A 72,089-nucleotide genomic window follows, 5' to 3' on the forward strand; every position below is an offset into this window, starting at 1 on the left:
AATTTGGGGTTCCGGTTTCGTTGACACGGCCTGTTGGCTTTCCCTCCCTTTACTATGACTCCATAAGAGGAAGAATCATGTTAAGGAATGAGAGGAGAAGTCGTGCCCACTGCGCATCCACAGTAGATAGAAAAGCGTAAGCCATGCGGGTTGCCTTCTGAAGAAGTGGAATCCAGCTTTCCCATGCAGATTTAGCTGTAGGTTCAGCATTCGGGCTGAGAGGAGGCTGCGGCTTCAGTGCAGGCGTCACATTCAATGCTGGTCTTACAGTGTCGGCTTTCGATTCCACAGTGCAGGTGTGGTGGTTGTTCAATTCAGATGCTCCCTGCATCGTTTTGCCTTTTCGCTGAAGTGCTGCAGCGTAATTCACAGCACTGACATTAGGCTCCTTGATGGGATCATTCCTTCTTTTCGGTGGGCTTGGAGGGGGCTGACTATTTTGATTTGCGTTGGCTGTCTTATACTGTTGGACAGCTGTCCTTGAAGCACGAAAATCAACGGTATGTTGACGTGCGTAGTTGCGAGTCTCGCTTTCTTTCTTCCATTTGGGGCAGGATGAAGAAGTGGCAGCGTGAGGTTGTCCACAGTTGACACACTTTTCTTGCGCCGAACACTCGGTGTTGCTCTCATGTAAATCTCCGCAGCGGCTACAAATAGGAGGTCGCTTGCAAGTCGCTTCTCGGTGTTCATACGCGCAACACTTACGGCACTGTATGGGGCGTTCCTTGAATAGAGAGACTGGGTGACGGACATGGCCGAGGTAAACATAACTTGGCAGTGTCGTTGTGGAGAAGGACAGCTTCACTGCTGTGCTCTTGCCAAGTCGTCGCAATCTTGCCACTCGACCTTCCGGAGATCTCACGTTCTGTTCGATCTCTACTTCAGAAAGCGCAGGATCAACGTCTGTGATGACTCCGACGGCGTAGTGTCGCGGAACCGGCTCATATGCTCTGACCTTCATTCCACAAAGCTCGGAGCAGGCAAGGAGCGTTCGAGTCGTCTGGCCATTGCGTGTGTCTACTGCAATTAGGTTGAGTCTTTTGTTGGGACGGACCTTAAGAATGCACTCCGGGCACATTTGTTCCAAAGCAATTGACAGTTTAAGGCTGCTGAGTGTTGCGATGAGCTGATTTTCAACCGTTGATACAAAGATGACAGTGAGCCCTTCTGTCACTTTCGGCGAGTGGGTAACTGTATCCGTGCTTTTGCTTGAGTTTGAGTCAGTCTTCTTGCGTTTTTTAGCTCCTTTGGTCTGCCAGCCTTCTTCGTCGTCGTTGAGCTCCATGTCACAGAGTTGTGACTCTTCGGCATTCAATACGTTGATATTTGAATGTTGACCAGCTGCGAGGTCTTCTGCCAAGTCAGCAGCGGAAGCTTCGTACTCCGATTTTGCGAGAGATGTACCGCATATCGAGGAACTCACGCTGTATCGGTCGGTTGCAGCTCTTTGACTTGCCGTAAGTGAGGGAGTTCTAGTGGACATAGCGGAGTCGTTTCAGGAAAGCCGAGGAATAATCCCCAGCCGACCGGCACACCTGCCCGCATACAGTTGGAGGCAGGCTTCGCACTTGTATAGGCTCAAAGAAAAACGTGTAGAAGGTTGATACTATTAATATATAGCCACAAATAAGAGAGACGAAAAGAGCACAGACCTATTCGAAGCACGTCTTCTTCTTCCTCCACCTTCTTTCTACAGCTATGCAGTTTTTCAATTTATCCAAGACTTGTCATATCTGTTCCCCAAGCATAGGACTAAGACAGAGGTAACTTAGGTAAAGCGGGGGGTCTCGGACCCCCCTGAGACCCCCCAGACTTTAAGCACTGGTTACAATAAAGGACTCCATCGAAAGGATTGCTTCAATCGCGCGATAAAACATTGACGCCAGTGCATGGGATCGTTTTCAATATTTGACGAAGAGCGGTGAATACCAGTGGTATTATGGTTTTGAATAACGATGTAGTACCTGTTTCCCTGCAGCCTGGTTTGGTGCCGAGGTACGCGAATCGGAAGGAGTGTGCGAATTGATGTCTTTGATGTTTTGTTTTATCCAAAAAAATGTGGTTTTCGTGCTTCTTTGAGTGCGGCTATTGAAGTAGTCGCTACGGCTCCAGGATCGTCCCTCTTGTTCTCCAGGCTCTTAAGAGGAGGGTACTCCTGAGCATTTAGCAGACATGTACAAATTACTCAAAAAAGGTAGTTAAGTCAAGTTACTGAGTAGTGACGCCAAACGTAATTGGAGTAGAGTAGAAATCACGCATTTGTAATAGTAATTGGGTAAACTACTAACTACTGCAAAAAGTAGTGAGTTACTTTGAAGTTACTTTCGAAGTTACTTTTTGTATTTCTGTGGTAGCCTGACACATCTGACAAGAAAATCGTTTTCAACAAAGAGGAGGTTTTCGCTGGCGTAGAAGGTCGGAAGGACGCGAAGGATTAAGTGAACAAGCATCGCCGCTCGTACAGTTGTAGCTTGAAGCGGGAAGGTGCTCCCATGAACGGATTATCCGTGTCTGCGTTTGTGGGCAGGGGAGTCCGGCTTTGCAAGGGAGTATGCGCTGACGACGAGCCGACCATGGTAACAGGCGCCCAGCTGCGAGGTCATTCCAGTGGTGCCTACTCGTGGAACCCCAAACCGCTTGAGTCAGAACTCACTAAAGGCAGACAACATGAAAACAACAACAACCCTCGGAGTGTCCCCGACTTTTACGGTTACAGTTTGAGGCGCGGCGCCTACGTGCATTACCGGATTAGGTCAATACCCGACCAAGGCTTGCTAAGCATCTGTTCCTGCGTTCGTGCGCGCCAGTGGTATGTTTCAGCTGCTCGTCGCCACCTTGGCCCAAGGACACCTGTGGGAACGGAATGTGAGGGGGCCCTTTGCTCGTCACTTTATCTGCCGGCGTCTTATTTATTTCTGCGCTCAAACTTTTTGTGGTGAGCAAAATTAGCACTAGATTCTGAAAGTAGTTAGTAATTTGAGTAGAAGTTACCTAAAAAATGTAGTTAAGTTAAACTACTAATTACCCAAATAAAGTTGTAATTGAAAGTTACCAAGTTACTCGGAAAAGTAGCTAAACTACAGTAGTTTGAGTAGAGTAGTTGAACTACGTCCAAGTCTGGCATTTAGTGACAGCACACTGTTGGTGGGGATTCTGGACGCTGGTTTGCCACCTTCAGCCTTTTCTTTGTTTGCCTGACGTTTAGCGTGCACGGCATATTTTGCCTCGCGAAAAGTGATGTGTTTTCTAGCCGATACCTTGAAACTTCAGTCTCTCTCATCCTGACTGGGCACTCGGCTGAGTTGAAGGCGTGCTGTCCCTGACAGTTAACGCAGCCGAGACTGGCTTCACTCTTGCCTTCGTGGCGTACTCCACATCGATAATATAATTGAAACTCTGCTGTGCACGCAGCTGCAATATGGCCGAACTTGTAACATTTGTAGTACTGCAAGGGGCGTGCTCTGTAGGGGATTACCTCAGCTCTTAAAAACCCCACTTTGTCATGTTGAGGAGCCACTTTCCTTGTGAAGGCGACACTTACTACGGGTGACGTATTCTCAAATCGCTTCACCTCAGCTATGCCAACGAAGGACTGCAGATGTGTTTTAATGTCGTCTTCTGTGCAGTCAGGGTCAATGTATCGCAGAATGCCAAAACAGTTTGAGCGATCTCTCGGTGGAAAGGATATCATCGGCACTGCATATGCAGAGCTTGGACAGCTTAAGAAGCTCTGCTTTAAAGAGAGGTTGTTTCACATCAACTGCGACAATGCTCCGAGCTTTGTTAATCCGGACCACACTCACCATGCCTTACACAGCGTTGTTCATGTAGTCTGTAAGCTGGAGTTTGCTGAGCGACTGCACCTTGTGGTTCTCAGTCGGGATGTACAATACGGTGCATCCAACTTGTAGGTTGCCTTCATCCTTGAGAGATGAAGCATGACACCGTGGCGTAGACTCTACCGTGGGTCCGTCTTAAGCGTCTTTTTTCTCTGAGCAGTCTCGAATTCATCGTCGTCGGGCAGCATGTCGTAGTCATCGCAGGCAGACACGATCGTCGAGAAGTGCAAGTCATTGCATCTGCGGTTGATTCCTTGGGCGGAATTTCATAGCCGTCTTTGAAAGACGTCCCCGAAGCTGCTATGTCTTGCAGGGTGGCGAGCATCAGTTGGTATGTTGATTTAGTGTTTATTTTTGCAGGAAGCTTGGTCTGCCCGAAGGGGGCCCTTCGCGAAGAGAGGTTCGATACTTCTCTGCTGTTACGCAATCGGTGGACGGAAGTGCACGCCCGTTATTTAGCAAATATTTGGTTATATCTCAAGGGTTACAGGTAAAATTACTGGAACCAGTGTCGTGGTCGTAGTTTTTTTTCCGCCATCGGATGGCAAGATCAGGCAATATAATTGCACGTAGTAAAGCTATGTGGCGCTAGCGCGCCCAGTTCAAAGACAACAAAAATATTCTGTTCGCTTGCACAGCTATTGCGTTTGGGTTTCAGGCACCTCTCATACATACACACACATTTCACATTTCAACGCGTGCACTAGGATCAGTGGAACGGACCATACACAGTAATCACATGCAGAGTACATACGAACACCGACACGAACAAACATTACAGCACTCACTGACTCCGTTGACCACTCTTCTGCCTTCAAAGGGATGGTGAACCGAAATTTGGATTAAAAAAAAAAAAATGCAGGAGATGTAGGCGGGACGCTACAATCCTTACAACACTACTCGTAAGGCGATATCTGAAATGAACGGCCGTATTTTTGGAAAAAGAGGTCGAGATTGAACCAGGCCAACGAGGCGTGATGTCAGATACATAGTTTCCTCCTCTCTTCGCTTCGCTCCCGCAAGAGTGAGGCGGAGAAGACGCGAGGTCGTTCCCTCTCCTTCTTGGAGAAACATGACGTCAACATTTCTGCCAAATACGCCTCCTTTTCTGAAAAGTACGGTCATCCGTTCTAGATATCGCTGTATGAGAGATGTTTTTGTGTTTGTAGCATCCCGGTTGCACGTTTTTGCCGCGTGTTTCGGGGAATCCATATTTCGGTTCAGCATCCCTTTAATACTCGTTATATTTATGGAACGACTTTCCTCAGTGATTACCTTCACACAAATATTTTTACGAGTTCATTGATTTATTTTCAGTAATGCGATCACTCAAAAATTTTTTTATACCCCCCCCCCCAAAAAAAAAAAAGATCAAAAAGTAAGAGTTTACGTTGTAATTATTTGCAATTTCTATTAAAAAAGCTCTCCACTGAGGTTCCTAGCATCCACAGTGAAATAGCATACAGTGGTTCCACTCAAGGCCATTAGCGGCAATCTCGCATAGACAGCACCTCTCAAGCCGTGCCCTGTCAACTGGATCTGTAAAAAAGACCCATAAAATAGTAGCATTACAAAAATTGACTGGGCCAATGTTATTATTTTAGGGAACTTAATAAGCCCGCTTATAATGATGAATTAATTTGGAAAAAAAAATCTGGCAGTGACCGTTAGCTTGACAAGTTCATTGCCCGTAACTGAAGCCGTGTTTTTTTACTAATACTTCACAGCGTACAAAAGACAACCATCAAATCACATCTTTCACATCAAATCACATGGTTGTCTTTTTTGCTTCACAGCGCACAAAAAACAGCCATCAAATCACATCTTTCACATCAAATCACATGGTTGTCGTTTGTGCGCTGTGAGGCGTTAGCCTGATTCACCAACTCGCCCAAGCTGAAGTATTGACCGCGTTTTTTAACTTCGCCGGTCGCGTTGTCGGTGTTGCTGTTCTGCAAATGTATCTTTCAAGCATGTTTCCCTTTCGGTTGGAGCCTCGTTTGGTGCTTTAATTTCACGCGAGTTACCGATTAACGATTAGAGTCCGTTCTAAATGGACCTCCTAAGTTAAGAAGCCAACAAGTCAAATCCTCACTTGGCCCCTCAGGATTACTCTTCAAGCTCATTACAGGTGTGTGCAAACAGTTATTGAAGTGTTCGTGCTTTCCTGCGCGTCAGGCAGGAGACGATAGTCTTTTCTCGATCGCAGTGTACGTCGGGTTGACCCGGTTATTTTTCTCATGCATACGTCGGACGTGACAGGTGAAACGGTCAAATTCGATGAATTGCTTGTTGACGTTTAATGATTTTTGCTCAACTTCCACGTATCGAAGGTTTCACGCCGCTTGATTGGGAAAATCTAAAATATTGAGGCAATTAACGCTAATCATGAACCAATCTGGGGTTTACCAGCCTTCGAAGTCACAAAAGAAAAGTTAGCATAAAAGTATATTCATAATTCAAGAACTAAAAAGAAAAAAAAGAAGAATATCCGCATCATTATACTAAGGTAATTTATTAGTCGTTATATTTTCATTCAAGCTAAGAAAGTTAACTGCGTTTATTGAACGTACCTCTGAATTGACCAGATGGACTGATGTACCTCTAATTAAATTAACGGGAAGTTATCGCTAAAAACAGCGATGCTGGAACATGCCGGTTTCTGAGACTTACGCCTGCCTTTTCTTTCTTTCTCTCTCTCTCATCAGGATACCTTGACATGGCAGCGTCTCGCACCCGTCGTTAAACATCGGTCGAGCTCCTCCACCGTCAATCTCCAGACGTCATCTAACTCTGCTGGGCACGTCGTGAGGTAAGATCTACATTATACTTATATCTAATTTAGAAGTATAAGATTTGTGCCTTTTCGTTCATAACTTACTTTCTCGTTCCAGTATGATGGCTCTTCGAAGAATTAAAAAAACACAAAAAAACATGGTGAGAGCGACGGACGTGTGCAGGCAAGCTACAAGACCTGGACACCCAAGACAAGGACCATCAGTAACCAGGGGAATAAAGTGAGAAAACTCAAAAGGTAGCTCATCGCGGGCCACAAGAAGAATAGGGGGTCTTGTGCTGGAAAATTTGTCGACATAGAGCTTTCCTGGGGTGGCGTGGGCATTTCCCGGTCATGTTTCCACATGAGGTGAATTGTTACTTGAAATCGATCGACTCACCTTGTACCGTCCGAGCTCTGTAGTTTACACGGCCTCACCGAAGTACTATACTGCATTTCACCATAACTTGGCAAATAGTGAAAGCTATATGGCACCAGCGAGCCAATCAGACTATTTGGCTGAGGCACGCGACAACATATAATCGTAGTGCACTCCATAGAGTAAGATAGTGATACGCAAAAAGTAGCCACCGAAGCCCTATCGCGACCCAGCTGTTAGAATTCACAATAATCGTTAGCTGGCGCATTGGTGCCTAATTACTTATACATTCATTAAATGTGTACCCTTAAGAAAATGTCTTAATTTAATTTAAAATTCATAAAACTATCATCGGCTTCGAATGTTTCCAAAAATATTACGGCGACTGTTACTGGGGGTTTGGCAAAACTCGTGACTTGGCAGCCGCAATAACGGCAGCCAAGGTGGAGGGGGGACGGGTGCGGGGTGCTGTTGCTGTCATCGTGTGAATTTCTCGACGTTCCTTCTTTGTGTCGAAGGTGAGACGGTTAAAGCGCAACCACGGGGAGAATGTTTCAAGCATCTCTTGAACGTCAGCTGCGTCGCCGGACAGTTGTTTTCTGTTTCCCATAAATTCAAGCGAGGTGACGCTACAAACGCGAATGTGTTGTCTTGAATGTACGCTTTCACCTCCCGAGCGTGCGTGCGTTACAGGGAGACTGGTGACCGTTACATGAAACATTTTGATGGATTACCGTTACAAATTACTTTCGCTGAAAAGTAACGGATTACTTTACTCGTTACGTTACAAATTACTTTCATGTTACTTGTCCCGCGTACTTATCAAGATAACGATAGACGCACTTTTAATGCTTTCAAAAATGTTCTGGAGCACTACTTTTCATTTCTCATACGCCCATATTATGGTGGTCCTTGTCAAAATAAAATATTGTATTCAAGAGAAAGAATCAGGTGCACTCCATTCACCTGTAAGGCATCGAAAGCTTCAACCACACACGCCATTCCGATAGCTTACGGCGACTGGAAATGATTCCTGGAATCCTGCAGACAAAGCTATAGAGGTGCGCATGCTCAGTAGCAGCGTCTACCTTCGCTAAGACACCAAGAAGACAAAGCCTACTCGGCGTTGTCATTTTGATCTTTTTTTTTTTTTTTGCGTTTTTCTAGTTATTCTATATAGTAACTGGTCAAACAAAAAAAAAAAAATCGTTTTTTTTTGTTATTCTTTTGTTGAACTTGCTATCTTTATGTATCTCAATTGCCTGCTCATATTGCTCCAGTTCCTCTATTATGCCCATATTTAAAAAAAAAAGTAAAGAGTAATTAAAGTAATCCGTTACTAAAATTTGTAACGAAATTAAATTACAAAATACTCCTGCAAAAAAGTAAAGCAGCATTACAAAATTATTTATAAAAGTAATTATGATTATCAATAATAACGCATTGCATCTCAAGTTTGATTACAGGTTCGTTTAAAGCGTCGAGCTCGCTCCCGTTGCTCCTCCTTTGCTCGTCCTTACGGGGAAAAGGATTACACATTTAATTCTAAGGACGCCCGCAGAACAGTTATTTATATGGTTGTCTTTCTGGTCAAAATAAAGATTTGTGCATTACTCAATGCTCTATTTCAGTTGTCCCCTTCTTTTCTCTGTTGAGTGCAGCGGTTTTAATTTTTATTGCATATTGCGCGCGATCTGCTGTGGAGTTCAGAATTTACTCGTGCATTTAAGCAATCTATTCGTACCCAAATCCGAAATTCGATTTAGTCAGAGCAGACTAGGTGGCGCAAGCCACCACCTGCTACGAACAGAATCAATGATATTAGTTATTCACCCATTTAGATAGCAGCCATCTATGTCTCTAGCCATGTAGTGAACGGAGGCGGTTAAGCAGAAAGCCGAGACCAACTTTACAACATCCGCTAGGTGCGCTAAAAGTCAGTGAGCCGTGGGGTCTATGGCAGTGGCCTCTTTTTACGTAACTCTATACTATTCTATGTACACTCCTCTTGTATGGAGCTGCCACATATTTTGCTTTATTGCTCTGATTGGCTTAAAGGCCCTTAGCGAAAAGTCGTTCAAAATCAGTACACTCGAAGTGTACTGAAGTATACTAAAAGTATACTTTCATTGCGGTCTTTGTACTGATTGTATACTTTAAGTGTACTTAAAGTATACATCCAGTAAAAATGGCGGTGGACTGAAAGTATACTCGTCCGCACAAAACTAGTACATGTAGTAGAATCGTACTGCCCGCGGTAAAAAGTAGTTCAAAATCAGTATACCCAAAGTGCACTTAAGTATACTAAAGGTCTACTTTCAGTGCTTGCAGTCGGTGTACTCAAATTATAATAACGGGTACATATATATATATTTATATAGTGCGATTTTTAACATCATAACACTAAATAAAACCGCGATAGGCCGATGCCGTTTTCACAGAATATTTGTGGGGCTCCGTGGGCATTAGATGAGTAAATAAATGACGCAGTACGTTGTCTAATTAGCTTTTTTTAATTTACAATATAAATGACCATGTTGAATTTTCAATTTTAAAGGGGCTATGAATAAACTCTAGCCCAACTGAAGCAATTTGAGAAAAGGTGACGAGTTTTGGGTTATTCATAGCTAAAACTCTGCCTTTCGTCGCCTGATTAAAAACAGCGCACTGGACAGAGCGCAGGATGCTATTCTTACGTATTCTCTTCAATCGAACCGTTGGAAGTAGGATGCTGGAGCATCCACCGAAGGCACACTGTCAAAAGAGTGCAACTTCGTTCAGGCTGAATGCGACAGCACGTTATGAGGGTTGTAACTTCACTAGAAAATTAAATAATGCATACAACTTCAGTATGAGAAGTTCTCGCTAACAGAAACAAACATGCCATCACCGATATGCCATGTCAAAACCGCTAAGTCACTCTCCACTTTGCCCGCCCCTGCCGCGCGTGATTCTTGAATCGAGGGAAAAAGTGCGAAATTTGATAAATAAATATCTTAAAGCCCCTTGCTGTTTCGTGAATAGTTTTGATTGTGTTAGGCTCTAATAACAACTGCCTCTAAAACAGCATTAATAAAAAAAAAAGTGAAGTTACGAAATTTAATTACTTAAAAAAAATGTTGCCACCGTTATTCACCCATGTGATGTCCGCCGAGTCGCACGACACACATGAAGAGTGCATCAACATTGACACGAGCCCCCAATTTTCCTGAAACCAGTTGATTAAAAAATAGCTGACATAATGTGACAAAGGGATGCTTCATTTCTCATTTCACTGCCGACCACGTGGTCCAAAAGTTCCCCGGGGAAACGACCGGCACTGTCAGAGCATACTTACGTCGCAAATGCAACATGGGCTTACGCCTAAAAAAAGCACAAATAGAAAAATTAGCTACATTGTACGCCACGAATAGTAGCGTTATCTAACTTCTCAATAATTATTTTAGCTAGTCATTTCTACTATATTTATCAATTGAACAGTCTACTTTTATTGCAAAGATTGCTTTTATTTTCCCTGAGTTGTATTTGTTACCTTTATTGAAGAATAAAAGTTTACTGTAAAAAAACTGTTAGCACTATTCGGAAGCTAGGCGATTGAGGGCAATCGCACCAAGTGTTTTATGCTGCTGATGAAAAAGCATGCACATGACTTTGTTTTCAAAGTGCACCGCCACTTGCGTGCTGCCTCATAGGCTAGTGGACAAATTACGTTTGCAGGCTAATCCGGTGTTTTTGTAATGCAGATCTCAGCGCACTATAGGCTGTTTCAGATGTCGGCATCCACAGCACTCAAAAGGACAGGAGGCAAAATAAACTACGGCTAATAATGAGGACATAAGATGCTCCACCCTGCATGGTCGCATGCAGCGCAAATGAACTTCTGAACCGCGTAAGCGAAGTGGTGTTATGAATGGAAGCTCGCTCTGAAATTGGCTGGAGAAATTGGCGCCTTTATGTAACAACCTCAAGCTTTCACCGAAAGTGTTTCATGGTGTAGATTTATCTTGCAAAACTCTAAGACATCTCAGTTCACGTGAAAAGAGATATACAATTGCAACAACGAACAACACCGTCGATCGAGAGTTACACACTGTAAAAAATCGACGTAAATTTAACGTGTCTTTCCCTCGTCAAAAAGACGGGCACGCTCATTGTTTCAAAACGCGAGGTTGCCCTCATTATTTATGTGCCGCGAGAGCCGATCCTTCCAGAAAAGCCGAAATCCCAGCGGTGCAACCATGCGCTGATGAATCAAAATAGCCTTGGCGACAAGGGAGAAACTGCTTGAGATAGTTTCGGTTTTACACTGAAAAAGAAAACCGAAAGTTTAGATAAAACCTAAGATAGACTAAACGTTTTGTTAATCTTTTACGAATATAATAAAATTGACATTATTATTATTAATATATTGATTTGCTTAGTTGTGTCTTAAAAAAAAAAAAAGTACAAAAAGAAGTGACTCTGAGTGACTTTTAAAAACTGCGTAAAACCATCGCTATTGCAATCAGCTTCCGTTCGGCCGCCGTTGTAATTCCGGAGGTTTCGAGCATCGCTTCCTTTTTACGTTTTAGCGGATATTTTAGACAGCTTACTTACGAATATCATGTTCAATAATAGCGAGCGATTACTGAGAGCTGTGAGACGCAGCGTCGCAAGTGGCGGACAGTCATGGCCGACTGGTGCAAGCGAAGGTGAGGAAGTTCCTTTTGTTTCTGCGAAGTGCGCCGCTGTTTCAAACTTTGCCTTGTACCGTGTGCTTGCTAAGCTATGCTTGACTCTCACTATGCTCTACCCGGTTTTATTTCGTTATTTGAAAAGAGCGTATCTTCAAAATTTATGGCTCTCTCCGCAGAGTGAGAAAGATTCGCGTGCGGCGGATCCGAGGGCCAGCCGAGACCTGTCCTGAGCGCCGTTCCTTGCGACGGTCGCCCGACGACGCTTTTGCGGAGCGTTCAAATAGTCTGACGGCAGTTCAAGCAATCACAGGTCATGCTAGTTCTGACGTGTGGTCCCAACAGTCTCTCGCCAACGATTTGTTTCATAAAGCGGGAGCGAGAAAAACGTTACAAGAGCGAGCAGCATGATTTCTTGCCCGTGCTGATGCCTGTGCCGTAGAGATGGGCGATCTCTTTGCTTATGCTGAAGCGGAACGCTTTCCAAGTTTGCGATTGTGTGTTGTGAATAAAGTGAGTTTGGATGTCACGTTTTTTAGTGGCCCGCTACAAAAGTCAGAGCAGTTAGAAAAAGCAAAAGCATGAAAAAATGTTAAAAGGACCTGAATATTCGATGGAGTTGAGAGACTACCAACGTACCAACTCGCCCAGTTATTTTTTGTCAAAGAATAATAGCCAATACTAATAAATTAAATAAATGCCAACTTTTGATTGGTTAGAAATTTATAATTAATGCAGTACAGCCCTACCCCGCTCTAGTGCTTTCATGATATCAGATAATGTGTAAATATATAGGATAGTTCATAGCAACCATTTATGTCCGACTCATTATATTGAATCTTTTCTCTAAAAGCTCGAAGTTATATAAAAAAAGTGCTTATCATAAATTAAGCCGGACCACTGGATGTGTAATAGCGTATGACTTGTATGTGTGTTCATAGCAAAAGAAAACGAGGCATTAAAAAATGCCAATCATTTTGTTTGCTCTGTGTTAGAGCTTCTTTCAGGTAGCAGGCTTTCAGAAACGATATTGTCTGATTTTCCTCGCCCTTTTGTCAGGATTAAGTTGTTACTATCTTGCCTTCCTCACATAGTGGTCCTTTGAGCGAATTGTGTGCCGTTATATCATAGAGTGGCATAGGGTAATTTTTTCTTCTTTTTTACGCAGGATGTAATGGCATACCATCATCACAAAGGAGAGTGTACAGTGAGGCAGGCTGGGAAACTTGAATAAAGTGATAAGTAGGATTTCAATTTCTGTGTTATCAATTACGTGAAGAACACTGATCATAATGTTTGTATGCTACACATACATACTTTCAGTTTAAAAATGCAATGCACCTCTTCTTTATGGCTTTTCTCACACAGTTTCAGATGAAGCCGGTACGTCATTCTCACGAGGAATAGAGCTGCCAAAGATTTCTGCGTTAATTTGCTGACTCATTTTTAAGAGTACATCTCCCGATGGTGGCGCCTCTGCATTATCATCATCAATTGAGTTGTCAACGGCGTTTCTTAGCATTTCACGAGAATGGAGCCATATGACATGAAATTTCACAGGTTGGAAAACAGCTATTGAAAGAAACACCTTTGAAAAGTCAGCTTTTTAAATGCAGGCGCCGATTTTTCTGGTCAATTTGAGACCGTTCTTTCCATTCAGAACGCCCGACATACACTGCGTCCCCAGATAACTTGCACCATACTTAAAAAAAACACCGGAGGGCTTTTCAGGAATGAAATCAACTGTCGTTAGCAAGTGTCCTCAGAAAGTGCACAGATTTTTTTAATACGCCTGGTTATGTAAATAACTAAGGTTAAAAAGCTAACCTTTCAAATATTCTTTTAAGGGCCAAGATATCAATTGTAAAGTTGCAGGCCGCATTAAGAAACACCCAATTAAAGTGTTTGAAACATAATACGTTTTCGTGCTTTTTTCCTGCCTTCAAAGAACGCATATTCGCGGCGTGCTCGCACGCCGTGATTGGGGAAGCGAGTTGTCACGGGGTATTTTTTTTTTTTTTTTGCATTTCGCGGGCGTCTTTTTGAAGGCTAGGAAAAAGGAGCATGCAAAGTGCACCTTGTTGAAAATGGTTTAATTGGGTGTTTGTTAATGCGCCCTACAACTTTCGATTTCACACCCCGGCTTTTAAACGAAGATTTCAAAAGTTAGCTTGTTACTCTTAATTAAATAAATAGGCGCACTAAAACAATTCCGTGCACTTCCGCAAGAGACTTTCTAACAGCGTACAGTTGGTTTCACTCCCGCAGAACGCTCCGTTTTCTTTTTTATTTATTTTTTTATTTTTTAAGTTTGCTGCAAGTTATCTGGGACACTCCGCATATATGTACTGGTAGTGTACATTTAGTACACTAAAAGCACACATGTAGTGCACTAAACGTGCACTTATAGTATGCTAAAAGTACACTCGAGGTGCGCTTATGGTATACTACATATGTACTCGGGGTGTACTAAAGGCATACTATTTTGTTTCATAAAAGTGTAAAACTAGTACGATTTCAGTACATACCCTAAGTTCACTTTTAGTATACTTTCAGTATACTGATTTTGAACGACTTTTCGCTAAGGGGGGGCCTTAGCGTTTTCCCTTCGTCAAGTTACGATGAAACAGAGAGTAGCTGTAGTGTAGCCACTGAGACTGACATTGAAGCATAACATTCCTCATAATGGTTCTGGCATCTCTCCTACGATCTCTTATGCAATTTTAATGTTGCTGCCATAACTTATCACTTGCCAATAATCCGCTACTCCTCATATGAAGAACTGCATAAATGGTTGCGGAATTGCAGCAGTGGCCGTTTTGCATATCTGGGAACAACTGTGGCTTGGAATGCTCTCCTTCCTTATTACTACGTGTTCGAGTCAAGGCTGTCTTGTACAGTGTCGAGTAAAGGCATTTGGGGGCCCTGGGCCAAAGCTACTATGAGGCCCCTCTAATGATGATAATAATGACCATGGTGATGATGATGATAATGGTGGAGGTAACGACGACGACGGCAATATGTATATTTTACCACCTTGTGAAATCAACATTTTCCATTTTATGATTATTGTCGAGCCTTTTCTAAATTCGTGCATTTAATAGAATTCCAGCTTCCCTTGCTGTCAATAAGGTGGAGGCGATTGTTGATTAGGAACTACTTCACAAATAATAAACCGCTCTAGCACTTTATATAGTCATTTGAGGTAAGAAACCGAAATCAATTAAATATTGCCAAAAATATTCAGATCTTTCGTTCACATCAGCAGCTTTACAAAGAAAATTAAAGAGCTTCCGTTGAAAATGTTGACTTCGCTCATGAACTTGTTTGACTAGAGGTATACAACTAGATTTATTGGGCACCGTTTTCCGGGCCAGCTTAAGCAAAGTGATCGCGATGTCGACTTGTAGCAAGGGTGACCCTCTTTTAACATGTTGAGTGGCACGATTACTCACATATGAATTTAATTAGGCAGCGACCGAATGAATACCTGCAAACTTTCGATTATATAAAAGCAAAATTTCGCTTTCCTCATAACTGGTACGTCTCTCAACTTGACAGCTGCCACGAAAATCTAGATGACTTGTTCTTGTAATTGTTCCGGGTGGCTGGTATTGTTTTAGATAGCCGTCTGTTAATCAATAATTGACGGGAACAGTGAAAGAAGCAACATAGGCAAGAAAGGAATTTCGTTGGCTGAAGCAGTCTTTATGGGATCAAGGCTACTTCTTTCCCGCTTTTATCATAACTGAACACTCACGTCATAAACACATATTTCTACATTCAAACTGTAAGTGAAACTTCACGCAATTCTAATACACCGACGGCTGTCGATAGAGCACATTTACATATAAAAAAAGTTCTAATAAAAACCCAGGAGATATTTTGAAATTCGTGTTTCTACACGCCGTCTTTTCGAAGGGGTGGTAGGACCAAGTCGAAGAAATAGGACCAAGAAAACTGCCAGGTTCAACGGCGGGTGGCGACGCAGACGACCAAGTCGAGCTATTGGGTGTGTTTGGCGCTCGTATTGATGGATGGCGTCGGGAGCAGCGTTGAAATGTGTAGTTGACCAACGAAAAAAAGCAGACGACACGCAGACGAAATTCGTTGGCTGCAAAAGCGCCGTCGTTATACAAGCGGATTTTGTTTTGCTAAGCTTTGCTTTGATTGCCCGCATTTATTTTTTAACCCAAGGTACAATGCAGAAAGATTATGTTCATTTTAATCAGCCACGGTGGTCGCGAGCTGTCTGGATAAAGTGGTAGCGCCATCTATCAATACGAGCGCCATACACGCCCTGCAACTGGACCTGGTCGTCTGCGTCGCCGCCCGCCGTAGACCCTGACAAGGTTTTTGGGCCTATTTTTTATAGAAAACAAGCTACGCTTTGTAATTTTACAAGAAAAACCAATTTGTGAAATAAATATTGACGAAAAGTTTAGATTGCTACCTGCAAGTGTCGATTTTTACAATCCATTTTAGATCGAGCCTGGTGGCTTGAAACACCCTATAGGTCCCACTGGTGCTGAACATTGCAATCAATCGAGCAATAGCTTGATTGCAATGTTTAGCATCAGTGTACTGAATTTCAAAACTACATTGTCAGCAAGATTCATCGAACTTATTACAAGGATCGTTAAAATGTTTTTGCTAATTTAGCCTAATCATTTGCATTTGCTTTGCTCAGGGTGTTGAATTAAGAGATGGGGGCTTTTGCAAGAGACAATTCAAATAATGTATTAACTACGAGTAATACTTGCTCCGCCTCTCTGTGTTTATGCGACAAATGATGGCAGTCACCGGCCAAGCCGGATTAAAAAATAAGACTGCCAGATTGTGCGGACTTAGTGGTCGTAGAGAGGAGTGGGAGTTCGGTGGTCACTGCGTTGTTGCTGTTGTGTGGGGGTGTTCTTCTGCTTGTGTTCCGTGTATTCTGTGTGTTCAGTGATTCTCCGACTTTCTTTTTTTGCCGTTTTGAGCGCAATCTTTTTTTGGAAGTTCCACCCCCCTCCCCTCCCCCCCCCTCCCCCCAAAAAAGGAGGAAAGTTGCCACCTATTTTCGGTCGTGGAGAAAAAGTTCCTCCCCTAAGAAGGGAAGGAACTCCCATTGGGAGAAAAAAAGTTGGCATTTTCTTCCTTTCTTAGGGGAGGAACGTTTTCTTCACGAGCAAAAATAGGTTGAAACTTTTCTCCTTTTTTAGTTGAGCGAATTTCTTCCCCGTTTTGTAGGAGGAACTTTCCTCCTTTGATGGAGGAACATATAAGACACGCGAATTCCTCCTTATGAAAATACTACATCTTTTTTTTTTAGAGTGTATATATTAGTAGTGTTGCCAGTTTGTGCTAAATCACAAAAAAAAAAACAGCCCTTGCTGAATAAGGCAGTGCCATAAGAATGTAAATTGTCAATTCCTTATAGTATTTGCAGTAATTGCCTGTAACGGTTCCTACGGATTTGTTAGGTTATGTTAGGTCAACACTTTTTATTAAAGCTGAGCAGGTACATACAGTAGGCGGAAAATTTAAGGGCACAAGGTAAGTCCTATACTCCCCATGCATTTGAGGCCATGTTGAGGAACAGTTTTCTCGGTGACTATTAGGAGTATTTCTGTCATGCATATATCATTTTGTTCGAAATGTTGTGTTTTATCCACTGAACTAGAATTATTTGAACCAATCTAAAATAAGCTTTTTAAATATTTTTTTATTCTAGTACTGAAATTTTAGTTTTTTTCATCTATTAAAAACTTTATAACTCAAAAACTGCTAGGTGCACATTTTTAATTTTAGTTCAGTATTTTTGAACACCCATGTATGTGGTAGGAATAAAAAATCAACCCTCTATAATGGCAGGTTAAGGAAAAAATGGTACCTATGTACTAAAAAACACTGTTTTGAGATAATTGAGTTTAAAGTAAAAAAACTGGTGAATAACGAATTTGTATTGGCACCAACAGCCTTACAATCATTTTTTCAATAGCCGTCAGCTTGAAAGACATTGCTAAAGTCATATCTTCGCCTTTAGGCTTATCGCCTTGCTTGCCGGCCTCTTTTGTGACCTGCCATGTCGCTTGGTCCGTAAAGTATATTAGAGTGATGTCAACTTCCCTCAGCCACTTGATGGCTTTCCAAACAGGGTTCCATCCACAAAACTTCAAAACATTGGCTTGTGCAATGCTGCCACCATTGAATAAAGGAACAACATTCAATGGCGCCATTTTGTCGTTATGAAAACACAAACACTTGAATGTACACACGTTACACACCTGGGAAAAACGTGCACAGCGTCTCGTGATTGTCTTGGTTGAAAAAAAGCTATGCAATAGTTGCGAAATAATTTTTTTAGATTATCTGTTACTGGACAAGCTTTTAGGTCTTGTGTTGATTTTGTTTTGTTGGAGAATTCATCGATAAACAGGGAGTGTATCCCAAAAGGAGGCGTAGTCACCCGCTACTTGCTTTCGGAAGAAGTGATTTTCAGCCCGAAATATAGCTTTCCAAAAACACTTGGACAATGGAAAATGTGCAGAAAGAGCTAAACTTTTCAAATTGCGAAAAAAACTAAAATCAATTTTTTTTTTCAATTTTACCTCACCATGTGCCCTTAAGCTGGCCCAATCTATGGCTAGCCCAAAAAAGTAAAATGCCGCTTGTGGTGCCTCCAGCGTGCTAAGCTATAGAACCGACTGCCAGGTTGCAACAAGTCGAGCGGCTTTTGTGCCACGCCGGCCTCAACGCTGTTGGGTCAAGTCATACTGCGATACGATGTACTTCCGACATGCTATCTCCGACAGTATAAACCAGAAAGCTTTGCAACGCTTCTTTGACATACCGGCCAGCTTTCGAAAAAACTCTGGGCAAGTCTATGGCTAGGGCACGAAGTTTAGGTCCCAGCCTCTGAACTCTGATAAATATCTAGACATAATGGAGCTTCGGGGACTGCACAAGTAGCCAAAGACCGTGTGCTGCAGCTCGTATTGTACGGGTAGAGGCTTGCTCTAAGGTAATTAATTGGTCAAACATATCCGACTTACCTCTAGACATTGTGCTAGAGATATTAACTCTTTAGATCCGACATACCAAACACAAAGTCCTAAAACAACGTTGGACATTACTGGCGGCTAGTATTTATCTACAGATAGCTAAAGAGTTTTCGTTATCAGCGCATACAATCATTCTAAGTGCAAACCACGTCATTGCATGTCTTTCTTGAAGTAATTAAAATGTAACCAAATAAAGTAACGAAGTAATTTATTACTTTCCCCGGCCAGTAAGTTGTAATGGTTATTCTTTATTCTATGGTCAAGTAATTGCAATCGTAATTAATCCTACACCAGAGTGCTTCGCTTACCGGTTCAAGGAAGAATTCACGCGTTTCGCAAGAACTTAGAAATCTCTTAATTTCCCACCCCAGAGTCTATAAAGGGGTATGACGTCATGACGTCCCGTAGGCTACTTTTAATCTCTTCCACGATCGTATGTCTGAACTAAACAAAGGCACAATCTGTCATGATCCGTCTTGCGGGTAATCACTCATTCAGCTCCTTTGTGTGCAGACTTGTTACGCCGACCGCTCTTACCTCTACCCGCGAGAGTTTCCCCTTTGTTGAGCCTCGAAAGGAGCGGGAGCAGAGTGAGAAATTACCTGGCAAACTTTTTGGGAACGCAGCCCCATGCCACCCAGGAGTCAGGATCTCGGATGGAGTGTCACACTGTACATTTCAACATCTGGAACATTTTGACCGGTCTACCTACTATAATGGGAGGCTGCCCGGAATGAAACTTGAAGTAACTTAATCTTTTTTTTTCTATGTTTATTTATATGTTCGATGAAAAAGTGTTCGTATTGAATGAGTTACCCGCTCTGTATGCTGTATGGAATGGGAAAAAATGTGTCTAATAGCGTTCTTCATAAGCTGTTAACAATGTCGCAAGCTCAGGTTGATGTATCTTAGTATCTTACAACGCTTTCTGAAAGAAACAACTGCAGCTGTCGTTCCAAGGGAAATTTCATCCCCGGAAAGAGTATACGCCTACGGACCGTTTTTAAGTTTGAACGTACTTTCGCGTGTATACTAACGTCCCCATAAAAAAAGAAAGAAAGAAGGAGGTTGGGGGGGGGGGGGGGGGAGGGAGTGCAGAGGCAGTTACCCATAAAGAAGACGTGTTCGTCATGCAGCGGTGTTGGAGAGGCAAAGGGTGGCCAGAGTTAAAGGTGATGAGTAAAATGCAACACGAACAGTATAAAAAAGTATGTACGTGCACAGGATCTCGAATGTTGTTACTTTAAAATAGGGATGCTTAAAACGCAAGGATAATAAATTGCAGGGGCCCAAAAGGCTAGAGCAGGTATCTGAAGATCAAAATCCAAATTTTTGTTCTCTACAAAAAAAAAAAAAAAAAAAAAAAAAACGCAATTCGAGAGTTAATCGGGTGTTTAGATTGTGGGAGACAGTACAATTCAGTACGCCTATGACTTCGTTTCCCCCATCGAAATCAAAAGCTTTCCCGAGAGGCGGCTCGAGTGGTAGTCTTCGTCCGTAGATCACTTAGACAGATATGCAGATGCCGTATCGGATGTCCAATTCTTCTCTATCACTCGGACGACTTCCAACCTGTCCTCCCGTCGTTCCATGTTTTGATCGAGAGCCGTAACACGAGCCCCTCCCCCCACCAGTTCCGGGTTGGGTAGAAAGGAAAGGGGGGGGGGGGGGGGGGGGAGTTGAGGGACCAAGCGGATTGCCCGGTTCTGCGGAAGCTTTTTGTTCGTGCTCTGTTCTTCCAACGCGTGCTCCGAGCCGCTTTCTCCGTTACCGCGCACCACGTACCTATTTATTTACATAGCGCACGGCGACGGCAGCGCCGCTCTCGGGCACGCTCATGGGGCTCCCTGGAGCCCACGCGACCGCCGGAGGTGCCCAGCGAGACCACCGGCAGCGCTCGCGAACACGGAGAGGCGTCGCGGAGGTCAGCCGAGGGGTCGCGACCTCGGTTCATTAGGCAAACAGCCCGCTCATTGCGGGACCCCAGATTATGAGGTGCACGCGCACTCTCTTCGCAAGGCTGTGGACCGGCAGAGATTCTCTTACTCTTTGTGCCCCTCTCCGGCTCTTTTTTTTGTATTTCTTTGTATTTCGCGCGAGGCGTTGCTTTTATACAGCGGAGACCGGGCAGGATGCCAATTGAGACGTCAGGTTAGATGACCCTATCGGTGCTCTGCGTCGCGAGTCGTGCACGCACTGCGCAGCATGCTGTTTGAGGCGTAGGAGTGATTCTCAGGCTTGGGGAAAGTGGGGTCGTTAATGAAGTACTCAAAGTGCCGTTTATTGCTTGTTCGAGACAAGCCACTTTCGGACACTACTTTTATATGTGTGTGGGTGTGTGCTATTCAGTGTTATGAATAATGAATAAACCTACCTTGTTCTAAAAGGTGCGCTTATATGATTTTGTCGGTATTGTCGCGACTTTGATTGCGTAATGGTTCTCAGCGACGGCTTACGTCCAATCGTGAATCCTCGACGTTTCTAAGTCGTGCAAGAAAAAGAAACAAAATCAACAACAAGACAATAAGATCCGTTTTTGCTTGGAGGGTGATTTAAAATTCCTGTATGTCAATATTTCCGCAACGTATCCCACCATAATCCGAATGCATCACTCCTTTAGTTTTTTTCATTCTGGTATGAAGCAAAAGCGGATGTATGTACATGTTTTTCAAGTGTTACCTGGCTGCAGGCTCATTCCCGAAAACACACTGCCTCCGAATATAAAATGCATCGTCACTGATTGTAGTTTATGCGGTTCCCGATATACGGTGAATCATCGGGAAGTCTGTGACACTAACGAGTGGTCTCCATGAAAAATGGGCATCTAGCTTCCAAAATTACCCGACGAAAACATTCCATATCTTTGAGTGAATATGCTTCTGACGTTGGGTTTATACCAGACATGTACAAATTACTCAAAAAAGGTAGTTAAGTTAAGTTACTGAGTATCGACGCCAAAAGTAATTGGAGTAGAGTAGAAATTACGCATTCGTAATAGTAATTGAGTAAAATACTAACTACTGTAAAAAGTAGCGAGTCACTTTGAAGTTACTTTCGAAGTCACTTTTTATACTTTTGTGGTAGCAAAATGAACAGCAGTTTTGATCAATGAAAAACCCTGCGAGCCTAAAATAAATGCAGTCTATTTATGGCTTGCGTTTTCGTCAAAATAGTTTACTCACTCGCAGAAGCAATTGACTTGCAAAGTTCTTGATAGGAGAGTTTTCTACTTCTAAAGACGTCCCCAGCCCAGCTAGATAGACGTTCCACCGACGGGCTGGATGGAACGGCAGCGTTGAATTTGAGAAACGGGCTGTGCAGGGTCGGGTAAGCGAGTGTCGGCATCTTAGGTGTCCATGGCGAAACTTGTGAGGTTTGCCTCGGGTAGAGGGTCTTTAGTAACAAACTTTCCTCCTTTTTTTTTTTTTTTCTTCGTCAAGTTGAGATTGTTATGACTGGCCCCTCTTTATTCCGACGTCGTTCTGAGAGTACGCAGAGCGAGTGCACCAGACCGTCAAGGGTTCAAGTCTCGCGCCACGACGATGAGATCATCCAGACGACTGCGTTTCCCGTTGCAGTGCTAGGGCTACGCTACTGAAGAAAAAAAAAATTGTTTTGGTTTAACAGAAGATGAACCGAAGTATACTTCGCCGCTGACGCCGGGTCCAACAAAAGGATCTCCCAAGGATAACTCGCAATCCTCGCCGGCGACTACAATATTCTGACGCGCCTGAATCGTTTTTAACAAAGAGGAGGTCTCCCAGGCGTGGATGGTCGGAAGGACGCGAAAAATTTCGTGGACAAGCATCGAGCTGGAAACGGGAACGTGCTCCCATGAACGGATTATCCGTACCAGGGTTTGTGCGCGGGGGAGTTCGGCTTTGCAAAGGCGTATGCGCTGACGACAAGGCGCCCAGCTGCGAGGTCGTTCCAGTGGCGCCTCCCGTGGAACCTACCGCTTGAGTCAGAACTCACTAAAGACAGACAGCACAAAAACAACAACTCTCAGAGCGCCTTTCACGGTTGCAGCTGGAAACGCGGCGCCTGCGTGCATTACCGGATTAGGTCAATACCCGACCAAGGCTTGTTCAGCATCTTTTCCTGCGTTTGTGCGTGCCGGTGTTATGTTTTGGCTGCTCGTCGCCACCTTTGCCCAAGGACGCCTTCCCGAACAAGGGGGCCCCTTGTTCGGGAATGCCACTTGATCTGCCGGCGTCTTATTCATTTCTGTGCTCAAACTTTCGTGATGGGCAAAATTAGCACTATATAATTTCGAAAGTAGTTAGTAACTTGAGTAGAAGTTACCTGAAAAAAGTAGTTAAATTAAACTACTAATTACCCAAATCAAGATGTAACTGAAAGTTACCAAGTTACTCGAAAAAGTAGTTAAACTACAGTAGTTTGAGTAGAGTAGTTGAACTACGTCCAAGTCTGGTTTATACAAAACCTTTCAGTATTCTCGCATTATCATGAAGCCAACTAAGACTCTACAGACACGTGACTCTTAATCAGATATAAATATGACGCGTTGTAAGTATTACTTGTAATCGATCATATATAATGTTGCATTTTTAACAGACAAATTACTTTTTAGACATCCCTTTCCTAGTAATTAATTTCTTTGTTTATACAGTTAGTTACCAGTAATACATAATTTTTTTCTTAAAGCCCGGGGTTGCCGAGTTAAGCTGAAATTTGTCTTCTCTTCAACAAAGACCAGGCAAATACTTGTATGTCACTCGTCTATAAGCTACAAAAATGTCCATTTAGATTTTTATTGTGTCGTTTTCTTGTGCACTATGACAAATATTGCAAAAACTAGCTGTCCAGATTGCGAAGTGAAGTATATTAACTCTCCTGAGTACATATCTTACATGTGCGAATTGTTACAACACGGTCACGTCGTCTGCGGCTATGGGTCGGAGTCAAAAACTGCCTAGCAAATTGCTAGGCAGTTATGTTGCACGTAAAATGTGTTGGCAGTCCGATTGCTCTGGGATTGACGTCTACGCTCTCGGCGCTCTTCATCGCAGTTAGTTTAGAAACTTGCTGAACGCGTGGCATGCACACTTGATAGCAATTTCTGAAATAGAGAATCCGGCGCTAACCCGGCTTTTAAACCCCTGGCGCTCTTCCAGAACCCTCCATAGCCGCAGATATTTCTCCGACGACATCCAACCACCGTGTGGCGGGCGAACGGTGGCGCGTGATAGATTGCGCAATCACCAGCCATTCAGCGTCGAGCTAGGGGGTGTGACCTCATTACCTGGCTCAGCCAATCAGCACCGAGCTAATCGGCGGATTTACATTTTGGCTTCACTATTTTCTGGACCCCCCTCCCCAGACGAGACAAAGCACGTTTTACGTGAAAATAAACAGCTGTTGGCTGTAGCTAAGTCATCCAGCCACTCCTTGTGATTGTGAGCGGGTGCTCGACCCAATAAAGGTAAGCTTGAAACCAACGGCGAGCTGTCAACAAGACACTTTCATCGGGACAACAAGAAAAGCCTATAAGACAATTTTCGCGCATTGCTCGCTATCGCTAATTCCGAGACAGTACGAAGTAGTTCTTGGGAGCTAACATTAAAATTATATATATATATAGTGACAGTGTTACAGAATACCCTTTGCTCATATATATATGCATGTTTTAGTTGGGAAAAATGGGGTGAGCAAAGGGTATTCTGTAACACTATCACTTGCTTTCCTTTCCTATATTGATGAGTTTTTCTTAAAGTACCATAGTTCTTCTTGGCTTTCGATTCTTGACAATAATCCTTGGAGATTGGACTTGGAGATAGGCTACTGCATTATAGGGTCTGCAACCTGCATGCGGACAAAATGAGAACCTGCGGTTTTACAGATCAACACTGAATGCCTTTCTAAGTGGCACCTGCAATATTAAGGAATTTCCTATTTTTTCGAGGTGAATTCTCTGTCCAGTGTACTTATACCCTTCTCAGACATGTACAAATTACTCAGAAAAAGTAATTAAGTTACAAAGTATTGGCTTTAAAAGAAATTTGAGTAGTGTAGAAATTACTGAAATGGAAAGTAATTGAGTAAATTACTAACTACCGTAAAAAGTATCGAATTGCTTTTGAAATTACTTTTATATTTTCATGGTAACAGGAAAGTAAACAAATAAAAAGCGGCTGTGTTTTGACAGAAATGCTTTAATAGCTGGTTCTGCTTCTGCGTGCCTAACAGTTTTGAACTTTTCTTTTCCGACAATGGTGTACTGCGGATGCATCATTTATACTTTGAGGTTTAGCACTGCTTGAGCTTGTTTTTGCAGACAGCGTTTGATTGTTAACAATGTTGTGTGAAGTACATTTAGAAGGTGCTTGAAGTGAAGTACTGTTAATGCAATATACTTTCAAAGTAAAGTACAAGTACTTTTTAACACAATCTTTCATGATGCCCTTAGGTCCCCTATGCAGTGTTTTTTTTTAACTGGTATGCATTGCTCCCAGGGTAATAGGAGGTGCATAAATGTTTTTGAAAATGATGGCAAATATTGAATAAATTCAAGTCGCCACAGAGTAGCTGTTTTACTCTATAGCTGACAACCTATTCAATACAATCAACTTATAAAGCACTTATTTGTGTCGGTCTTATAGCCGCCATTAATTCACTCAGAGTAATGACCAAATGACGTCTCGAAAAACGATAGCGCGTTTTCACATTACGATAAATCATTTCATTTGTTTTAGAATTTGGAGAATGCAGTTTGAAGTCGACGTTTGTACTTTCCTCGGAAAGTACCGCAAAAAATTTTGTAAAATACTACATGCTCAGAGAATGTACTTCAAGTAAAGTACGATTTTTCTAAACTCTCTTAAAGTAGCACTTTCATTACCATATACTTAAAATGCTTCCCAACACTGCTTGTTTTTTTTTGTTTTTTTTAATGTAAACACGTTTCTCGAACGATCTTCGAATATGGGAAGACCCTGCATATGTTAAGTCTTGGAAGGAAAGGCAGCGAAAAGATGTCACATTTGCGTTGGCCTTTAGCACGCGATTCTTCAAGTACAGCACAAACTACAGGAGCACCACATGAGCTTAAGAGCGCGTGCTGCATTTTGTTGCCTCCTTTGAGTGAGGATGCAGTGTGTACACCTCCTACAGTGGGCGAGAGTTCCTACGTTGGGGAGAAGCGGGTACAAACCCTTTCTTCAAATGCGTCACTTCTCCTTAAGCTTCGGGCCGCAAAGAGAGGCCAGTCGTCGGCGCTAATCCCGCAATCCCGCAGTTACTCGGCCTCACTTGCGACATGTCCGCTCACTGCGCCTCGTAGCACGGTTGTTGCAGTGGGGGTTTGTGAACATTTTTGGGGGTTTCGGACCCTCCGAACCACTACCTCCCTGCCTAAGCCACACGCTTTGTCCTTGTCTTGTGGCACTGTTATAAACCAAGGTGCTCATTAACCAACTAGCCCAAACATACCTTTCAGCATGCTTCCCACCCCTTTGCCAATATCAGCTGATCTTCCAACATCGTAACTTTTTTTTTGTGCAGGTATGTATGCTGATAAGCAAACCTACCACAAAATTCGAAAGTAGTTTGTAATTTTAGTAGAAGATACTTGGAAAAAGTAATTAAACTACCAATTACCGAAATATAAATATAATTGAAATTTACTAAACTACTCAGAAAAGTAGTTAAACTTCGGTAACTTGAGTAGATTAGTTGAACTACGTACACGTCTGACCTTTCTTCTGCCAACCCTCAAAATATTTCCCATCCAAAATCGGTGTAAAATGCTACCTCTATCCTCATTGACAATACTGCGCGGCTGAATAATAAGAACATAGAGAAAAGAAGTTTCTGCATTTTCGTACGATGGACACACATTGTTATTCTTAGCGTATGCTGCCCCTTCGAACAGATTTCTCAAGATCGAAGACTGTTAAGATATATCTATTTTATATAAATCTGGTGACAAGTGACAAATAACGATAAGGAACTTTTTCATAGCTTTCTGATAGACAAGCTGGACCATCGGCGCTATGGCTGCATGACGGTAGCCACGATTCAAACGACGTTCTAAATTATCCCAATGATATCCTCGGATGACTTCCTCCGCCAGAAAAATTGATTGCTGATCCGAGAGCCGTATATGGAGAGACTTTGGCCATTCGTTGGGAAGTATAGGAGGCAAATGAGGAGGCGCCATTGGCCGAAAGCGGGCTGGGCGTGTTCCAGGGCGTCTTCACAAATTCGAATGGCCAATCAGAAGCCAGAAATAATACTCTGGTGGTGGTCGCGAGAAACAAGCTTAATAAGTGCGTCGGAGTAACTCTCGGCGACTGAAAATGTGGTGCAAGTGATGTTTCAATCACGGTCATCCAAAATCGTAATGGAAGAGTGCGACTAGCGGAACGATCGACATAATCAACCCGCCAAGCGCCGAGGGCCGAAAATCTGCAGTCCGAGCGGTCACAGTCTGTCCGAGCACACCGGAGTTAAGCGGAACATTCGTTCCTTACATCTTTCTGGATTATCAGGATCGAAACATCACGTGCACCAGGCGCGTAGCCAAGGGGGGGAGGGGGGGGCATGCCCCCCCCCCCCCCCCCAAAAACAAAATCTTGGCTACGTGCCTGACGTGCTACCATGAAGGGTTGAGAATACCCTATTCAAACCATATACTAACATATACCTATGATTGAAACTGTTTCTCGCTACTACCGCTAGGAGATTCTTTTCGGGTTCTGTTTGGGAAAGAGAGCATGTCAAGATCTCTTTCTGCGTCTGGTGCACGCCCTGGCTCTGCCCACGCCTCCCATTCATCAGTCTCCCTCTCTACACGCCTCTGGCTGAACCTTTTTGACCGGGCGGTCGCTTGCGCCACCTGTTGCCCGACTCGCGCCTCTTCTAAAGCATATAGGGTTACTCAAACCTGGCCGCTCATTGAAAGGAGCAACAATGAGGCGCTTCGCTTCGTGGATGATTCCGAGGGTGTGACCGCAAACTTCAGAGGGCAACTACAGCCCGAGCTTAACAAGGTCTAACTGGAGAAACGCAAGAAATAAATAACTTGCGCAATAAACCCTTTTCAAAAGTCCAAGTCAATGCCTATTCGCCATTGCTTGATCACGTTCCCTGAGAATGTACTGGGCACGATTGCTTCGTCACCGTTCGGCGTGAACTCGGCTCAGCTCGCCTTGAGAGCGAGCGAGGCGTCAGCGTTCGGTGAGGACTCGGATCCAATCACGCGTTTCGTGTCCAAGCAATGGCGACCGCCAATGTTGCTAATGAACTTCTGAAAGGGAATCATTATAGTAATAATTAAAAAGAGTAATGCGAAAAAGTTATTGATTAGTTTCCGGTAATTTTTTATTACTCTTGGGAAACTATCTAGTACTAATCATTGGCATTAATTACATTTTTCACAAAGAAAGTGTAATGCACGATGTGCACGTGTCTGGTTTATCCCTATAGCGTGCCTGTTTCAATTACTGTTGCTGGCTCGCCGTGGCTACTGCGTGTATGTCTGAGCATCCTACACTCTAAAAAAGTTTACCGCATTTCACAGAGAAATTTTCTGGCCACATGTTGCCAAGGGATGTCTCCGTAATGTGTTTTACGAAAGGTTGAGTTAGACTGATTATGGAGAACCCTCCGTCATACAGATTATGGAGGATTCTTCGTTAGTCTGGCTTCAGAGAACCATCCGTGAGCCAGGTTACGGAGAGAACCTGTGGTAACATGTCGCCAAAGAATGTCTCCGTAATTTGAGTCACGGAAGAACCCTCCGATACATAGTTACAAAATATCCTTCAGGGAACCAAGCAATGGAGGGACCCTCTAGCAGCATGTTGCCAGAGGCTCTCCCCGTGTCTTGATTCACACAGAAATTCCCTCCCAACTTGAGAATTTATTTATCAGTCGTGTGTTGCTTCGTATGTGATATATGCATTAAGCAATCGTTTGATTTCATGAAAGTCATGCAAGAAGAGATACCAGATCGGTGGGTGCTTAGCCTGAGGACTTTTATTTAAGATCTCAAGAAGCCCGCTTTTTAAGTTACATGGCGTTGGTTTCCTGTTCTTCCAGGTCCTTCAACAGGCTGCTCAGTGCTCTTGTCTGGAAGAAAAAAATTGAGAAATATTGTCGTTGCACAATCACAATCACGAAGTCAAAGTTCATTTGAATCAAGAAGTGTCATATACAGAGGTGAGGGTCCCAGAATTTCTAAGGAACACTCGTTTGGGAGTTCTGAGGTCGTTTTAAAAAAAAAAAACTGCAGTAATTTTTGCAGTTTATTTTTCACAAATCAGTGGATCGTGAAATGAAATTTTGCAGTCAGAGGCAGAACAGATCTTCTCTCGTACCCGCAAGTATCAGGTGCAATCACCTTGTTGGAGCACCACGCAATAAATTGTGTTCCGATGCAACTGTCGACTTAATTTTTTATTTATAATTTTTAATATGAATGATGTGAATCACATTATTATACGACTCACATAAATACACTTTTTGAGAAATCTACATGGTGCAACCAATAATTATTTCGGTTAGACAGGAGACTATTTAGCCAAATTGAAAAACAAAATTATGAATTTTCTAATTATTATAGCAGAAGTAACTTCGATACATATTCTACCACCCGGAAGAGGGGCTACGCGCTTATGAAGCAGAGCGGTCAATTTTGTTGGGCAGGGTGTGTACGTGTTTTCCCATTTATAATTGATCCAGTGCTTCTCATGCCTATAATACTTCTTGAATGAGGCAGCTGCTCTCAACGTATGTGTATAATGTGCTATGCACAATAAGCCTATTATCACTTTACTATAGCTATGTGTCAGGTCTTATTAGTTCTTATCTTTCTCGTTGTCATGACATTTTCCTGTTGTCTTTATTGAGAAATTATGTGTACTTTCGCATAAAAAAAGAAATAGAAAAGCATGCATAGTCGTATGATGTACATACTCGAGGTATGTCCTGAAGTCGGCTTTTCACAGATGATCAGGCTTTGTCAAAGCGCAGGAAACAATGCTTCCTCACTGCTTGCCTAGCAACAGGCACCTCGGCATGCCAAGACAGCTGTTTTTTTTATTTTATTTCACCTGATTGGGGGGGGGGGGGGGGGACCAGCCCAAGGAACGTATATTATATAATGTGGGAATTTCCTAATTCTTTTTGTCATATAAAGTCACTGTTATGTACACTCATAAACAACGTTCAAAATTTTCACCAGGAGTACAAAGTATTGTCACGAGGAACATTACCCAACTGAGACTACTCTTCCTCTCACATATCCCCTCTGCTCTCTGTGGAGTGAACTACTTGGCAAGCCATTCCCAAGTGCAAATCTGTGCCTTAAACCTCGCAGCCTCCGGCTATATGTGTATGTGTCAGCGAATAAACCTTGTCAGATGTTGGTGCCAATGCGCAATAGCGTTTAACTGAACTTTCTGGGAAGGCGATATACAGGATTATAAACACGGCTTGCACTGACGTCACTCGGTCAAACACAATAGAGGAAAGGGCGCGTGAGAGCGTAGCTTCCACTAATTTAACGAGGCACTTCTGGGTACCAGAAAGAGCGAACAATGGAGAAAGGGCGCGTGGGAGCGTAGCTTACGCTGCGTTAAGGAGATGATACTGGCTACCAGAAAGATGAGTGAACTGATGTCACGTGCAAACCATGTATATAGTCGATTCAACACCATGCTGCTTGGGCTCTCCTGTATAGTGGTGATTGCAGGTGGTCAATAAACTCAAACTTCTTGGGTTAGTTGTTAGAACACTGCTGTTAAAAAAAATATCAGTGATTAGACATTCAGTAATGGTGGTTGACCAATTAACTGTCACAGTTAGAAAAAGTTAATAAATAGATTGGTACCTTTATTTCTTCTTAACAGCAGAGAGAATGGTAAAATTGCAATGCCAACAAGAGAAATGGATGACATTGATGGAAAGAAGAAACCTGTGAGCTGGCAGAAAAAAACACAAATATGAAACAATGAATGAGTGACTTTGGAGTAAATAGCAAGCATGAGTGTGGGGGCAAGTCAAACTATGAACGCAAAAAATAGAACAAACAGTATTTTTCCCAACAGTTTTTGTGACATCATATCTCCTTCACCCAGTTTCAAAATTCTTGGCTGCTGTGGTGAATATTCACCGCCTTCACAGTCATGCCATATTTCAGCAGGAAATTTTTTTTCTTCAGATGTTAGGGGTGGTGGGCTAAAAGGCAATGCTGCTTTCATACTGAATCAATGATCATATGTTTATGTCCACATAACCCCTATCATGATAAATATATTATTCATTGAAATATAGTATTGCTGACGAACATTAATCACTTTAGCTGAAACATATACTGAGCTCCAATTAAGGGAAAGAAAATGCGCTAGCATACTGCGGTATCTACACTATGTTTTTGTAGAGTTCATATTAAAATAATCATGTTCCCTTACAAATGCACACATTCACACAGCCTCTCAAGCATATGATAAAATATTGGGGGTTTGGCTTCTCCAGAAAATGTCAGCAAAATGTCTTATTAAGGTATTAAGCCTGGAAAGAAAATTAATGGCAAGTAAATGCACTGGAGTAGCACGAAAGGCTCTACTTCAATGGTGCTTCATTTTACATTTCTTAGTGTCAAGCTGACTGTTTACCGAATTGCATCTATTTAATCGCACAAAACTTGACTTCATTAATTAAGTCTTTAGATTATATACTAGATATCAGTCTATTTCAAAGAACGATGCCGTTTGATTATTGTTGTAAGCCATGCCATATCTGGTGGAACCGTCGAAGTTGTCATCTGCTTCTGCCTGCAGATTCTAGGTGTGAAGTTCGTCTCACTTGCGCATATGCCTTGTTCTTGAGTGTACAGCTTTATTCCAAAATATTTCAAATTAGAAAGCTCTATTGCTGATAGTTTGGCGTTTGCACGGTTAATACATAAAAATAGTGCTGTCGAGAAGTGGACTGCTGCATACCTTCGAATAAAAGGTTGCATGAGTGCGGATTCCACTGCATACTTCAAAATATAACACATATCAGATTTGCTATGTGTTCGTTGACTACACATTTACAGTTCTGAAATATATATCAAAATGCAGATGAGCACACTTGAAAACAAGTCAGAACCCATACTTTTGGCAGCACTGTCTACACCCAGCCATAGCTCAACTTCCTTCTTGTTACTTTTTAATGGCAGCGTCACCATATCTGTATATTCATCCGAGGACTCGTTGCATTCCCAAAGATGACAATGTTTTTGCCGCTAACAAAAAACTGCAAATGAATCATAATCAACATAAGTGACATTGCGTATCGGTGAAATAGGGGAAAGTAGGTAAGGTCACTTAATCTGGAGTATACTAATAGAATCCATAGTTAAACAAACAAAGCACTAAGATAGATGAAGCTGGTAGGAAGAGCTTAAAAGGAATTCTCCTGGGAGGCTCGGGCACACGTTAAGACGCCTCCAAGAGGCTCCTTCTAGAGTGTAAAAAACATTTTTACATAGTATATGAATATGCATATTAATACGAGCATCAAATTCTGCTCGACTTTCAGATAACATCGCCATTGGTACCTTACCTTCAATCCCTATGATGATTAGAACTTGTCAAATTCACCTTTTTCCTCTTCTTTTTTTCTTCGACTTGTCCTCCTTGAAAAGCTTCACCGAATTGATTTAACAAACCTGACTTAAAAAAAGCACAAAAGGATAAAACTATCACACCCTTCACATCCTTGCTATGGACGTAATGTCTAATGTGTGCACATAACAGGAACATTTTATGACAGGGCCCTGTATGTATGTTTTCAAAGTCAGCTGTTGTTTTACCTTTGAATACACTCCAGTGTTGCAGTCACATCTTCAGTGTACTCAAGCTTCAAGACATAAAATGCCACCTACTGTAGGCCAACAGCTTATAGCAAATTTAATAGTTCATTGACAGTTGGCAGAAGTCGAACGTATGTTTCTAATGCAAAATATTAATTCAACATGACCCTCCCGCAATATCTTTACATGATGTATTTAAAGTTTGAAACAATAATTGAAACAATACTTGTAGACAGTCTCATATGCAGTGGCCACAAAAGTGTCTCGGACACTATTCTAGATGGGAGGACAGAGGGTGTCATGGTCGTCTGTTGCGCACGATACTATAACATATATATTTAGTTGCTGAATTAATCTCATATCATTGCATGAATAGCTTGGTTCCACCTGACTTGTCTCGCATACATTTCCACGTACCTGTTTATCTAATATTAGCTTGAAGCTCTAAAAAAATGTCATGCTCCTGGAAACCGCAGAAACGTTGACTAACGTTCCGCAGCTTCCAGGAGCTTTTCGTTTCTAAAAAAGGAAAAAGACACGGAGAGGAAACACTTTCACGAATGTATCTTGTAATAACAAATGTAGCAGCAATCATGCAAATAATTAACAAGAATTGACTTGCAGAAAAAATTTTTTGATGCTTTTAGAAATGTAGCTTATAAAGATTTGTGATATATCCCACTTCTGCTTAGATCTTGTTTGGATTGTGAAATTGACTAACAATAAAGAAATTATAGTTACAGAGGATGCATGGCATACAGTCGATGCATAACATACTATTTCTGATTTACGAATGCAGCAATGCTGTCATAGCTGCCTGATAAGCCGCAGTGACTTCTGGCCCCTTCTCCAATTGCTATATCTGAGGCTTGCGTTTTACAGGTACTCCTGGGGAGAGGTACAATGACCGAGAATGCTACCACATTCACTACATTGGAATGCTCCATCTTAAAAAAAGAGTATTTAAAAGACGTGTGTATTTAAAAGACGTGTATTTAAAAGACTACCTTTGTTGGGTGTGAACGCAGGCAGAGACTGGTATATTCTTGGGGTATCGTATAATTTTAAATATTCGAAGCATTTGCTCGTCGGCTTGACGTTCCTTGTTGTATGGTGTTGGCTCTGAAATAATACAGGAGCAAAATAAAGTGATGTGTGTTCCGCCAGAACCACAGGGAAGACTGTATGTATAGTTCAATCAGACTACTTTATCTTAGGCACATCTAAAAAAGTTGAATAGCGAAAGAAAAGTAGGGCCATATGCAACTTATTACATCTGCTTCAAGAATTTAGACATTGTGTTAATCTGCCCTACAGCCTTTGCCTGCTTAGACCCTTTCTCACTGTTGGTCTGAAATATTTTTTTGAAAAGACACACAGAAGGGTAAATACTGACAACTGTGACACCTTTCACAAATTTATTACACACCGATTATCTAAAGAAAGTATATAATAATTAGTTCAGCTAGTGGGAGATCTTCGAGAAATCAACTATTTTCTTACCTTTGAATAAATTACAGATTGAGTAGCTTTTGTTTGTAGACAGGGTTCAAGAAATGGAATGTTACAAAATGAAGACCAGATGCATGTAAAAAAACAACTTCAATTTTGATCAAGCATTAATATTAAAAAGGTTCTATAGGTTCTCCAAAATGTTTCCTGGAAAAGAGAGGCACAGATAAGTATTCTTTACGCAGAGGTTTTAAGCTTAACCACAACAATCGGTTTCAAACTCAGCACAATTTTATCAGAACACCGTATGCATCGTAAAATAATACTAAGCAGCATCCTTCCTTACCGTAATCTTTGTTATTTGAAAGCAAGTTTGCAGACACATCATGAGCTTCCCCACTAAAATATATTTTGCTACAAAATAAACACATCTTGCGACATGAACAGCAGATTAAACATAATAGTTTTTATAGTTATTAAGCTTCTGCGGCATGCGGATGATATAAATATTTCAGCCCAGTTAAATAAAATTTTTCGCCTATATATAAAATGAAAGGAGAGCTGCCTACAATGGTCACTCCATGGCATGCTTCGATGCTTGTGCCCGCACCAAAAAGTTCGTTCCAGGAATGTCATCGCGATGGAGCAGTTAATTAAATCTTAACTCCTGTAAAGGCTGTCTTATCACATTTTTTGGTGCTCGTTCCCAAGATGAACGCGATAGTTTATTTTTGCCCGAAAACAATATGTCCGGAAACCGCAGGAAGTACCCGTAGATCCGAAAAGAACGGATTGCTCCGCGGAAATTCCGGACGCCTTCTACGTAAAATTGAGAACAAGGGATTTGCCCGTTAGAATGACGGAAATATCATTCCAAAAATAGGAATCGGTATATTTATACGTATAGTTTACGGACAAGTAATTCGTTTTAAACGGATCGTTTTTACAGTGTATATGATCACCCCGAAGCCTATGAGATTTAAGCATTAACGGAAAAGAAAGCAGGGGAGAACTGATCATGAGACGAGACACTTAAAAATAATAGACCGCGCCGTTAGTTTCTTGAGTTGTCTCTGACTATACCGGATGTCAAACCGAATGCACCGAGCTAAACCGGACAAATTCAAATTCCGAAATTCTTTCGTCTCGAGCCCTCCGCCATTTAAGCACATCTTCCAGCTCTCAAATCGGCGTACCGAACTTTTTTTTATATTTTTTATTACGATGCCTGGTAACTTTTATAGTTACTTTAGAAACAAACAAACATCAACAAACAAACAAACAGTAGGGTAAGAAGAGCCGGCTACAATTTCTGAATCAACTTTCACAATACCGCTTTTTCATTGTATAGTCTCTTTCTGTCTATATGTTTCTTTATTTTTTTCTTGCTCGATCAAACAATGCGTTACGTGCACGCACGCAGTTGTAGAGCGTACTCGGGGATTCCAACAACGACGCTTCCGCTGCGGCCACGACGCCTGCACGGGAAGAAGGAGCGCGCGCGGCCGCTTAGTAATGGGCCGGTCTCCGGCGTCGTCCCGTCGTCGGCCGAGTGGTCCATTTGCTCTCGGGACTCGCCTCCTCGGCGAGAAACGAGCGCGGCCGGCCTGTCATTAGCGACACCTCGGCACCGGACCGCCGGGGTGGACGAGCGGGCATGTAGACCGCCGTGCCGGCACGGATCTCGGGTTTGCGTGGAGGGCCTCGCTTACTGCGGACAGTCCGGTTTAAAGCGCGATCTCCGTTAGCATTCGACTGTTTGCGTGTTATTCGGCTGGACTAACGCAGTGTGAGAAGAAATGCATTACAAAGTAGCCACGTTACTAGTGGCGCGTTACTTCTTTCAGTAACGCGCTAACGTAAACTTGTTAGATTTCTAAACGACTAGCGCGAGTAAAAGTATTTTCGTTACTGTTTTACTGTAGGTCCTTCCATGTCAAACATCCCAGGCGTTGCGCACGACCACCTTCGATTTCTAAAAAAAAGATGCCTGGCCTTTTGCCGCATTGTCCGTTGCCATACCCTAAAAAAAAAAAAAAGCGTGAAACTAGGTATCACTGTACTTGATTAAAGATCAGCTTTTTTATGAAACACCCAACAATATTTTGCTTAAATCTGCACGGCTTTCGACTTGCAATGTGGTTGGGCTTGTGCAGTTTTGTTTAATTTAAATATATTAAAAAAAAACGCAATTTGTTTTGAAAATTTTAACATTTTTGTTATTTTATTTAAAAATATTCAATTGCTCCGGGGACTTAATAGAACGTCTTACTGACTTCCCCTGCTGGTATATAATCTATAAAAAAATGTTTAAACCGCTCAATTAAATATCTCGAAGTAAAATAATCCAGAAGTTGCCAAAAAGTGCGGTTTGACGCATTAACAGCCGTTTATTTCACCCTGACGTGATCCAAGTAAAAATACAAAATATGGTTGGTCTGAAAGAACAATCAATTGTCTTTTCACTCTGAAAGTTTAATCAGTGTAATTTTTGTTTAAAGCGAAGAAACAATTTTTTAAGTTGAACTCTCGCACCACAACCCGGCGTCGCTTCTTAAGGCCTCTTCGTCGCATAGCACGCCACCGGCGACAATAGCTGACACTATTTGGTCCAAAGAAAGAACAAAGTTTACTGCCGCTTCCCCTTGTCCGTCTTTTCAGCTGAAAGGGAAGAAACGGCGGGCATCGTGTTGATAATCGGAGGTGCCGCCAGTGCGTAGCCATGGCGGGCCCGTTGTGTCCTTTATATCTGAGGGCGGCTCCTCACACACCGAAACGCGATGCCTAATCAACGGGCGGCATCAGCTGACGTGAACTTCTCCTAAAAAGGGAAACGCGACAATATCGCCGCAAAATCTAGCCGTCACGCATACTGGGGTTCCAAACGGAACTATTCAGCGACGCAAGAATTTGCCGTTTCAAAACCGATTTGAACACAAACGAGGCGTGAGCCTCCAACGGCGCGCAATCGCTAACACCACATCGCCTAGTCGTTTGAGATTGCTTGTTCATTGGGCTTTTCTGTTGCTGCTTAAATAGTGTCCTGACGTTGACAATAGAGAGTGACCACGATGTGTACGTAAGAAACAGCTTACGCTTACAGTGGATGCTCTGACCCAGCAGCGCTAAGCATTTGCAGTGCTGATATCAAGACAGTGGAAGACCACAGGAGGATACCGCCGCGCAAAACAGTCGAAATAGGAAAATCCATAAAGCAACAAGAGTAGAAAAAAGCCTCTTCCCACCAAGATGTACCCGACAACTGGAAGTCCTGCTGTCTACCTGCGTGCACAAACCGTGATACCGTCGCACGCTTTGCCAGGCTCGACTGAGGCGTGCTGTGCAGAGAAGAGGCGCAAGAAACGACGCCAGGTTGCGGCGCGAAAGCTCAACTTCAAAATGTTTTTTTCCTCTTTAGAACAAAAATTATTTTATTTAAAATTTCAAGAACAAAAGAACAAAACGGTTCTGTAAAAGTCACCATCTTTAGTCATTTTCTTTGGGCCACCTCAAGGCAGAATTGACGGGTCTTTAAACGGCAGAACGCAATTTTGCACAAATTTTGTTTTCATTTTTTTCTGCAAGATATCTAGTTGTACGGCCTGAAACTTTTGTTGTATACATTATACCTACAGGGCTGTTACTAAGAATTTTTACAGTCGCTGGCAGCAAAGAAATGGTTTGTAACAAAACTAAATATGCTAAAATACCCATACATTACTTATTTTTTAAATTCCTTCGAGTTATATACCAAATTCCACGATCCTCATTACATAGCGATTCAAATTCCGTATGGTGTTTAGGGAAAATATTCAGTGTTCCGTAAAACAATCGTACTTCTCATCAATTGTTAAATGACTCCTAGCTTCACTCCCTTTTTATGAGTTCAAACCACCATCACCCCATGAAATTTGTTTTTCGTCAAAAATATTTTTACAGAGGCACTACTAATATTATGGAGAAGAGCTATTAATTTTATTTTAGGAACTTTTGGCAAGGCATGGAGAAGTCCACATCAGCTGATGCCGCCCGTCGATTAGGCATCGCGTTTCGGTGTGTGAGGAGCCACCCTCGGATATAAAGGGCACAACGGACCTGCCATGGCTACGCACTGGCGGCACCTCCGATTATCAATACGATACCTGCCGTTTCTGAAAAGACGGACAACGGGAAGCGGCCGTGAACTCCGTTCTTTCTTTGGACCTAATCGTGTCAGCTATCGTCGCAGGTGGCGTGCTGTGCGGCGAAGAGGCGTTAAGAAGCGACGCCGGGTTGTGGTGCGAGAGTACAACTTCGAAACTTTTTTCTCGCTTTGAACAAAAATTACTTTGATTAAACTTTCAGAATCAAAAGACAATTGATTGTTTTTCCAAACCCACCATATTTTGTATTTTTACTTGGACCACCTCAAGGTGAAATAAACGGCTGTTTATGCGTAAAAACGCTCGTTTTGGCAAATTTAGGATTTTTTTACTGCAATATATTTAATTGGGCGGTTTAAACATTTTTTGTAGATTATATACCTGCAGGGGTAGCCGGTCAAAAGTTCTATTAATTCCCCGGAGCAATGAGACATTTTTTTTAATAAAATAACAAAAATGATACAATTTTCGAAAGAAATTGTGTTTTTAAAAAAAATAGTTAAATTAAACAAAACAGCACAAGCCCAACAATATTGCAAGTCGCAAGCCGTGCAGATTTAAGAAAAAAATATTGTTGGGTGTTTCATAAAAAAGCTGATTATTCATAAATTATAGAGTGATACCCAGTTTTATGCTATTTTTAGAAGTTAAAACCGCGCTCACGCCATCAAAAAATTCTTTTCGATAAAAATATTTTAGGGCTTGGCTATGGACAATGCGGCAAAAGGCCATGAATTTTCTTTTAGAAATCGAGGGTGGTCGAGCGCAACGTCTGGGACATTTGACATGGAATGACCCTGTATCGTCTATCAAATTACGTTACGCGTTACATTTGAATGTAATTGTTATTGTTTCGGCATAAAACAAATTATTTAACGTTTTGTGAATGGCGCCGAAAAGGGAAATGGGATTTTGTTTGTCCGCGCCATCTTTTTTAAGGAAAACACACACACACACACACATTTTACAAATTTGATAAAATATAACAAACCAATTAAACTCCCCTGCACATGTATAATTGTTGTTGAAGTTTGTTTCTGCGGCTTATCACAGCCAAATAGCACTGAAAGTCTAAGTAACAAAATAAGTAACCTTCCTTAGCTTTTGGAAATAACGGTTACGGTATTTTGCTCCACATCCAGGGCGGTGACGAATCTCATTAAGATATCTTCTATATTTGATGATCTAACGAAGAACGCTATATCGTTACTTATTTTCGATGACGGGCACACCATTTGTACAATGTTAATAAACGTGCTAGGGTTTACGTGGTCATATATATATATATATATATATATATATATATATATATATATATATATATATTACGGTGTAAGCCGTAATTGTGGTTGTGAAATTTGGTGCGAGAAAAACAAATGCAATTCCAAAGAAACGCGACTATGGTAGCCCACCTTTGAGTAAGGTGTTTAGCTTGAGTATTTTTTTCTTTCTTTGAAAACCAAATGAAGAGAAATTTTCACCTGAAAAGTTTAATGCTTCATCATCTTCGATCCAGCATTTCATGTTTCAAGCTTCAACTATGTCCTAACACGTTTACTTGTTGAAGAAGCGGGAAAAGGGGGTGGGGGGGGGGGGGCAGTTGTCGTTTCTGCTTCACTGTATGAATGGGTGAAGATTTCTCAAGAAACGATCGTCACTCCCTGTCTTCTCCTCCTTCCCCATTTTTAGATGGAAATAAAGAAACTACGGATACGAACGTACAGTTAAAATTTCGTTTGCGTATCCTACGGTATGAATAATTTTCTCTATGATAAACTGGCTTTCCCAATTAATTTGCGTCATCAGATTTTCTCGACTTCCACAAGATAGACAACAAAAATGTGACCGCAATCACATTTACAATTATTGTGATTAGGTATCGACTGTAATTGAGAATAACAACACGAAACGTAGTTATATATCCGAGTTCATCAAACAGTGGTTTAAAAAAACAATTAACTCTAAAAAACAAGTCACTTTATATGCATCAATTGGAAAAATGTGGCACAGTTTAAATTGTATAAAGAAATTTCCTACTGAAACATTCACGCCGTGTTAAACTAACTTCCACCCCGAGTAATTGCCCTTGCATTAAAAGTTAATTTCGGTGGCGCGAAGAACGTCTTATGGTGTTAGTATTGTTCTAAGCCTATTTTAGTGAAAATATATTTTGTTTCTCATATAGGGTGCTCAAAATGAAATTTTAAACTTTAAAACGAAGACAGAATGGTAGGTACACGAATTTATTTTAACCTAGGTTATTCTCTAGGACCAAGTCAACACTGATGATGAATTCCCCTCGCAGACTTGGAGCGCGCAAAAAGCGCACCTTTCGGAGTTCGCATCTTCTGCTGGCTGTTTCGACTCAAGTCGGTCATCTTCTGCTCGTAAATTTATGGCAGCGCCCGCTACTTCAAACCCCGCAACTAAAAAAATAAAATAATATTAAAAAAAGAGTCACAAACTTAAATTTGTACTGCGGGTGCTTCCAGCGTATCAAAGTTTTGAAAACCCCCCTCTCCCCCGCTCCCCCTTTCCTCGCCCTAAATATTTACACATGTGGAATTCAATAGAAGGATTGGATATCCTGACCTCCCCTCTGAATCCGCCATTGTCTACATGGTATGCTCTCGCAAGGCACTTCGAATCGGTTAAGGGAGTTATGTTCCTCTTTACCTTTATATATTGAGGCCGGCGTGCCGTTGCCGTTTTGTAACTAAAATTAGCGAATCTGCTAACAGCGTATTTGGCTTCGCTTGAGTTTGCTACGTAATGCGCCTTTCTTTGACGACCATCAGCCGAGCCCCTTCCTAAAACGTAAAAGTCCTTACAACGGCTGAGCCCTTCATTGCTTTTCCATGAAATCTCGACGGTCTAGTTTGGTCATTTCTCCAACTGAGCATTTGGCTGCAGATCTGGCAAACGTTGGGCAGTTTAATCATTTTTATATCGTGCCAGCCGGCACAAAGAAGTGACCATGCACAACACACAGAAAAAAAAGAGCACTCTTTTTTTTAGTCGGAAGTATAGATGAAGTTTGGGACGAATTTACCAATACGAAGAATACGAAGCTGTTTAGGGCAGCAGAATTTGGACGGTGGCTAGAGTGACGCCGACTCTTCGTAAGCTCAAAGAAAGCTGGAACAGTCACTAATGTTAGGACGTGATAAATAAACCCTTTGCGTGTGCGTGTTTTTCAAATAAAAGGAGACGTTACCAGAACGTGCATGCTTTAGTTGTATAATATTAAGACAAAATTGCTGTATTTTATTCGCCTTCTAGGGTGTAGCCTGTATTGTAAACATTTTAGTGTATCTTCTGTTGTATTCAACAAACTCGTTTTCCAGGCGCATACCTTATTGTAATTTAATTATCACAGTGCTTTATGTTATTTTGGTGTGCATAGCCTCAGTGGTATATTAAAATATATTGCTAAGCGTTTTCCCTGCGTTTTGGTGTTTCTTGTAGGATTAGTTTGTTCTGGATTGGATACAATATTTATCCTAAATTGCAAAGCAGTAGGCGGCATGGATCAAGCGTCAGCAAGTGACTTTTCTAATTCAATCTTCACAGTAAATAAATAAGCAACGCTACAAAAATTTGGCTCAAAAAGTAGTGCACTTTGTAAAGTAGCGTAAGCCTGCGTCTATACAACGCCCGTCTACGTTTGAACCAGTTATATACAAGTCTGCGCCGCGAACCTTTCTGTCAAATGTCAACGTATTAGATCTTCAAAGAAAGAGTGCCTATTGGTGCGCGGTTATTAGTGGGACAAACAGCGAAAAGGCCACGAAAAGAAAGCTAAAGTTATTGATCCTCGAAAAATCATCGGAACCTCCGCCGTTTTTGACTCCGTGCGAGCTTTCGCATATCATGAGGTAGTGACCAGGTGCGTTAGCGCAGGCAGCATACAACTCGAAGCACGCGGAGCGAAAGCTGATACTGGATTTTGAATTCATCTACCATTTCCGGTTTGTTTTGATCTGAATGAGTATCATGCAAGCATGCGGTCGCGTCAACTGTGTGATGCACGTTAAGTGCTCCAGGCAAGGAGTCGTACTCCATTAGCTAAACTTATATTATGCAGCGCGAACCTCTGTCGCGAAATACCTTAAACGCAGACCGACCTTACGCCTGAGCACGAACGACTAATTTGTGTTCATTTGAAACGATACTATTCTCTCACGAGCATTTTAATTTTTTTTTTGTAAATTGACAATGCAAGAACCGATTTCAATTGGAATGGACCAACGCACATTCGTGGAATCTTCTTCTACGTGATGCGCATGAGATCTCGTGTTAGTCGTATATCGGCTAGCCAAACTGTCCACCAAACCCAGAGTCACGAATACCATTTAAGTGCAGACTAACTTTCAGTTGTCTCAACTCCGTACAACAAATTTGACTTTCGCCGTTGGTCAGTGACCAAAAAAAAAAAAAAATGTATATGCAGCGCACTAAACCAACAGCCTCCAGGGACCAACAACACAAACTGTGGCTAGCAATTCCGTCCATACATTTACAGAAACCGTAGTTGGGACGCTTAGGCTCTCACGTCTCCTATAAAGCTGCTTTCGCTCTCTTTCAGGAAGGGCGTTTTAAGTCAACAGAGGGCCATCACAAGTTACGTGACGTCATTAATGGCAAAGGCCGATCATTCTAATGATTAAATTACCGTTGTTTTTACAGTTAATAAGAGAGCAGGACCCAATTTACGAAACGACCATGTCACACTTAAAATACAAAAACTGGTCAGTTCAGCTTGGTCAGCTCAGCAACAGGCAGCACGTAGCGCCACGTGCCGTCGTACAACAGCTTCGAATTGGCACGCCGTTTCGGTGCTTTCGCAACGCCGAGAAAGCACGTTAAGACAAGGCGGCGAGCGCACTCTCTGCACACTTTTCTCTCACCCCCTGTTCGCCTTGACTGCATGCTCTCTGTGACGTAAATGCTAGCGGCGGAATGATAAACTCCCATGTTAGTAGGTGACCCGGATAACCTAAAGGACACTCGGACCGCGTTGCGCAGCACTACAGAGACGCCTCACCGAAGAGACCCCCACTCATACAAACGCGGGGGCACTTACGACCTCCTCTAATAACAGTTGTCATCCCGACGTTATACAGCTTCGTTTTGCTGAGTCCGACCTCCGTCATCGCTACAAGACCCGGCTCCGGCAAATTTTTCCCTCGAGTGTTCCTTGCCCCGAGCTGTTTTTCTCGAGACGCCGAAAGTGGTTCTAGTGCGCGGCATTCGGCAGTAAACGCGGAAGTGTCCACACAAGGTGGAAAAGGGGAGGCACGGAGCGTGTGAGTCCGGGCGTTGAAACGCGCTTTCTGCGTTCCTCTGGTGTGTGCGTGTGTATGAGAGCGTAGGTAGAAATACGGGGGGAGGTAAAGTGTAGGGGGAAGGACTAATGGTCTCTGCCTCCTTCGTGGGAGTCGCCGGCTTCCGCAAGAACGCCGCTTCGATTGAGTAATCACACTCGTAGACGAATGACGGCTCCGTGGAGTGACTGCGATGTCCAGTTCCTCCGACGGGCCGCCCGAGGAGTCGGGAGAAACTCCACGAGACACACACGTGCGTTGGCGCGCTACCTTGCACGTACAGTACGTGCCCCTTTTCGTGCACAAGGTTTCTGGAACAGGTGAACGTGTTCAGAGAGACATCTTGCATCTGTAGCGTCCGCTGTAGAATAACTTGCAGGTTGTATACTATTGGCGACGGTGTGCGGTGGAACAGTTCATCCTTCTTTCCAGTTTCACGGCTCCCACCACACAATCACCGTAACTGGTTATGACACCGGTTAGGGTGATTGTAATTCCAAAATTGACAAAAGCTTATTGAAATTAAGGATTACTGTGAACTGGGTTTTCGACATTTGAGATGATCAGAAAACACGCGATGTTGACTTACCGCCATCAAGCATAAACGACAGGCGGCAGCAGAGTAGAAAAAGCAAAATGACTACAAGTTACAACATACAATCTTATAGCTATGCCTCACATCCCTAAACGGTGTGGTAGAGCCAGACATTTCCGTAGTGACTGTTGGGAGACGAAAGAAAGACAAGTAAACATACTCGTATCTACAAAAAAGAAACATTTTTGCGTAACGTTAACATGTCTGCAACAATCTTGGTATTGTGGGACGAGCTCAGTGGCTATGCACATTCTTATGGCAGCCTGTGAATCTAGGAAGCTTTCCAATTTGGCCTCAACTAGTAGCGTAGCCAGGAAAGGAGGGGGGGGGGGCGGAGGTTTTATGAAGCTTATAAAACGAACGAGGCCCTCCTCGTTCGTTTCTCCCACTCAGACCGCTGGAGTCGTCACGGGAACGCAGCCAGCACCGTTCACGACTCGGGTAAAAAAAAGATGGCGGTCGGGTTGTCCGCCGCCCCAGTCGACGTTACTAGAACAACTCAGTTGGAAAACTGCCATGGAACCTCCTCTGAAAAAGTGGCACCGATCCGTACTCGAGAGCCGAGGAAATGGCTATCGCAACACCACCTTCTTTCCCGCAGCGGCAGCTCGGGGAACTGCACGGCTGCTTCTATTGGTTCGGGAGTATCGCATTCGATAGCGTCCGCTGAGACTGTTATATTTTGGCTTTAATCAGCCATTCGGGCGCCGAAACATATACGGTGGAAGGGGTTTCAGGGATTCCAACCCCCGACTCTTAAGACGGACGCGTCGCGTATATACTACCAGTTAGGACGCGCTTAGGTCTGGACGCCCTACCTGAAATCACTGGTGAAACATGGTTGTATAAAAACAATATTAATTGTGCCACAAAACCTTGTAAACTAAAGATTTTGAAAAACATCACGCACATGTTATTTTGTACTAATCTCCAATAAAAGTATAAAAAAAGAAGTTTTCCTGTTTGTTTTTACGCAAAATATGCTTTTTAAAAGCTCCAAATGACCACAATAAAAAAAAAAAAAACGTTTGAGTTGTTATTTTGGCATTTTGAGCGTGGGAGCTTCGGTACTCTGGGATCATTCAGTGGCTCTAGCAGTAGCCTTATAAGGCACCTTTTATGTTTGGACTCGTCGCTGTTATCGTATTTAGCTCGGTCTCGGTGGATTCCAGCGGCCCAGGTTTCGAAAGTGAGTTTCCCAACTGAGTGTTCTAGTAACGTTGGCCCCAGCGGAGCGTTAAACTTAGGACAGTGTGAAGCGATTTGTTATCCCCGTCAGTCTGCTTCATTTGGAGGTTCAACGAAATCATCTCAAGGACGGTTCACAATGGTAAGCGATTGCAAATGCTGTAAACTACGCATGCTAGTCATTTTTTTTTTTTTTTTTTTTTTTGCGATCTGCGGGTTGACTAGCTGCTGTGGCGACCGGGAGCAAACTAAATGATTTGTTTCGACATAACACAACGTGAACGATCGTTCAAGTTCAAAATGACGGAAACACACCACCTACCTTTGCGGTCGTTTCAGACACTTTTTACTATCTAGCTTCGCACGCCTTGAAATTCCGACCTGTAAATGTTAGGTCGGCCGTCTTGTTTACATCAGTCGTACGCCGGAAACACGACCCGCCATGGTTTTGCACGCTGCAGAATGTTTCACATGTTTACCAGAAGATGGCGCTGCCTGTCAAACACAATCATCATCATCGTTTGCAGGGTTGCGCCAGTTTTACGGCTCGCTAAAGTGCGTTAAATTTCACGTGCGGTTTGACAGGATGGACCAACTGCACCGTTCATGATTTCTGAACCGTGTGTTCCGAAAACAACTCGCTAAAACTCCTTATTTTTGCTGCGTTTGGGAACGAACCGAGCGACAACCTACAGACTAAACATAGGTCGAGGAGAGCTGGGCCGCGCGTTGCATTCCAGTCGTGATTCCTGCTATCTACTGAAAAACATGGCGTCGGTGGTGGTCGTCGGCGTGGTTGGCATGGTGGAAGTTCATCGCTCTGCGCAGAGTGCTCTCCTTGATTAGGAATTCTCATCGCTTGTCGAGAAGTTAAACCAGCACGTCCCAGAAGCGAAGATCCATCTACACGTGCGGCGGTATCGTGGAGGCACTCTCAAGACAGCAGAAACGCTCGTGCCGGCGTGTTTTTTTACCTCGACTGCAGAGGTTCTTTTTTTAAGTATTTGTGTCCTCGAACATCGCCCGGGTATCTTGTCTTGCGCACTCCATGCGTGTGCTCATGTTCAAGGTATTGTATTTAAAGGCGTGTATGAATTAAGGACGTGAATTATCACGCGTGTTCATCACCCGAGAAAAGTAATTAGTGCTAGCCTTCCTGAACAATCGCAACGTCTACGGGATCACAAAATCACATCTCCACGTTCCTATATCGCTGCTAAAATTACATCGTCTTCCGTAATCATAGAAAAAGCGTGTTTCGAGATTTCTACTATCGGTAAACTCGTGTGTTAAAAGTCGTGATCATCCAAGACGGCGCGCTGCATCTTTTACTGATTTTTTTCTTTCATACGTACACTCTGCCCCGGGTGCCTATCCTGTAAAAATAAAAAGGATAATAATAAAGCTTGAGGCTATGGAAAACTGGGTGCTAATTTTCTATTACGCTAGTGAATAGCTTTTTCCGCGGCTTCTCCACCGCGGAAACAGCTGACGGCGGCGGAGAAGTGGCCGCTGTGCTGACGACCTGTTGCGCTTATTGCACTGATTGCAGGGGTGTGTACGCGCGGCGCAGAGTGGTCGTTTCAGTCGCACCGGTCACAACGAACGCAGTCATAGCGCTTGTTGCAGATGTCTGAACCAGCCTTCATTGATCACAGGAAGAGTAATACTGACGGTCACTTAAGCATACTCTTTATTCAGAACAAAAAAAAAAATGCTTTGCCGAGTGTATTTTTATTTATCGTTCTCGATAAATACTGAAATGAATAACATCCAGGTAAAACATTGGTCGGTGGATAGGTGTTCCATGCTGCAAGAATGGACCTTTTCCACAGACCAACGGCACCAGGCGGTGGCTGCACGAACTAAAAATCGAGGAAGTGACCTACCTGCGCTACCAATCGATAATGGGAGCTACGCTACCAGTTTCTTCGCTCTCTGAGCTGCGGCGCCTGCCCAACGCATCCGTGGCGTCCACCCAAACGTCGTGTTTTCCTTTCCGTCCCCTTTATTTTTTTGTGTAACACAATTATATATATGCTGCAATTACGTGTTCTACTCGCTGATCCACAGCCTCCTTGCGAATTTCCTCGATTTCTCGTGCCGACTTCCGCCGCTTGGCATCGGGCGCTCGCGCGTGCGCAGAACGCTCCTCGGGAAACGTCCATTTCTGTATAGTACTACGTGTGGGTGGCAGGAGAAATGAGAGGGGGGCGATATAAGAGAGGCCGTGCCCTGTCCACTCGTCCCGTATGCGTCGTTTGTGGCATCTACATACGTGTCCACGGACTCGTGCCGCATGACAGTGGCGGGTACGCATGAAGTGAATGCCCGTAGCTCGGGGTCTCGTCAGCACTTTTGCAGCCCCCCGGGCCGTCATCTCCAAGTCGTATAGGCGGAATTGCGTGCGAAGTAAGTTGACGGAGAAAACCTAGGCGCGCTATTGGGCCATTTTAAACACGAGACGCGAGGTTTCTCCGGAAAGAAGCATACACGGATGAAAGGAGCCTGCGGCGGCTTCTAGGCGGACGCTATTGCAAGTTCGCTGCGTCATTGGTGAACCGCGGTATACGAGGAATGCGTCGTCACGCGTGAGAGCTCTCAGATTATTTTGTTTTTTATTGCCGCGTTCAAAATAACTCAAACTTTATTTAGACTTGCGTGACGTCACTTCCATGACCAAGTTTTCGGGACATCGACTTCGCAACTTTGCACCCCCTTCCAAGTGCGAAAAAAGACGCAATTCTACGTTAAAAAAAGTATGTATCTAAATGACAGCGTTTGGAAGCAAGCAGTACTTAAACAACCAGCACCGAAACACTTCGTCACCAAAATGACTGGCAACCGAAATGTACGCATCGAATCGTGCGGTACAAGAATTACCGGCATCGAAACGTCCGATCTTGATCTTGATTTCATTTTTAAAATTCAGTTTCAACAACCGCGTATAGCTCCACGAAAAAAGCAACAGCAAACAAACCGGCATGATGAAAGAAATTACGCGAAAAGCTACAAAAGCCCACTTGGCCCAAGACAGATCGCCCATCAGGATTCTCATCTACATTATTTTCTGCACGTTCTTTGCTAATAGATTCGTATCCAATCCGGAAGCGGTGTGAGTGACGAGTTTCCCACCTGTACTTAGAAGCCACAGAAGCCCTAGGCAATTCAGAGTCAGGAATTCGCTTCATCAAGCTACCAGCCCCACACAATCCGGGGCAGCCTCGCTCTCTATCGTGAACGCCGATTGAGTGATAGCGAGACGTTTCGACATTTTATCCCTCCTTTGCATTCAACTAAAAAGGAATGCTGGCCCCTCCCATCTGCCGACCTCCGTATGGCTGGAAGGCTCCAAGAAAAGTGTGTCGTTCAATAATGCAAAAACTGGTCCCCGTGAACATTTTGAAGCAGCCCGAGACTGAGGAATTACGAGAATTGATGCCGAGAGAAGAGAAGGAGAACGTCTGCCAGAGATCCGCATTATAGGAACCTATAGTCAAACTTTAACGTTAGGTTCGTATTCTAGAAGAAGCTCACTTTCTTCTGGAATACGAAAACGAAAAAAAAAAGAAAGACGTTTACAACTCTCCACAACGTCGACTTAGAGCGTAGCTCTTCGGGAGGAGGAGGGGAGGGTACAGAGAGGAGCGTATGCCCCTCCTCCCCTGCCCGCTAAATTTCCCGCTAAATGTAGCACAGAAATTTTTCCGCTAAAATTACCGGGGATATTTTTACGCTAAATTGAGCGGGGAAATTTTTCCGCTAAATTTAACTCGTGAACTCGGTTACCCAAGTTTCAGAAATACCGTACTTCCCCACGGTCCGTGCAAGCATTTTTTTGTTCATCTTTCTTTTTTTTTTTTTTAAAAGGAAGAAACGAATATAGAGAGAATGTGACAAGCCCATCTTCTCATTAGGGTTAGCGTGCGTGGCGAAGCGGAAGTTGTGAAAGGGCAAGATTTCGCGCAAAGCCTCTCGGCGCATCAGTAATAATATCTTTTTTTTTTTGTTTCTTGTGCCGAAGTATCTTAGGTAAGACTTTAAGGCTATATTTATAAATATCATGGTGGTTTTCCTTACAATATTTATAAGAAAAGTTTCTACTTGCGTTTTTATCTAATCTTTAAGTAAACAAGCTGAACGAAGTGCATGAAAAAGTAACCCTTTACATATAACACATAACGTGCTTAATTATTTGCTAAATATCCAACCAACACCATGAGTAAGTACAAACATAATTAACAATAAGGTAGAAACAAATGGTTATGACCTAGCTTGGAGGAAAATTTAAGATATATCGTATTTTCGAATTTGCGAATTTATAAGTCCAAACAATATATTACATTTGATTTTATTGGATGCTTTAGACCATAGCGAGGACTCTTCATGAAAAAAGCAAAAATATGAAAAAAACCTTTTTAAGAAAATTGATGTTGAAAGTTGTGCTTTTAGAGTTTCCTCTTGTAATTAAATGCGTTTTTCACCAAGGTAGCTTTTTATTATAAATATACTGTGCTTATTGAATGGGTATTTGTGTAATATCTTTTATATATATTTGATCTTATAAAATTGATTGTTAAAAGAGTTTTCTAAACCTAGTAAATTATTTTCAAAAAGACCACGCCCTAGCTCTTTTAACAAAAAACATATTAAAACAAAAAAAAAGCTCTTGAATATCTTGCGCTTGTGATATAGTTTAAAAAGCCACGTGAAAGAGTTTTTCGTTCTTGTGTGAAAGATATGTGCACCTGGAGGAGCTCCCAAATACGCGACATGCAAAGATTTTCCAAATCTCAGAATCCTTCTTCGGTCCTTTAAAAGTAAAAAAAAAGAAGAAAAGTTTAAACACTTATATTATGACACAGGAAATTTGCAGTTTCCTCTCAATGAAGAATTTGCCCACCATAGATATTGTTTTTTCTTTCTTTTTCAAAATATTTTTATCAAAGATTTCCATTTTCTGCATGGTTTGAAATGAAACCGGCCATATATCATTCATTGTTTTATTCCAAACTCTGTTACTGCATTTTAGTATGGGAGACGAGGACGTCAACAGATTACAATCGGCATCTCATTATACAAAAATGAAAATAAAAAAATCTACGACTAATTGAAAACTTCAATGACAGGCCACAAGATATTCCCACGGATCTACTTTTCAGCAAAGAACGCTTACAAAAGGCTAACCAAATTTATAATTTGAAGTCACTATAAATAATACACGACAACGACCTCCCGAAATTCGCACAAATGATGGTAAGTAGACAAAATATTTTAAAGCAGTACAAATCCTCGGCAATATTGGCGGTGTAGTCGACATGAACTGTTCTTTAATTTAATAATAAACTGAAGGCACTTCTGGTGGGCAGTGAGATTGTTTTCTGATCTTTCTTTTGACAAGAGTTATATGCTTCTGCTTGATATTCATGGTTTCTCGTGTTCGTTAAAGCTCTCTATGTATATACATTTCAATGTATTGGACTGTATCAATCTATTGGTAAAACAATTATTTTCTTGCTTTTATTGCGTAACTGATATACAATATTTGTATATCGTGGTCTTAAGTGTGAAATCTTTTGTTTCTCCTAGAAATGAAAGTGTTTTGCTGGAACTCTAAAGGGGGCAAAGACCCCGCCATGCATCACGCCTTTAGACTCTGCCACCTCCATGGAGACGGAAAACAAGTAAAGGTATCAAATGATATCATTGCACTAAAAGTCGGAATGATCGAGGAATACGGCTTCAGGTATAGGGCGAGACAACACGCCTGGTATCACCAGGTGTGTTGTCTTGCCATAGGATCATGCATTGGACATAATTCTTTGACTGGAAGCAATTCGAGCCAAACAACATAGCTCATTCTAAAAACTGTTTTATTTATTGTACTGTCTTTCGACTGGTTATAGCAGTAAATTGTATTAAATAGTCATCCCTGCCCTGCGCCCGAAATTTAGTGGTTTTTAGTGGTTGCTTGGGGTTCGTATTGCGAGTTTTTGATATTTGATTTGGCAACACTGTTTACATCGGATAAATGACAGCGGTCTTTTTTGTTAATTGTCCAAGACTAGGAATTTAATTCGTTACAAGCAGCGGTTTACTTGTAATTCGTTAGTTTTCCGAGTAATTTTGTATTTGCCACGTTACCCTTTTGCGGCAGTAGTGTGTAATGTAATTTCTTTGCAGACATTGGCAACGGATTACTTTAATTACTCATTAATTTTAAAAATGTGAATATAATACACAGACTGGAGCAATGTGAGCAGGCAATTCAGCAGCATAAAGATAGCAAGTTCAACAAAATAGAAAACATTGGGAAGAGGAGAATAACCGACAATGACCGGTTACTAGAACCACTAGAAAAACGTTCAGGGCATATAAACATAGCCGAAAAACAAAGATCAAGAAGACAAGCGCATGCAGCCCTAGCATTTTTCAGTACTGAATGTAACTATAGACGCTTTCAGGCAGCTGTGCATGGTTGCTGCCATAACCGACCTCCAGATTTTGTTTTCTCTTATTCCGTTCGATTCACTTCCTCATTGCCACAACAGGGGACCTAATCTGGACACTTGGCGAAAAAGTCGGCGAGAAATTTGGCGGCCGTGATTGGCCAGCTCCGCACTTGACCTTGGCGCCTGCCAATCAGAGCCGTTGGATTTCTCGCCGTCTCACCAAGTGTCCAGATTAGGGCCCCAGGACAGGTTATTGCCACTTTAAGCGCTACTGTTCCCTTCTCCCCAGCATAGGCCTTTGTGGAGCCTCGTCAGCTACCGCTTGAGTGACTCAGCCTCTCGGTAAGACAGGAGAAGGTCGGCAATGACGGCTCAATCTGGCGCGTGTTTAAAGCGTCTATACTCCGTTCATGCACAGTGTGTCAAAGCTACAGGCACGAAAGTACAGCTTTGAGACGTTGCGCTCACGTCTGAAAGGCCCGGCCGTTTCAAAAGGAAGCTTTCGTAGATCGGTTCCTTACGTCCCAACCTTCTAACGGAGGTAGACACTGCTACTGAGCATGCGCACCGCTAGCTTTGTTTGCAGAATTCCAGGGAACATTCCCGGTCGCCGTAAGCTAGCGGTATGGTGGATGTAATTGCAGCTTTGGCTGCCTTTCCAGCTTACAGGTGAATGAAGTGCATTAACATTCTTTTTCTTAAATACAATATTTTATTTTTACACGGTGTGGTGGTGCTGTGGTATGAGGAATGGAAGGTAGTGTTGCAGAAAATTTCTAAAAAGGTCAAAATTGTTCCTATTGTTTTCTTTATAAGTGTACGGGAAAAGTAACGTGAAAGTAACTTGTAACGTAACGAGTAAAGCAATCTGTTACCTTTCAGCGAAAGTAATTTGGAACGGTAATCCATTACATTTTTGAAGTAACGGGCACAAGTCTGGGTGAAACTGCGCTTAACGTTAGCGCTGGACACAGGAAGCGAAGCACGAGCAGCTTGAGCTTCGCACCATGCAGAAATAAAGCGCCAGTCAAGACGTTGGCTTTTTCAGAACTGAATGATACCACTTGACTCCCCTAAACGGAATAACACTTGTACTCCGCAAATGTTTTACCAGCAATTTGTAGCGTCCTGTTGTCATCCGAACCGTTCCGAATAGTGCGTTGTGCATGCTGAAGTCATCGGAAAGTTCTGACTTAAAATGTAGGCTAGAAATACGAGCTGCTATTCAAAAAGACAATGGATTATCGCTGAATCAAATTTTCAAAGACCGCTTTGATTTGGTCCTCATAGTGCTACTTCTTAATGTGTTTTCTGTAAGCACGAAACAGCTCTTAGGCATCGTGTTGCTCAATCACAAGGGTCGAGCAAGGCGTTAACTTTGAGGCCATATAGTCATGATTCTCATGGTGGTGAATTTCGTTAATTTGCCACCAAAACAACATATCATTCAGTCGAAAAAAAACTTGATAAAGACATTGAAGATCAAGATACTTTCGGATCCATTTCTCTCATTTCTGCTGGTATTATGCTGGTACTTGTTCTGTGAAATTCATACTTGATTAAGAGCTGAAGCAGCTTTCTAAGACGATACCGCCGTTTGCGTCTCCCCAATTAGGTAGAATGGGCGATGCTCGTGGACATGGGACGGCGGTGAGAAAGCTCATACGGCCCCTTTACGGAGTCAATGAGAGTGGACAGCCGATCCCAAATTTCGATATTTCTGAATATATACCGAACTCTCCCCCCCCCCCCCCCAAAAAAAAAGCAAAAAAAAAAAAAAAAAAAAAAAAAAAACGTCGGCGGGCGGTTATTGGCATTCATCGGTAAACACGGAGGGCTTCGAACCCTAAGGATATTTCCCCCCAGAATTTCCGTAACCCGACACCGCTACCGACTCCGGCCGTTCGTCAGGTCAGCACGCTGGCCCGCGCGTGCTCGAACACGGCCGCGGTGGCGCACCGCCTGTTGCAGCACGTGCGTTGCGGCGCTCCACCTGCCGCCACGAGGTCCTTACCTCGCCCCGAGCACGCCGAAAGGGCGAAGCGGGCCGTGCTGCGGGTGGCCCGGACACGGCCTGGGAGCGGGACCACCCACGGCAGACACCGCCGCCGCAACATGCCGGGGCCGGCAACGGCGCGCCGGTGTGCGCGTCCTTGCCTGCCGGGGACCCTCTCGCTGGCCCTGCGGGGCTAATGGGTCGAAAGCGCGCTCTTTTCACTTCCCCGGAGGCCATTGTCCCGAGGCGTCGAACGCGTGGCCATGGGGCAGACGTTCGGGAATGGCTTGGCCGAAGAGCGCAGATCGTTGTCGAACGCCCTCGAGACGGCGACATGTTCATCCTACGAATGACTGAATCTTGGGCGAGGTGTTGAGCAGTCGAAAAACTTACTTTGACCTAAAAAAAAACAGAACGGCAGAAATGCATTTTAGTTGTCTTCCTCCGTAGATATGGTAGCAATACATTCTAGTATATAGGGCTATATTACTAGAAAACAGGTTTGTGCAATATGAAGCGTTTAACATTAAAGTTACACTGCAACTGTAACCTTGCAGTGCTGTAGCCAACAAATTTTTGTTTTCACAGAAAAAAAAGGGGGGGGGGGGGAGGGGGAGGAGGGCTTTCTATAGCTGGGCCTAAAGATTCTGGAGATGTGTGTGTGTGACGTGAGAAGTTCTTACGGGTTTTGAAAATACTTTACGCGTACTAGGCAATACACATCACTACGTGAAAATCCAATGGCCTTGGCGCCGACAGTTTTTGCGCGGTTGAAACGACTAGACTCACGCAATCTCGTGGTTTTTCCCTCTGAATTGTAAGGGTTGACTGCCGCCATCTATCGCCGCGGAAACCCAGTGAGACAGCGTAGGCAGCCGTCTCTGCTGTCTTGGCGAATACGGTATCTCGGTGCAGTGCGATGCGCAGGCGTTCTGTCGGACGGGTAGTTTCCAAGCCGCTGGGGGAGGATTTGGCACTAAAGGCGTGCTGTCTAACGCATGTGGGCGAAGTCGAATGCAGTAAGGTTCTGCTACTTCTGAGGATGCGTATGGATCCTAAGTCCTTAGTCATCTTGATTTTCAAGAAGCCTCTTGAGATAACTGAAATAATTGCGAGGGGATGATGTTAATCGGATCCGCTAATTTATCGATTAGCCGCTGTGCTAAGTCGTGACGTCATGGGCCTGCTGCGCTATATGTTGGTGCGTTACGTTGTGGGGATCACGTGTGGAGCTAGACTTTGTCATTAGGGAGCCACATGCCTGCGCCGACGGTCGCCTGTTCATGCAGGCTGGTATGTGAGCATTGCCCATGGATTTACCTTCGTATATACTGTGTTCACCATTAAGCTGAGACTAGAAGCTCCGCCTTCAGAGCCAGCTCGCTGGCTTTCGCAGTGCTTTGGTTGCGCGTGCCTGCGCGTTCGCACTTATCTTGGCGAAGGCAGAAAGCTCGCGCTGAAGGCGAAGTGATCCTCTAGTCTCAGCTTAAGAGTTAACGGAGTATAGCTGCGAGCTTTTATCACAGTCATGTTCTATTAGGTACCACAATAGTTATACATAACAATCGAGAATCGAGAACAATTGTACGCTGGCAAAATATTGGGACATATAATCCTAGCATACGAAGATGCGTTGCTTTTTAAGCAAACTCCTTCAGTGGTGCAAATATCGCGAGGAGAAACGCATGTTTTATAGACAATCATTCTCACGAAGTTGCAAGACACCGAGTGATGGGACATGGTAAGACAGTTCACAGTAAGAATGTAAAGCACACAGAACCAAAGGCTCATGCATAGTATTGTCCACAAAAGCAGTGACATATTTTTAAAGAATTCTCTCATTTTGCAGCTACTACCAGATAAAAGTTACCTAAGTTGAGAGACTAAAAAACAACAACAATGGTGTGTGAAAGCAGGAGAATGTTCTCTTTGAAAGAGAGTTGTTATCTCTCGACGTCCCTCATGCTTATGCTTAGCACTTGAAGTCACAATGGCCTTTTAGTGTTCAGACACGCTTATTATTTGTTACCATTTATCTTCCAACAAAAAAATATTTTTTTTCCAGCCAAATGGCTATCTTGCATTGCAACACAAACAACAACAGGAGCACAGGAAACCTTTCATGTCACCTCTCAAAAAAGAGCACTGAAGCACTTCATTTTTAACACGAATTCAGTGCTCTTCAAGTGAATAAATGAAATATTTTAATAATTTTTAATTTTGCCACTACTGCTTACTGCAGACCGCTTTTCGTGGCGGCCGACATATTGAAATTCTGACGTCACTGAGTTGGGGAAAACTATCAGATCACTACACTTTATTGGAAGGCGATATAGTTCAAGGAATTCGGCCCAGCAGTTCTGCCTTTTTTTATTATCGCTATACTTTTTATTCTCGTTATGCTTAAACTATTTGTTTTGGTTTTTGACGCCGAACCTAACTACGTAATAGTTCAACATGACAACCGTCACACGAAATCAGTCTATAAACAATTCCACTAAAAAGAACGTAAATGGAAAGGCCCTCTCTCCATTCACACGGTGCGTCGTATGCTCCACCGGACTGCAATAGTAGTATACCAGTCCTGCACGCGTTACACGAAAAAAATTAATGGGTAATATTTACAATTACGCTTAGGTAAAAACTATTCAGTTAGATTACTTGAATACCCGAGAAGAAAAGTAATTGGTCGTTACTTAAAAACTAACCGTTACTTTTCAGATTACTTGACATTAAAAAAAACAACAAAAAAAAAAACAACAGATATAAAACTTGTAGAAACGAAGGCGCCATTAAGAATATGGAAAAAATAGTAACTGTTACCAGTAATTTTAGTACCTACAACAGTAATCAGATTACTCTTGCGATTACTTCCTAATAAATGCATTCAAATTATTGCGATATTACTTTAAGAAGTAATCGATTGCAAGTAATTTGATTACTTGTAACAAACACTGTATGCACTGCAGTACGAAATATCCGGTTGGCGTGCAAACACGGCTAAAAATCGCGTCATTTCGGCAATATCAGGAACAATGCGCGGATTTAGATGTGCAAGGTAATGTAATATGTTATACCCGATAAAGCGACTAACCGGGCAGAATTCTGCTGTCACCGCCCGTGCAAGTAAAAAAAACAAAAAACAAAGTGAATACAACACCGTAAACAGTGTGATTGGTCTGTCATATCCGTCGAAAAGGAATGCTGTTGCAGCTGCATTTTGCAAGGTAGTGTTTGTACTGATTTAGACTTTAGAAACTATGTGCAGAAAGCCTAGTAGAAAAAACAAATAAAACGAAAGGAAAATATGTATACCAAATATAAAGCAAAAACCGAGCCATCATTTTTTTTTAGCGAACAGCAAATCCTTACATGTTTCATTACCTGCAAGCCCCATGAAGACCTTACAGGCGCCTACATTATCGCAAGTGTTTGTTGCGGTGTATTTGTAATAAAAAAAAACTTTTTGTGATGTTTACGCGTAGGGGCTACTCTGAAAGCGACTGATGAGTGCGCAGTTAACTTCAACGCCTAACCGACAACCCAAAGACGCGGGTGCGCCGGCAGCGAGGTATGTACAAAGTTGTTCATTGCAATTCATAAAAACTAAGAAGTAAAGCATCTAACATTCATGTCGCGGCGCTTCCTTAGCTAACGAAATTCTGTTATGTATGGCTGGACGACGTCATTCTCGACGTTGTCCTTGAGGTCGCCCTAGAGTTTGTCCTTGAGGTCTTCCTTAAGATCGCCTTGTGGCCTATTCGTCTGGGGCGCACCGCAGCCGTCCAGTGCAGTAAACTCTTTCCACTTTAGTACACGAAAGACTGGCGGGGAGAGAAGGAAGCTCCCCTCTCCCCTACCGTCTACCACGAACCGCACTGCACCGGTGCGATGCGAGCCCAGGCGAATTGGCCATTCGATCGTTCTACACGTCGTCCTCAACGTCGTCCTTGAGGTAGACTTTGCTATCGCCCTACAGGTCGTCATAGAATATCGTCCTAGACGTCGTCTTTTATGTCATCCTCTAGGACGTCGTCTTAGACGTCGTCCTTGAGTTTGTCCTAGACGAATGGTATCGCAATTTATAGACAACCAGGAACAGTGGTTTCTGCAGCCATTTCTTATCTGCTGGCTTGCTCGTTTTCTCGCTTCAAGGTGACGCGCTCCTGACTGATTGAAATGGCGATGGTTGCCACCCCGGCAGCAGTGATTCCACTATCTTCGCTCATCGCTCTAGACAGAGGCCGAGTGGCCGAACTCGCGTCCACTGCGGCACGGGCAGTTCACACGACTTTCAAACGCGGCTCGGCAAAACGTGACCCCCCACCCCCCTCCCCGCACACACACATACACTCCCTCCCCCCACCTCATTTCTTGTGCCACCCTCACGTAGTTCTACGGATATTTATGCAGCATAGTACACCTATATGCACCGACCAATTTCTTTATAGGTTTAGACACATTATAGGAATGCAGCGATTGACTCTCCATAATACGTCGTGGGGGAGCAGACGCTTCGGATTCCTTAGTGTGTGTGTGGCGGTCGTTACCTAATGCATCTATTAAAATTTGTCACCATTTTTAATGCACAAATATTTCTTTATTACTCTCGAGCATCATCTAAAACCGCTACTAAAGTAGGGAGTAAAGCCGCATGTTTTCAAATCACACACACAGAAAAATAAAAAAAGAACAAAAGGAACTGAACAAGGTAAGCATGAGACGATAGTGACTTCTAATTTGACTGGGGCGCAATTTCTTGACGTTTACGTGCAGTCATTTCCGTGTTGGCGACCCTCGACTCAGGTTAGTACGACTTCAGTGCAGATCTGCACGTTCGGGTTTCTGCCTGTTAGGTTAATCAGGGCATCTCGGTGCGAACTTTACGGCGACCCTCGACTCAGGTTAGTACGACTTCAGTGCAGATCTGCACGTTCGGGTTTCTGCCTGTTAGGTTAATCTGGGCATCTCGGTGCGAACTTTACGGCGCACGGACATTTTGGTGTAAATATGCGTTGTTTCGAAATTAACAGCTGAGCCTCCCAGCAGGCATTGCAAATATTCGTTTACTTTAATATTTTAGTGCATGAACATATATGGCTTATGAATTGGGATTTCAGATTCTTAATTTAGCTATCTCTGCGTTTTGCCCACCGTAAAAAAAAAAAAAAAATAATATATAGAATATAGACTTTAAAAAATAAAATTCATTTCGACTCTGAACTACAATCATATATTCGAAGTCGTTTTGGTGCACGGATAAATAGCTCAACGTCTAAGCAGTTGTGAAAGCAGTCATTATGAGAGGCTAAACATACCAATACAATTTGAAAAAAACAGCGCGTTTTCCTACGACAGGCGTTAATGGAACAACAGGCTAGCTCTAAGCATACAAAGAAATCCGGCTTAGCTTTCGGTTGAGTTGAGGCGAGTGGGAGCAAGCCGAACGGCTAATTATTCAATCAATCGATTAATAAACATAGCAAATAAGATAGTTTTTCTTTGTAGTGGTAGCCATGAAGTCAACCGTACAGGGAAGTCACAAATACATTCTTCCCAGGCAAGTTCAGGGGCAATCAAAATATAACCAGGATTTCAAGCAACTATACGCGGAAAACTTTGTAGACCGAAAAGCCCGCACCAAAACGTCCTACACCAAAAATGTCCTATGCCGAAATGGAGACCCATCTTTTAGTGTTAGGCCTCATTTCAGGCAAAGAAGTTCTTTCAGCATACAGCTGTGCACTAAATGTCATTGTCGCGCTCAATGTGGAACCTCTCCAAGGTCTGGACAGAGCCTCTTGGCCATGTCCTGAAGATGGTGTCCTTGCCGAGTGTCTGTGACTCTCTCAGCTGTTCGAGACATACATCCTCCTTGGACGGCGGCGCCCTCACCATCACCGGCAGGGTGGTCCACACAGAGACTGACTTCTTATTATGCGTGGCCCTGCCGCCTTTGCCAGCCCCACCGACGCCACCGAAGTCGTGGTGGCATGAGCACGGGCCGAACCCACGGACATCTCACCTGCTGAGCCACATGCGTCCATGGGCTCACTCGCTCCCAGGGGGCGGGGAAATGAATAATCGCTCGCCTCGGCTTCGATACCTCCTTCTTTCTCTCGTGTATCGAAACGGATCGAGTCTCTTTCTTTCTTTGTGTCCGTTGCGAAACTACGCCTGTAAGGCGGCGGCGGCTGGCGCCATTGCGTTTCCTTCGAAGGCAGAGCGTACGGGGAAGGAGAAGACATGAATGAAACTCCGATCGCGATTAAGTTCGCCGACCGATCGACGACGATGCCAGCTGGCTCTCTGCGCTGCTTCGATTGTTTGTGGCCAACCTCTCGAAATCGACCACCGGAGCCGTTGGATCGCCGTTGTAGTCGTTTCAGTTGTTGCTGCCGCTGTTTTTGTCCGAAGCGTACATGCAGTTCCAAGGCTGCACTTCCTTCCGATTTTGAGCGAGAGAGGTTGCGATGGAAGAAGGCGCGAGAAAGTCCGACGCGACTGACTCCCGGGGAGGAATGGAGAGAGCGTGACAGGGAAGCAGAATAGCTCGATCGTCGGTGGCGGTACCTCGCAGACGTTGGTACGTGTACCGCTCTCTGAATGGACACAGCGCAGCCCCAGGCCGTCATTTTGATTTTAATGAGTAGCTATGCGAATTTTATTAGGAGGCGCTGGCCGTTTCCTCGTGAAGTTGTCAGAGAAGCTCCTCCGAGGTGACGGTAATCACCGACAATAACTGTTGGTTCAGTTGAAGGCTGACAAAAGTAACCCCGCCGTTTATTGTGAGGAAAAACGCGTGCTCCTGTGCGACCTTTAATCGTGCCAATTGGTTTCGACAGCTGTGAGCGCGCTTAACGTATAGCCATGACCGACTCTAATCGATAAATGATTTTGCCTGCCATATCCGTCCGTTTTTTTTCTTGGCAGCTGGATCCAACGCGTTTGCGTTTCACGATTTCATGCTTTGCCGCTGTTGTCAGAGGGATACTCACATCCACATCCGTTCGCCATCTTTCAAATAATCATCGCTTCAGGAGCTTTTTGATTCCGTGGGCTATTAATTTTTAGGAAATCTAGAAAGGAAATAAATCGCCTTTTAACGTTTGTGACAGCCTAAAAATGCCCACCAAATTTTATTACTTTCTTGTTCTATTTTATAAACCCGCACTTGCTGCTTCAGTGGTTCAAAGATTTGATTTATAAGTAGTAAAACAAAACAAAAAGAGAGAGAGAGATACGTATGCATGGTTCTAAATTCTACATCTAAACAGTGACTAACACCATTTAAGCAACACAGGCAATCAAGCCACGAGGCGTGACAGAGTTTTAGCAGAGACTCCATCAAATAGGATACATCAATTTAGACAAGAAACACCACGAAGACCGGAGAAGAAAGGATTTGTTAGCAAGTCAAAGTAGGAAGGCCGCATAATATGGAGAATTCCTGATTCCGTGACGAACGTGATCAAAAGGCCTTGTTATTTTAATTGTTATTTTTATTCACTCACTCCGGAAAATGTACAGTTCTTGAGAATGGTGTGACGCGGCGGAATTTCGAACATTTAGTTGGAGTAATTAAACTCTAATAGGGAAACAGTGGGTGGGTCTCCCTCGCAACTTTACCCTCAATGACTTGGTGTTTTACAGGATACAGCCAAACAAAAATAACTGTTCGCCTCCGTACAGAGTGGAGAGATTCTTTAGACGACCCCGCACTGCCAAGCTGCCATCTTATGTTCTTAACTTCGAAGAAGCACCGCTTTTTTTTCGCCGGTACATTCCGCGTCTGGTAGACTTTTCCAATCATCTCACTCCATTTTTTTTTATTGAAATAAGAAAAACGCGTTGCCAAGGAAAAAGAGTTGGCCGAATCCACTATCCTGCTTTGGCTGCACAAATATAGTGTGTTGGCTAAATAATCACCCCTTGACCAAGAACGAGACATTCTTTCAAAATCGTTTTTATCCGATTAGAACGCGTCGGGGGAGGGGCGGGGGCGACCCCCCGCCCCCCCCCCCCCCCCCCCCTTTCTTCCCTTACTCGTCCCTTCTTTTTTTACATCCGGCCCTGGAGTCGGTGCCGGCGGCTGCTTTTCGCTGTGTTTCTTCGGTGAGATAAAAGGTCGCTAAATTCAATATTTTTTTCGCTGTCCATTTAAAAACAGGAGACAAAGCTTTAAATAAACGCGAAAGTTCTTTACATGTGTCATTGTGTGTTTACTATAAGATGATAACAGAATATTTTGACAGTGACAGTAGTCTTCCTGCTCACATTTCGAGATAAAGGAACCATCGGGGGGCCACAAATTTCATCGAACGCGGGAAGGACGCTCTATTCGCTACATCGCTAAAGACAAAACATAATTGAGAATAAGTAGGAAGGGAAGGTGACTACGAAAATCAAGAATCATGCCTAAGACCGATGAATTTCAAAACAGTGACAAGCTCACCACGGCAGCTGTGAAACCGCCCGGAAAACGTCGAATAGAAGGCGTCTAGAGATCAAGTCGCGAGGTAGCGGTTCATGCATCAACCGTACTCGTTGCTCTCAGCAAGGTGACAGAACTACCCTGTACCATCGTTGAACATCTGCTGCAGCCCAAAACTAACTTGAGTTTCACACTGTCCCGTTCTAAAAAAAGGTAGCTGTGCAGCCTCAACCATTCCTACTCGAGATGTCCTCCCGCAGGCACCAATTACATGCCATTTTGTTATGTATCCAGTACGCCGATATACTGAAAACGGCATCCACAGTGAGTGGCTTGAGCAGCTTTGGGTTTCCCAAACCGACAATTCAAACCCGAGTCGTTTGGTTAGCGTATAATCGAAAGTATACTGAAAAATTACACCAGAGGTTTCCCTGCAACATTTTTATGACCTTGACGGCATTTATTGCAAACTATCTTTATTAACTCAAATAAAATATATCTACCTGTGCGTTTTATTCTAATAGTTATAACACCTATGGGGTGAGAGTGGGAGCTAGAAATAAATAGCGCAAAGGTCAAGTACAAACGGACTATTTATTCGCGTTATGTATTTCTAAGATGCAAATCCAACTAGCCCAGCTTAATATTTTATGGGAAGCTAGGCTGCTGGGGTTCAGAAAGTAGGCTAAACATTCACATTGGGGAAATTTTGAGCCTTAGTAGTTTTAAGGCGAATTAGAACTCACTGGACCTATTATCTCGGTCAGTCAAGCTCTAGGAATATGAACTTGAAAATATTCATAATAGGTCATGCCAAAAGCTGGCTTCAACTAGTCGGAACAAACTACTTGTGGCTGTTCTCCTTTATGCCTTTATACCTAAAGGTTTCACCTTTATTCAAAATATCATGTTATGCTTTCTTATCTTAATATTTATCTTTCTCAGCCTTTGTCTTCATATGTCAATTACCAAACTATTCAAATTACCATTTTGTAAAAACACATTCGCTGAAATATAGAAATCTGTACCTGTATAGTGCGTATGTAAATAATTAAGGAGAATCGTTTGTTAATAAAAGTTACAAATGCTTAGATCCCCCATTATGACTGTAAGCTTCCCTTGCACGGCCTTGAAGTGAGTTTTATGAATTACAGAATTGAAAATCTACTTATCAGGCTATTTTCTTGATAACACTGAAGGTCTAGCTTACAACGTATTGCTTGGTCAAAGTCATTGTCACCCGAGACATTGAAGTATAAGCTAACAACAACCCCCAACACCTTCTTTGACACGGTCTTTTGTTTTACTGCTATCGTTGCGTAGCTTAATTTTTTTTTTTCACGGCCCTGGTTAGCTGTTTGTAAGTTTGGTTCGCTTGATTTCTAGCGTGAGCAGCCAGCCTTGCACAAAATGCAGCTCGTACAAATTGAGTATAGCCCCCAAATGGCAAAGGGCGATTCAGGTTAAGCTATTGAAACCCAAGCAAAGCCCACAATCATAAAAAATATTTCATACGTCAGTTTGCAACTGCAAAAAATATCAGGAACACCTGAGCACAGTGATATCTCACTTAGGTAAATTTAGATGTTCTTACTTTCAGTGTTGCGTCTGGAATAAGAATGGCACTACCTTATGTCTGTCTTTTCAGTATATTTTACATGATCTAGTTTTTTAAGCTTCTGTCGAGTTGCAACATGTGAAGATTACATTTTCACGTGTAAATGGTTTTTAATAATTTTAACTATCACAATTTTCATTTCAGAAGTCAATCTACAACCTGGGGACAATGACAGTCCCGTGATATTCCTCAGCACTTTGGTACATCGGAGGCAAGTTGGGTCACCAGATAGAAAACTCTGTTGTAAAAGCACCGTGCAAGACCGACGATTGTTTACAATCTGAAGGCGACGACCATCCCGTTGTAGCTCTGAACAGTCCAGGGCCGTCTGGAGGCAAGTTGGGTCACAAACTAGAAATCTTTGTTGTAATAGCACCGTTTAAGACTAATGATTGACTACAGTCGGAGGACGAGGATCATCCTGTGGCAGTTTTCAGCACCCCAGTGCCGTTTAAAGGCAAGTTGGGTCACCAAATAGAAAACTTTGTTGTAGTAGCACCGTCTAAGACCAATGATTGACTACAACCTGAGGAGAACGACCATCCCATGGTAGTTTTTAGTACTTCAGTGCTGGCTGGAGGCAAGTGAATCACCAGATAAAAATCTTTGTTGCAATAGCATTGTCGAAGACCAATGATTGACTACGAACAGGGAAGACGACGACCCGACGATAGTCCTTAGCGATTCAGTGCCATCTAGAGGTCCCCGAATGCCCTGCCGGAGTGTCTCAGCACCTTCCAGAACGAGGCTAAAAGAGCAGTTCAAGCATGTGCAGCCTCTACAGGCTGCACACGCTTGAACTTTTGGTTTTCTCAATTTGGTGAGAAAACCAAAGGGGGGTTTCTCACTTCCTCACTTTCTCTCACTTTCTCACAAGTAACGAGCCTACTTGTAGTCCCTTACATTTATCAGTAATTTTGTAAAATAATATTTACATATTTTAGAAGGTATAATTGTGAAATAATTTACTTACTTTTTACGCGAGGGAATGGTTGTAATCCGTTACATTCTCGTTTTCATTTAGAGGATTTTTTTAATATTTAAATTTTTATTATTTTTTACTTACGCTTAGGGTCAGACGCTACACAGAGGAGTGGCAAACAAACGAACAAACAAAACGAAAAAAAACCACTTATCGTGCATCAGAAAACAGGACGGCGTTTTTTAAAGCAATTGGGTCAGGTAAGTTTGCCATACGGTGACGAAGGCGGTTCCATTCCACAGAAGTGCGAGAGATGAACGAATAGAAAAATGCATTCGTGTTGCAAGGCAGGACGCGAACCTTGTGTTAAGTGATCTAATCGACGGGAAATATATGGCGGGTCTCTTAGTACATTTTCACGCAGGGCAGTATGATAGTAAATTGTATGAAGAGACAAGCGAGAAAGCTGTCTCCGTAAAGCAAGGTTAAACAAAGATGATGACATCTTCATAGAGGTTACACTAGAAGTGCTATGATAGTTAGAAAGAATAAAACGTACAGATTTGTTTTGAGTCATTGCAAATGACTGAATGAGGTGCTCCATGCCGGAGTACCTCATTCTGGCATGGAACACCTCATTCAATCCGTGTACATTTACAGGGATTCTAACTGCATAGTGTTAATGGAGTAAATAGGCAAAACGCTGTTACGACGGGATACTCGCATTCATTTGCACTTGGTGATGTTTAGTTCCATTAGCCATGTGCGGCACCAGTCAGCTATTAAGATTAGATTAGACTCCAAAAGGCTGATGTCAATATTGGTTAATATTTCTTGGTAAACTACACAATCACCGGCAAATAAACAAGCAGAAGGGGAGATGTAGCCTGGTAGATCGTTAATATAAATGAGAAAGAGCAATGGGCCCAGTACAGGACAAAAAATCATTAAAGAGAAAGTTTTTTTTTTAATTGCTTTGCCTCATCTACCCGAATCATACTGTCACATGCACCTACACAGCGCAAGGTCTGGCATGCTTTGGATGATCAAAGCCTTCCTTCACGGTACCTGTTATCTCGAATTTACTTTTTTTGGCTTGGTTGTTTAGAAGAAGGGTGGTTGTTTGGGCGAGTTGGTTTGACATCTTATACAATCTTGTGCGCAACAAACTTGACAGTGCTCTTAACAGCCGGCTTCAGGGATCAAAAGTAAAAAAGGTTTTTATGTACGTAGGGGATTTTTTAGTTTTCATCGCATCTGACACTAACGCTTTTAAAGCAGAGGCTGTCAAAACCCTGACCACTTTTAAGGAATGTTTTGGCCCACTCGAGGTCACGCATGAGATACCTGTGGACAACACTATTCGCTTCCTTGACATCAGATTTGTATTTCTCAACGACCACATCTGTTGGTGCTATGAGCCACGTGCGAATAAGCCGTCACTTCCCTTTCATTCAGCCCAATCCAAGCTAGTCAAAAGGAGTTTTGTTAACCTGTGTTTCACCAATGCACTAAAAAGTCTTGTGAGCATTTGATCCCCAAAGGTTTTAATCAGCAAGTTTTGCGCTTGCTCGCAGCTGGGTATCCTAAACACATTCTTGTTGCGGTCGCGGAAGGCCTTCTAAGAAAGTGCTGTCTCGTGGAAAACAATGGGAGCCAGCCGGTAAGACAAAAAGTAAAAGTTGGTGTGATTCCGTATATGCACCGAGTGTCGCACAATTTAAAGAAAGTAGCAATGCGATCAAATGTAAAGGTAGTGTTTTCTGCGCCCAATAAGCTCATGGACCTGTGCAAACTATCAAAGCCTGGCGTGCGTGCCAAACACGGATGTGAAAAGAAGGACAGAACGAAATTTGTCGACTGTACAGATGGCGTGGTTTATCGCATTCCGTTGTCCTGTGGCAAGCACTACGTCGGGCAGACGGGGCGCTGCCTAAATGATCGGCTTCGCGAGCACAATAGCAACGTGCAAAAAAAGAAGGGTGGCTTTCTTGACTTTCATTGCAGGACATGCGGTTCTACCCAACTGTTGGATGAATGCGTAAAAATTGGGAAATGCAAGTCAGCGGTAACACGCGAAATCATAGAAGCCGAGCACATTGATTATTTAGGAGACACGTGTGTTGCTATGCCGTCGATTGCATTATCGGAGAAGGAATTGTTTTTCCTGAGAACGAAATAGTGTTGTTTTCCCAGTTATGCTCTGTCATGGTGTTTTTCCTTTACTTTTGTCTTTTTTGTTGTCATGGTAACGATGGTTGAGACTATTTTACCAAAACACTTTTTCAATAAAACTCGGTTGAAAGTTGCGCCTTGTTGTGTCCTCTTCTCTGCTTTTGTCCTTGTCTTTGTTGCGCACAAGATTGTATAAGTTGTTTAGAAGGCGTGACTCATCAGCTCACTCGCCTAAACCGAGGGGGGAAGCACGCTGATACAAATAACCGGACTCTCCATGCAAACAGTATTAGGTAAATATTTTGGGTGTCGAACAGCTAGGAAAGGTCTTGTGCGCGCACTGTTTTCTATTTACTCAATCGTGAACCCAGTCGCCCGTCCAGGTGGCAGCCCCTATTTGGGTAAAGGTGGGCTGAAAAGTTGTTCAGCGCGGCGGACGACATCTTCACATAAAAACGAGGCACAATGTCCGTTGAGACTTTTGAGAGCCAGATGTTGCTCAAGGTCACAAAGGTGTGTGTGGCGGCAACAATAAGCGCTTCCATAGCACTTGTGTTTTTCGTCCTATTCTAGGGCAGTAAGACGCCGCGAAAGTAACGGATTACTTTTTGAAGTAACGGCTACTTACATTTATGGAAGTGTAATTGTAATTGTGATTAGTTACAAAAATGTTACGGGTAATGTTAAATTAATTTTTTGAATGTTTTTTAGTAACGTGTACAAGTCTGGATGCAACCATGTGTTAACAGGTTACAGATTTAAAAAAATGCACTGTCTTCAAACAAAACCTTGCCTCACAAAAATAAAACACAATTCAGAAATTGCAAAGCACAACCTGGCATCCTTGCTCTCTGGTAGCCGCAGTAAATGTAGCAACTATAAACTGAAGTGAAGAATGACAAAAAACGTAAATACAAGGGGTGATTACAGAATTTATTTTAATCAGAACTTTTAAAATCTAAGCCTGTCATGTAATATTGCATAGGCAAAGCCTTGGCTAATTTGAAAATGATTTGCCACTGCAAAATGATTTTGTCATTGCCACTCGTCTATCCGGCAGAATGAGTTCACAAGCACGCTCAGTGTCGTCATCAGTTGTCGAAACACACAGGCGTCGGCTCCTTCATGGCTGACAATTGTGCACCCTTCATATAACGTCTGTATCCACCCGAACACACCTCTTTGTGACGAAACATTTGCATGATATACTGTGCACAAAGTTTTTGATAGATAGCGGTACCATATATATATATATTTCGGCTCAGGAGAGCCGCGTACAAATTACACATGGGGGCAGCCATTCTTTCTTGTACCTCAATCACAACTAAACTGACTTAGCACATTCAAGCCTGCACAGCAGTGGCTGGAGAGACAGCAACCCTGTACGCAAAGAGCTGACAAGACAGTGCGACAAGGGTTGTCTACCAGATCCCTCTCTCGTGCGGCGGAGTCTACATAGGACAGACGGGCAGGTGTATAAATGTAAGGGCGAGGGAACATTCCCTTTCCCTTCGTTCCTCCCCCTCTGGCCACCTCGGAATGCACTGTATCCGATGCGGCTGTGAGCCACGTTTCCATGATATCACAATTTTAGCCCGCCACAGAAACAAAACCATGAGGGAGATTGATGAAGCATTTTTTTTTTATATCTGCAAAAAAAGGATAAGCCTGTATCGGTGCGCCGTCCTTAGCTCTGATGACCGACGAAGTGAACTCTATCATGACTTGTGGAAACTTCGTTTGATCGCAGATAAGAGTGCACGTGCAACCATTTTGACGGGTTGTTTGTATGTGTTTTTTCCCTGTATATTTCGCGTTTTGTGCACAAATAAACTTCCAGTTGCTAGCCAGCACCGTGTCTGTCGTTACTTATTTTGCTCGCCCCTCGTTTATTTTCGCGTTCTTCCCCTTTCCTGATGGAGTAGTTAACATGTTGTACCAAGACTGAATGGAGATTCACACAGCTCGTACTAGCAAATCTAATATACTGTCATTACTTTCCATAGAAGGTGACCCAAATGTTTGTGGAGAATGTAACAATGTCATCACCCCTGTCATGGTCGTCGCCGTACATCTACGGCGGTGATTACATATTTGAAAGTGCTCTTGTAAAATAGTAACTTGAGCTAGTTGGTACTTCAACATGATAAAACAGCGCACAGAACACGAAGGAAGAGAGAGGACAGAAGAAGGGAAAAGTGAAAGAAGTCATTTCCATGGCTTCTTTTTTCTTCTCTTTAAAATAAACAAGTTGAGAGTCAGCGCTTTTTCGCTATTTTCGCTCTGCTTGTCCTTTCTCTTCTTCCGTGTTCTGTGCGCTATTTTATCATGTTTAAAGGGCTCGCCTAAACGCGGAACTGCGGACACCGGAGGAGTTATTGCTATTTGTGATGTCTTTGGAGAACTATACACATTATATCCACACGTTTTTTTTTTTTTTTACATGCTGAGCTATTTATAGTTTATAAATTAGACTCTTCGCGCACGTGATGCTGCCTTCGCATACCGGCTGATCTCGCGGTAGTGCCCATAAGAGCATAGGCGCTTCCGATTCAGACTTCCAACGCTTTCCAACGCTTATCATCAGACGGGAGTGGCTCGTGCCCGACCACAGCGGTGATGAGAATAGCCAAACCCTAACAATTCCTTGAGCTCAGCATGCGTTTTCTACTTTGCCAACCCTAGTGCGTGGGTATGATTAATGTTGGCGGCATAGGATAGGCATCAGCATCAGGCCACGTGGCCGCTTGTTTTGGCTGCGGGTTGAAGGGATGAACGACGTTCATATTTTTCGAAGTTATTTGCCGACCGCCTTTGCTTAGAAAAAAAAAAAAAAAAACTAAGGCAAGTTTTTTTTGGTTATTAACGTTAGGGAATGATTCCGAGTAGTATTTAGCGAAAGTAGAAAATCGTTTCTTTGCCCCTTTAGGCTGAGACTACAACCAAAGCTACAAGCGCGAGCTAGCCCGCGGTGCTGGCTTCGAGACGTGCCTTTCACGAGCGCTTGTTCTGCGGACGAACTTTTCAAAGCCGAGGAATCAGCTCCGCGGCGAAACATTGATGGTCATGGATTTTAATAAAGTGTTAATCATGCATTAAATAATCACCCTTGAGTATGTCTACAAAATATCTCATCAAAATGATCATTTTCTTTCGAGAAAATGAATTACGAATTTTACGCGTACACCTCCGAAAAGCTGGCTGTAACTCTACTGGCAACAACGAGCTCGGGCACTCGTGACGTCAAATGTTGCATCCGCGGCAACATTGATCCGAGAGCCGACGACGCTCCCTAACCCACGGCGCAGTGCGTTGGGATAGTGGGCGTCTGTGGTTTTGCCAACCGTGTCTGGTTTAGGCTGTTTGCGGCTTGCGATGGAGGGCGGAGGAATGAACCGATCTCACCAGCCAGCTTAGTTACGCCGCGGCTGGAGTAATGCATCGAGAGGAACTTGTCTTTCTGCACGTAGGGATAATATCGATGGAGCTCTACGCGCGCGGGGCACGAGACGGCACGAGCCGTTTCTTGCACTGCCACCTGCCTCCCGTCAACAAAAGTTTTGGCGGCGACACGCATGCGTGGAACGCTTAGTGAGATTGGTCTATTGGTGATTGGCTGTGGGGTGCTATTGCAGAACGAGGGACTGCAGCATAGTGACATTTAGTTGGTTTCCGACCGTTAAGTCTCTGCGACGGAAGTGTGTCCGTGCAGTCCGACGCGATCGCTGGAAAACAGATAGCACCTTGCTAGCAAATAAAGCATCTCATTACATTCTGCTCTGGAGCGGCATCTGAATCCATATGCTGGCGGATCGCGGTTGCAGCCGCCTTGGGAGGTATCCTCGGAGGCGATGCCAGCGGATCGCATGCGAACGGCGAATTGTCTGCAATCTTGTGATCAAAATTTTAATACATCTACTAGTCATTGCACTCTCTAAAGACAAGCTTGATGAATCGTACTCCATAATTTTCCACGGACGATCGCGACGGCCTTCTGACTGCTTCTGTTGCTGGAAAAAACAGGCTCAAGCTGCAGATGAGCTGATGTTTATACGACACCTGACGTAACAACAAGACATCAAACCAGTAAAGTTGCAGGTTAGTTCCCGTTTTGGTTATATCGTATTTTTACGACTAAAATTATTAACGTTTTTTGGGGGAAATTAATTTGCTGCTTTAGGCTCAGTTTCTTCTGCTCTTTCAGAAAAAACGTTTTGTTGAAAACGTTCAAAGTGACGCCGGAGATCGGACCACGTGGGGCGAACGCTGGCGCTGAAGAACCCAGGGATCCTGTGTCCAATCCTCACACCTTCCCGTTTCGATCTAGAAGAACATTGTACCGGCGTGGTGGTCGTGCAGTAGTACTGCGTGATGCACGCTGAAGATCCCAGGATAGTGGTTTTACTGTACTGGCTAAATTTCTCATCTACAGCCGAGACACCAGACGCCCATTGAAGCAGCCTAACTTCGGTTGTATAGAAATAAACACAGCACAATTACTGGCGCCAGTGACTCCTAGTCACTAAAATATACTGTATAAACTCAAAAGCCAGAATTTCGTTTCTGTCTGTTTAAACACCCCTACCGTATGAGGATGATTACGAACCAACGCGCGCAGAGGTAGACAGTTATACTCAAAATCCAAACACACACAAAAATACACTCACACAGCGCTGATGAGTTGAGATCACCGCTGTGCGAGTGCATTTTTGCGTGTGTTTGGATTTTGAGTAACTATCTACCTCTGCGCTGGTTCATAATTATGCCTTACCCACTCGCCCAATATGCAGTATTAACAGGATTTATGAGGATGAACCACACGCAAGGTGAATCAGCCGGATCACGACGGTTGCGAGGCAAGCGTCATGGTGCTGCCATCTAGCCGAATAGACGTGAACTATTTTGGTTTTCCCACGGCCCGAGATTTCCCGCGGCGTTCGAATCCTTCGAGGTTTTTGGCGCATCGTTCCTCGCTGTGTTTACTGTGTCACTTTAAAAACACTTTCCCTGTGCCTGGTAAAATTTGTAAAAGAATAACTGTAAGATTGTAAAAAAAAAAACACGAGAAACTTGTAGACTGTGGCAATATGTCTTATCGGTCAAGACTGTTGTGTTCCAAAATATTCTTTCCTTATTATTTGTTCGTTTATTAGCGATTCTAGAGGCACGCAGTGGTTGTATTTTCTTACTGTACAATTCTTTTGATATAAATTGTAGTTACGGCCGCATCGCATCAAGAAACTTTTGAGG

Source organism: Ixodes scapularis, unplaced genomic scaffold (genome assembly GCF_016920785.2).
Source record: "Ixodes scapularis isolate PalLabHiFi unplaced genomic scaffold, ASM1692078v2 PGA_scaffold1__304_contigs__length_218370807, whole genome shotgun sequence".
Lineage (NCBI taxonomy): Eukaryota > Metazoa > Arthropoda > Arachnida > Ixodida > Ixodidae > Ixodes > Ixodes scapularis.